The sequence below is a fragment of the Microchirus variegatus genome (genome assembly GCF_963457635.1).
Source record: "Microchirus variegatus genome assembly, chromosome: 20".
Lineage (NCBI taxonomy): Eukaryota > Metazoa > Chordata > Actinopteri > Pleuronectiformes > Soleidae > Microchirus > Microchirus variegatus.
Genome location: NC_139821.1, coordinates 3475525 through 3536472, shown reverse-complemented (window position 1 = coordinate 3536472; position 60948 = coordinate 3475525). Strand labels below are relative to the sequence as shown.

At 37.6% G+C, this 60948-nt stretch overlaps 2 protein-coding genes across 2 annotated transcripts; one reads left to right on the top strand and one right to left on the bottom strand.

Moving 5' to 3' along the window:
• Nucleotides 1-1340: 1340 nt before the first annotated feature.
• Nucleotides 1341-24387, top strand: LOC310941924 (NADH-cytochrome b5 reductase 3-like). Its single transcript, XM_083907178.1, has 9 exons — nucleotides 1341-1472; nucleotides 1790-1915; nucleotides 9670-9742; nucleotides 10086-10192; nucleotides 10279-10408; nucleotides 22110-22193; nucleotides 22288-22373; nucleotides 22472-22571; nucleotides 24140-24387. The coding sequence occupies exons 1-9, from the start codon at nucleotides 1452-1454 to the stop codon at nucleotides 24310-24312; spliced, it is 900 nt and encodes a 299-aa protein (XP_083763304.1). The 5' UTR covers nucleotides 1341-1451; the 3' UTR covers nucleotides 24313-24387.
• Nucleotides 24388-24919: 532 nt separating this feature from the next.
• Nucleotides 24920-43614, bottom strand: LOC310941368 (liprin-beta-1-like). Its single transcript, XM_083906529.1, has 24 exons — nucleotides 43547-43614; nucleotides 40908-41113; nucleotides 39300-39380; nucleotides 38358-38471; nucleotides 38160-38270; nucleotides 36645-36737; nucleotides 34546-34645; nucleotides 32997-33058; nucleotides 32831-32897; nucleotides 32140-32261; nucleotides 30889-30962; nucleotides 30543-30570; nucleotides 30098-30257; nucleotides 29861-29999; nucleotides 29658-29780; nucleotides 29397-29547; nucleotides 28556-28667; nucleotides 28371-28459; nucleotides 28173-28295; nucleotides 27952-28077; nucleotides 27234-27422; nucleotides 26949-27110; nucleotides 26163-26228; nucleotides 24920-26063 (listed from the first exon to the last, which is right to left on the bottom strand). The coding sequence occupies exons 1-24, from the start codon at nucleotides 43611-43613 to the stop codon at nucleotides 25953-25955; spliced, it is 2676 nt and encodes an 891-aa protein (XP_083762655.1). The 5' UTR covers nucleotide 43614; the 3' UTR covers nucleotides 24920-25952.
• Between the last annotated feature and the right edge of the window lie 17334 nt (nucleotides 43615-60948).

The window sequence follows — 60948 nt, the reverse complement described above, 5'->3', positions numbered from 1 at the left end:
AACTATCACGTTATCACGAGAAATTATCACGTTATAATGAGAAACTATCACGTTATAACGAGCAACTATTACGTTATAACGAGAAAGTATCACGTTATTTCGAGATAAGATTGTTTTCTCGTCAGAACGAGAAATCACCACGTTATTTCGAGAAACTATTACGTTGTTTTTCGAGAAATTATCACATTATTTTCGAGAAACTACCACATTATTTCGAGAAACTATTACGTTATAACGAGAAACTATTCCGTTATAAAGAGAAACTATCGCGTTATTTCGAGAAACTATTACGTTATAATGAGAAACTATTCCTATTCCTAAACTATTACTTGAGATCTTGAGTTATGTCAATATTTGTTCCTTACGACGCCACCTACTGTTTCACGCCCCACTTAGCTTGATGTACGTAGACTAGCCCGACGCAGGACAAACGTGGAGTCGTACACGCTAGCTGTGGACGTGAGATTCCATGCAGAACAACGTGTGAGTAAAGTTAAGCAGGAGAGCTTACAAAGACTGACTTTGACCCATCTTATTCTCATTTGCTGCTGAACACTTTGCATCGTCCACACCAGGCTGTTTGGAAAGATCACTACTGCCATCTAGAGGACAAAGAGGAGAATGACACACTGTATGAGCCTCGGTTTTGGTGTCAAGGTCACTTTAATTATGTGCCTTGAATGTTTACATTTACCTGGAAACATGTCTGAAATGTATTATTTAGTATAGTAAGGCACTGAAATACTATGTATTATGTTAATACTATGTATTAATAGGTCACACTTGGATTTATTTATGTATTTATTAACACTTTTTTTTAAATATGTGTGTATATATACATATATATTTAAATATATGTGCACATATATAAGTATATACATAAATATAAATTATACAAACATATAAACCAACTTAGCAAACAAAAATAACTGGTACATGATTCGTATACAAATTATCAACATACAAAAAATAAACGTATATTGTGGGGCGAAAAAAAAGAAAAAAGGAATAAAAGAAAGAGTTTTTATTTTGATAATCCACACAGGACGTGACGTAGAGGGACTTCTCCGTCAGGTTAGCGAAAAATAGCCGTTGTCATAGCGGAAGTATAAAAGCGTCCGACTTTAAAACGGTCAAAGCCGCATCATAAAAGCAACAATTAGTTATATATATTAAAGAAACTGTTAATAGTGAGTTCGATAATCAACGAATTCCCTCAGTAATGTATTGTGTTGTAAACGTAAGCGCTTGTTTCTGAAACCGGTGTTTTTATTTTCTAAAACGGCGACCGGAAGTGCGTAGTTTCCCCAGCTAGCTTGTTTCCATGACAGCTCGTACAGCAGCTGTGTCACAGTGCGAGTGATAGTTGCTGCTGCTGCTGCTGCGTTGACGCACCTGGTGCTGGATTAGACGCTCATTCACGAAGCTGCCGCAGTGAACACGGACTGAAAATGTTGTCCTACATCATTGGCGTAAGTAAACTTCCATAAAAAGTTCACGCGCTCTGTGTTATTTTACGTTATAGAACGTCCTCTGTTACGTTGCTACTGTTAATGCTAACGTTGTGGGGGGAAAAACTCTGGGAAAAAAAAGTATGGTGGCCTCAAGTTTCCGCAGGAATTTTCAATGAGTCACGACGTGGATTAAAGTAAATATGACTGTGGTAGAAAAGAGACGCGGACAACGCCCCGCAGAGGCCGCACACACACCCACTACTATCTCACACACACAGTAGCTTGTTGTTGTTTAGCTGGTGCTAAGCTCGACTCTTGACCGTTTGTGTTTACAGTTGATCAGGGGCGGAGTTGACAGCATCATCAACCTCATCTTCAGACTCCTCTTCTCCAAGAGAAGAGCCGCCATCACACTCGAGGACCCGAGCATTAAATATGCTCTGAGGCTCATAGACAAACAGGTGAGACAGTTTACACCCCGGGTTATTTACACGAGATTATCCACCAGTTTTTTTTTTCCGGGTTCTTAAACGCAGCTGCTGGTGCGTTCACGTGCCACTGATGCTGTCCAGTGTTTACAAACACCTCGTTACTGTGCTTAAGTACAATAATAATAAAATAAAAAATCAGAGTTTTTTTTTTTTTTTTTTAATCCTCTTACTTCTAAAGTTTAAGACAGCCAAAATGAACTCAGACAGCATCAGTGGTACGTGAACGCACCAGCTGCGTTTAAGAACACCAGTCTAGTGTCTCATTTTGGACGACATACTAAACCAGGGTGTCCTGCATGTTTTAGGTGTTTCCCTGCTCCGACACATCTGATCCAAATAAATGGGTCGTTCTCAGGCTTCAGCAGAGCTCACTGACGAGCTTTTGAATCAGGTGTGTTTGAGCAAAGAGACATCGAAAACATGCAGGACAGTGGCTAAAAAAACTGACTTTTTTGTCTCATTTTTGGAAGATTACTTTTTGTCTCATTAGGACGACAAACTAAACTGTGACTTCTTTGTCTCATTTTTGGACGACATACTAAACTATGACTTTTTGTCTCATTTTGGACGATTACTTTTTTGTCTCTTTTTGGACGACATATTAAACTATGACTTTTTTGTCTCATTTTTGGACGATAACTTTTTGCCTCATTAGGACGACATACTAAACTATGACTTTTATGTCTCATTTTTGGACGACATACTAAACTATGACTTTTATGTCTCATTTTTGGACGACATACTAAACTATGACTTTTATGTCTCATTTTTGGACGATTACTTTTTTTTCTCTTTTTGGACGACATATTAAACTGTGACTTTTTTGTCTCATTTTTGGACAACATACTAAACTATGACTTTTGTCTCATTTTGGACGATTACTTTTTTGTCTCTTTTTGGACGACATATTAAACTATGACTTTTTTGTCTCATTTTTGGACGATAACTTTTTGCCTCATTAGGACGACATACTAAACTATGACTTTTATGTCTCATTTTTGGACGACATACTAAACTATGACTTTTTTGTCTCATTTTTGGACGACATACTAAACTATGACTTTTATGTCTCATTTTTGGACGACATACTAAACTATGACTTTTTTGTCTCATTTTTGGACGACATACTAAACTATGACTTTTTTGTCTCATTTTTGGACGACATACTAAACTATGACTTTTTTGTCTCATTTTTGGACGACATACTAAACTATGACTTTTATGTCTCATTTTTGGACGACATACTAAACTATGACTTTTTTGTCTCATTTTTGGACGACATACTAAACTATGACTTTTTTGTCTCATTTTTGGACGACATACTAAACTATGACTTTTATGTCTCATTTTTGGACGACATACTAAACTATGACTTTTTTGTCTCATTTTTGGACGACATACTAAACTATGACTTTTTTGTCTCATTTTTGGACAACATACTAAACTATGACTTTTTGTCTCATTTTGGACGATTACTTTTTTGTCTCTTTTTGGACGACATATTAAACTATGACTTTTTTGTCTCATTTTTGGACGATAACTTTTTGCCTCATTAGGACGACATACTAAACTATGACTTTTATGTCTCATTTTTGGACGACATACTAAAATATGACTTTTTTGTCTCATTTTTGGACGACATACTAAACTATGACTTTTTTGTCTCATTTTTGGACGATAACTTTTTGCCTCATTAGGACGACATACTAAACTATGACTTTTATGTCTCATTTTTGGACGACATACTAAACTATGACTTTTTTGTCTAATTTTTGGACGACATACTAAACTATGACTTTTTTGTCTCATTTTGGACGACATACTAAACTATGACTTTTTTGTCTCATTTTTGGACGACATACTAAACTATGACTTTTTTGTCTCATTTTTGGACGATAACTTTTTGTCTCATTAGGACGACATTCTAAACTATGACTTTTATGTCTCATTTTTGGACGACATACTAAACTATGACTTTTTTGTCTCATTTTTGGACGATAACTTTTTGTCTCATTAGGACGACATTCTAAACTATGACTTTTATGTCTCATTTTTGGACGACATACTAAACTATGACTTTTTTGTCTAATTTTTGGACGACATACTAAACTATGACTTTTTTGTCTCATTTTGGACGACATACTAAACTATGACTTTTTTGTCTCATTTTGGACGACATACTAAACTATGATTTTTTTTTTGTCTCATTTTGGACGACATACTAAAGTATGACATTTTGGTCTAATTTTGGACGACATACTAAAGTATGACATTTTGGTCTAATTTTGGACGACATACTAAAGTATGACTTTTTGGTCTAATTTTGGACGACATACTAAAGTATGACTTTTTTGTCTCATTTTTGGACAACATACTAAAGTATGACTTTTTGGTCTAATTTTGGACGACATACTAAACTATGACATTTTGGTCTAATTTTGGACGACATACTAAAGTATGACTTTTGTCTCATTTTGGACGACATACTAAAGTATGACTTTTTGGTCTAATTTTGGACGACATACTAAAGTATGACTTTTTTGTCTCACTAGGACGACATACTAAAGTATGACTTTTTTGTCTCAATTTTGGACGACATACTAAAGTATGACTTTTTGGTCTAATTTTGGACGACATACTAAAGTATGACTTTTTGGTCTAATTTTGGACGACATACTAAAGAATGACTTTTTTGTCTCACTAGGATGACATACTAAAGTATGACTTTTTTGTCTCATTTTGGACGACATACTAAAGTATGACATTTTGGTCTAATTTTGGACGACATACTAAAGTATGACATTTTGGTCTAATTTTGGACGACATACTAAACTATGACTTTTTTGTCTAATTTTTGGACGACATACTAAACTATGACTTTTTTGTCTCATTTTGGACGACATACTAAACTATGACTTTTTTGTCTCATTTTGGACGACATACTAAACTATGATTTTTTTTTTGTCTCATTTTGGACGACATACTAAAGTATGACATTTTGGTCTAATTTTGGACGACATACTAAAGTATGACATTTTGGTCTAATTTTGGACGACATACTAAAGTATGACTTTTTGGTCTAATTTTGGACGACATACTAAAGTATGACTTTTTTGTCTCATTTTTGGACAACATACTAAAGTATGACTTTTTGGTCTAATTTTGGACGACATACTAAACTATGACATTTTGGTCTAATTTTGGACGACATACTAAAGTATGACTTTTGTCTCATTTTGGACGACATACTAAAGTATGACTTTTTGGTCTAATTTTGGACGACATACTAAAGTATGACTTTTTTGTCTCACTAGGACGACATACTAAAGTATGACTTTTTTGTCTCAATTTTGGACGACATACTAAAGTATGACTTTTTGGTCTAATTTTGGACGACATACTAAAGTATGACTTTTTGGTCTAATTTTGGACGACATACTAAAGAATGACTTTTTTGTCTCACTAGGATGACATACTAAAGTATGACTTTTTTGTCTCATTTTGGACGACATACTAAAGTATGACATTTTGGTCTAATTTTGGACGACATACTAAAGTATGACATTTTGGTCTAATTTTGGAAGACATACTAAAGTATGACTTTTAGGTCTAATTTTGGACGACATACTAAAGTATGACTTTTTTGTCTCATTTTTGGACAACATACTAAAGTATGACTTTTTGGTCTAATTTTGGACGACATACTAAACTATGACATTTTGGTCTAATTTTGGACGACATACTAAAGTATGACTTTTTGGTCTAATTTTGGACGACATACTAAAGTATGACTTTTTTGTCTCACTAGGACGACATACTAAAGTATGACTTTTTTGTCTCATTTTGGACGATTACCTTTTTGTCTCTTTTTGGACGACATATTAAACTATGACTTTTTTGTCTCATTTTTGGACGATAACTTTTTGTCTCATTAGGACGACATTCTAAACTATGACTTTTATGTCTCATTTTTGGACGACATACTAAACTATGACTTTTTTGTCTCATTTTTGGACGATAACTTTTTGTCTCATTAGGACGACATTCTAAACTATGACTTTTATGTCTCATTTTTGGACGACATTCTAAACTATGACTTTTGTCTCATTTTTGGACGACATACTAAACTATGACTTTTTTGTCTCATTTTTGGACGACATTCTAAACTATGACTTTTATGTCTCATTTTTGGACGACATACTAAACTATGACTTTTGTCTCATTTTGGATGACATACTAAACTATGATTTTTTTTTTGTCTCATTTTGGACGACATACTAAAGTATGACTTTTTTGTCTCATTTTGGACGACATACTAAAGTATGACTTTTTTGTCTCATTTTGGACGACATACTAAAGTATGACTTTTTTGTCTCATTTTTGGACGACATACTAAAGTATGACTTTTTTGTCTCATTTTTGGACGACATACTAAAGTATGACTTTTTTGTCTCATTTTGGACGACATACTAAAGTATGACTTTTTTGTCTCATTTTTGGACGATAACTTTTTGTCTCATTAGGACGACATACTAAACTATGACTTTTGTCTCATTTTGGACGACATACTAAACTGACTTTTTTGTCTCATTTTGGACGACATACTAAACTATGATTTTTTTTGTAGCATTTTTGGACGATTACTTTTTGTGTCATTAGGCCGACATACTAAAGTATGACTTTTTTGTCTCATTTTGGACGACATACTAAAGTATGACTTTTTTGTCTCATTTTGGACGACATACTAAAGTATGACTTTTTTGTCTCATTTTGGACGACATACTAAAGTATGACTTTTTTGTCTCATTTTGGACGACATACTAAAGTATGACTTTTTTGTCTCATTTTGGACGACATGCTAAAGTATGACTTTTTTGTCTAATTTTGGACGATAACTTTTTGTCTCATTTTGGACGACATGCTAAAGTATGACTTTTTTGTCTAATTTTGGACGATAACTTTTTGTCTCATTTGGACGACATACTAAACTATGACTTTTTTTCTTTCTCATTTTGGACATTTACTGTCTCATTTGGACGACATACTAAAGTATGACTTTTGTCTCATTTTGGATGACATACTAAACTATGATTTTTTTTTGTCTCATTTTGGACGACATACTAAACTATGACTTTTTGGTCTAATTTTGGACGACATACCAAAGTATGACTTTTTTGTCTCATTTTGGACGACATACTAAAGTATGACTTTTTTGTCTCACTAGGACGACATACTAAAGTATGACTTTTTTGTCTCATTTTGGACGACATACTAAAGTATGACTTTTTTGTCTCACTAGGACGACATACTAAAGTATGACTTTTTTGTCTCATTTTGGACGACATACTAAAGTATGACTTTTTTGTCTCATTTTGGACGACATACTAAAGTATGACTTTTTTGTCTCATTTTTGGACGATTACTTTTTTGTCTCATTTTTGGACGACATACTAAAGTATGACTTTTTTGTCTCATTTTGGACGACATACTAAAAAGTATGACTTTTTTGTCTCATTATTGGACGATAACTTTTTGTCTCATTAGGACGACATACTAAACTATGACTTTTGTCTCATTTTGGACGACATACTAAACTGACTTTTTTGTCTCATTTTGGACAACATACTAAACTATGATTTTTTTTGTAGCAATTTTGGACGATTACTTTTTGTGTCATTAGGCCGACATACTAAAGTATGACTTTTTTGTCTCATTTTGGACGACATACTAAAGTATGACTTTTTTGTCTCATTTTGGACGACATACTAAAGTATGGCTTTTTTGTCTCATTTTGGAAGACATGCTAAAGTATGACTTTTTTGTCTCATTTTTGGACGATAACTTTTTGTCTCATTTTGGACGACATGCTAAAGTATGACTTTTTTGTCTAATTTTGGACGACATACTAAAGTATGACATTTTGGTTTAATTTTGGACGACATACTAATGTATGACTTTTTGGTCTAATTTTGGACGACATACTAAAGTATGACTTTTTTGTCTCATTTTGGACGACATACTAAAGTATGACTTTTTTGTCTCACTAGGACGACATACTAAAGTATGACTTTTTTGTCTCATTTTGGACGACATACTAAAGTATGACTTTTTTGTCTCATTTTGGACGACATACTAAAGTATGACTTTTTTGTCTCATTTTGGACGACATACTAAAGTATGACTTTTTTGTCTCATTTTGGACGACATACTAAAGTATGACTTTTTTGTCTCATTTTGGACGACATGCTAAAGTATGACTTTTTTGTCTAATTTTGGACGACATACTAAAGTATGACTTTTTTGTCTCATTTTGGACGACATACTAAAGTATGACTTTTTTGTCTCATTTTGGACGATAACTTTTTGTCTCATTTTGGACGACATGCTAAAGTATGACTTTTTTGTCTAATTTTGGACGATAACTTTTTGTCTCATTTGGACGACATACTAAACAATGACTTTTTTTTTTTCTCATTTTGGACATTTACTTTGTCTCATTTGGACGACATACTAAAGTATGACTTTTGTCTCATTTTGGATGACATACTAAACTGATTTTTTTTTTTGTCTCATTTTGGACGACATACTAAAGTATGACATTTTGGTCTAATTTTGGACGACATACTAAAGTATGACTTTTTGGTCTAATTTTGGACGACATACTAAAGTATGACTTTTTTGTCTCACTAGGACGACATACTAAAGTATGACTTTTTTGTCTCATTTTGGACGACATACTAAAGTATGACTTTTTTGTCTCATTTTGGACGACATACTAAAGTATGACTTTTTGGTCTAATTTTCGACGACATACTAAAGTATGACTTTTGTCTCATTTTGGACGATAAACTAAACTATGACTTTTTTGTCTCATTTTGGACGACATACTAAAGTATGACTTTTTTGTCTCATTTTTGGACAATATACTATACTGTGACTTTTTTGTCTCATTTTGGACAACATACTCAACTATGACTTTTGTCTCATTTTTGGATGACATACTTAACTATGACTTTTGTCTCATTTTGGACGATTACTTTTTGGTCTCATTTTTGGACGACATACTAAAGTATGACTTTTTTGTCTCATTTTGGACGACATACTAAAGTATGACTTTTTTGTCTCACTAGGACGACATACTTAAGTATGACTTTTTTGTCTCATTTTGGACGACATACTAAAGTATGACTTTTTTGTCTCATTTTGGACGACATACTAAAGTATGACTTTTTGGTCTAATTTTGGACGACATACTAAAGTATGACTTTTGTCTCATTTTGGACGATAAACTAAAGTATGACTTTTTTGTCTCATTTTTGGACAATATACTATACTGTGACTTTTTTGTCTCATTTTGGACAACATACTCAACTATGACTTTTGTCTCATTTTTGGATGACATACTTAACTATGACTTTTGTCTCATTTTGGCCGATTACTTTTTGGTCTCATTTTTGGACGACATACTAAAGTATGACTTTTTTGTCTCATTTTGGACGACATACTAAAGTATGACTTTTGTCTCATTTTGGACGACATACTAAAGTATGACTTTTTTGTCTCATTTTGGACAACGTACTAAACTTGACTTTGTTGTCTCATTTTGGACGACATACTAAACTATGACTTTTTGACCACATTTTGGACGACATGCTAAACTGACTTCATTTTCTCATTATATTTAAGTTAGACTTTTCTTTAAAATGTCTTTGTTCCCTGTTCAGATCGTCAGCCACGACACAAGGAAGTTCCGCTTTGCTCTGCCGTCACCTGAGCACGTCCTCGGTCTGCCTATCGGTCAGTATGTGTGAGCTCACTCCAATCATTAACGCCAAGCTTTTGCATTACCATTCAGTCAAACAATTACTCGACTAACTATTCAACTATTCTGATAATCATTCGAGTGTTTTTTTTAAATGTGATCTGTGGACAAAACAAGACATTTGAGAAGCCGATCAATATTTTACTACACTTTCTGACATTTTATGGAACAAACAAGTTCTCAGTTAATAGAGAAAATAAAGATTAATTGATTATTCAATCCATTTTTATTTATTTGTGAAGCACATTTTTAAACCACAGGGCAGACCACAATGCAACATATTTATACAAAATAAAATGGAATTGTTTTTGTTTCCAGGGCAACACATCTATCTGTCTGTTAAAATTGACGGTAAACTGGTTGTGCGTCCGTATACACCCGTGTCGAGCGATGACGACAAGGGCTACGTGGACCTGGTGATAAAGGTACAGGATCTTTTGAAGAACATTTTTACAGTGTTTAAACACACACAGTTTAAACATTTTTTTTCTTTGTTTCTTGTCTTTTACAGGTTTACTTCAAAGGTGTGAACCCGAAATTCCCTGAGGGTGGAAAGATGAGTCAGTACCTGGAGAGTCTGAGGATCAATGACACCATTGACTTCAGAGGACCGAGTGGTCTCTTGGTTTACAAAGGCAAAGGTGAGAGCAAGAAAATCATAAAATACTGTAGTGTTTTATTTTACAATGTCGTCCAAAATATGACAAAAAACGTCATACTACTATGTCGTCCAAAATTTTTGGAAAAAACTTTTTGGGTCCAAAATTTGACAAAAACGACATACTATACTTTGTCCTCCAAAATATGACAAAAACGTCATACTATGTCGTCCAAAATTGGATACTTTTTTTGAATTTTTTTTTTTTTGCCCAAAATGTGACCAAAACGTCATACTATACTATGTCGTCGACCTCAATGTCATGCTACACTATTTCGTCCAGAATCTGACAATTTTTTTGAAAAAAAAATTTGGTCCAAAACTTGACAAAAACGACATACTATACTATGTCTCCAAAATCTGACAATTTTTTTGAAAAACGTTTTTTTGGTCCAAAACTTGACAAAAACGTCATACTATACTATGTCTCCAAAATGTGACCATTTTTGGAGAAAAAAAATTTGGTCCAAAATTTGACAAAAACAACATACTATACTGTCGTCCAAAATCGGACACATTATTTGAAAAACATTTTTTTGGTCCAAAACTTGACAAAAACGTCACACTATACTATGTAGTAGGTTAAAATATACTATGTCAACCAAAATGTGACCATTTAAAAAAAAAAACATTTTTTTGGTCCAAAAATTGACAAAAACGTCATACTATACTATGTAGTACATTATACTATACTGTCATCCAAAATGTGACCATTTTTTGAAAAAAAAAATGTATCCAAAATTTGACAAAAACGACATACTATACTATGTCGTCCAAAATCTGACAATTTTTTTGGTCCAAAATTTGACAAAAACGTCATACTATACTATGTATTACGTTATACTATACTATGTCTCCAAAATGTGACCATTTTTTGAAAAAGAAATTTGGTCCAAAATTTGACAAAAACACTGCACTTTACTGTTTGACATGATTCCTGCTTCAGTTTAACAACAAACCTCACACACACAAACACACACGGGCACTTTACATTCATGTTCTATATTGTGAAATTGCACCTGCGAACATTGTCGTTAACGTTTCCACTGCTGTTGACAGTTAATTTTTTCAACTGGATCAACTGATAATAAAGTATTTACTTTAATCTTCAAGAGAGTTTTATTATGCTTAAAACTACTTTATATAGTGAGAAGTTTTTCTAAAGCTTTTTAAAAATTATGATTTAAGGTTTGACAAAGAAGTAAAAAAAAAAATTATTTTTGTAAATTTTTTGACGAAAGTAAGGAAGTAAGTTTAAAAAAAACAAAACATTTGACAATAACATCATACTATACGATGTCGTCCAAAAGTTCTTGAAAAAAAAATTGGGTCCAAGACTTGACAAAAACGTCATACTATACTATGTCTCCTAAATGTGACCATTTTTGGAGAAAAAAAATTTGGTCCAAAATTTGACAAAAACGACATACTATACTATGTCGTCCAAAATCTGACAATTTTTTTGAAAAACGTTTTTTTGGTCCAAAACTTGACAAAAACGTGATACTATACTATGCAGTACGTCATACTATACTATGTCTCCAAAATGTGACCATTTTTGGAGAAAAAAAATTTGGTCCAAAATTTGACAAAAACGACATACTATACTATGTCGTCCAAAATCTGACAATTTTTTTGAAAAACGTTTTTTTGGTCCAAAACTTGACAAAAACGTGATACTATACTATGCAGTACGTCATACTATACTATGTCTCCAAAATGTGACCATTTTTGGAGAAAAAAAATTTGGTCCAAAATTTGACAATTTTTTTGAAAAACGTTTTTTTGGTCCAAAACTTGACAAAAACGTGATACTATACTATGCAGTACGTCATACTATACTATGTCTCCAAAATGTGACCATTTTTGGAGAAAAAAAATTTGGTCCAAAATTTGACAAAAACGACATACTATACTATGTCGTCCAAAATCTGACAATTTTTTTGAAAAACGTTTTTTTGGTCCAAAACTTGACAAAAACGTGATACTATACTATGCAGTACGTCATACTATACTATGTCTCCAAAATGTGACCATTTTTGGAGAAAAAAAATTTGGTCCAAAATTTGACAAAAACGACATACTATACTATGTCGTCCAAAATCTGACAATTTTTTTGAAAAACGTTTTTTTGGTCCAAAACTTGACAAAAACGTGATACTATACTATGCAGTACGTCATACTATACTATGTCTCCAAAATGTGACCATTTTTGGAGAAAAAAAATTTGGTCCAAAATTTGACAAAAACGACATACTATACTATGTCGTCCAAAATCTGACAATTTTTTTGAAAAACGTTTTTTTGGTCCAAAACTTGACAAAAACGTGATACTATACTATGCAGTACGTCATACTATACTATGTCTCCAAAATGTGACCATTTTTGGAGAAAAAAAATTTGGTCCAAAATTTGACAAAAACGACATACTATACTATGTCGTCCAAAATCTGACAATTTTTTTGAAAAACGTTTTTATGGTCCAAAACTTGACAAAAACGTGATACTATACTATGCAGTACGTCATACTATACTATGTCTCCAAAATGTGACCATTTTTGGAGAAAAAAAATTTGGTCCAAAATTTGACAAAAACGACATACTATACTATGTCGTCCAAAATCTGACAATTTTTTTGAAAAGTTTTTTTGGTCCAAAACTTGACAAAAACGTGATACTATACTATGCAGTACGTCATACTATACTATGTCTCCAAAATGTGACCATTTTTGGAGAAAAAAAATTTGGTCCAAAATTTGACAAAAACGACATACTATACTATGTCGTCCGAAATCTGACAATTTTTTTGAAAAACGTTTTTTTGGTCCAAAACTTGACAAAAACGTGATACTATACTATGCAGTACGTCATACTATACTATGTCTCCAAAATGTGACCATTTTTGGAGAAAAAAAATTTGGTCCAAAATTTGACAAAAACGACATACTATACTATGTCGTCCAAAATCTGACAATTTTTTTGAAAAACGTTTTTTTGGTCCAAAACTTGACAAAAACGTGATACTATACTATGCAGTACCTCATACTATACTATGTCTCCAAAATGTGACCATTTTTGGAGAAAAAAAATTTGGTCCAAAATTTGACAAAAACGACATACTATACTATGTCGTCCAAAATCTGACAATTTTTTTGAAAAACGATTTTTTGGTCCAAAACTTGACAAAAACGTGATACTATACTATGCAGTACGTCATACTATACTATGTCTCCAAAATGTGACCATTTTTGGAGAAAAAAAATTTGGTCCAAAATTTGACAAAAACGACATACTATACTATGTCGTCCAAAATCTGACAATTTTTTTGAAAAACGTTTTTTTGGTCCAAAACTTGACAAAAACGTGATACTATACTATGCAGTACGTCATACTATACTATGTCTCCAAAATGTGACCATTTTTGGAGAAAAAAAATTTGGTCCAAAATTTGACAAAAACGACATACTATACTATGTCGTCCAAAATCTGACAATTTTTTTGAAAAACGTTTTTTTGGTCCAAAACTTGACAAAAACGTGATACTATACTATGCAGTACGTCATACTATACTATGTCTCCAAAATGTGACCATTTTTGGAGAAAAAAAATTTGGTCCAAAATTTGACAAAAACGACATACTATACTATGTCGTCCAAAATCTGACAATTTTTTTGAAAAACGTTTTTTTGGTCCAAAACTTGACAAAAACGTGATACTATACTATGCAGTACGTCATACTATACTATGTCTCCAAAATGTGACCATTTTTGGAGAAAAAAAATTTGGTCCAAAATTTGACAAAAACGACATACTATACTATGTCGTCCAAAATCTGACAATTTTTTTGAAAAACGTTTTTTTGGTCCAAAACTTGACAAAAACGTGATACTATACTATGCAGTACGTCATACTATACTATGTCTCCAAAATGTGACCATTTTTGGAGAAAAAAAATTTGGTCCAAAATTTGACAAAAACGACGTACTATACTATGTCGTCCAAAATCTGACAATTTTTTTGAAAAACGATTTTTTGGTCCAAAACTTGACAAAAACGTGATACTATACTATGCAGTACGTCATACTATACTATGTCTCCAAAATGTGACCATTTTTGGAGAAAAAAAATTTGGTCCAAAATTTGACAATTTTTTTGAAAAACGTTTTTTTGGTCCAAAACTTGACAAAAACGTGATACTATACTATGCAGTACGTCATACTATACTATGTCTCCAAAATGTGACCATTTTTGGAGAAAAAAAATTTGGTCCAAAATTTGACAAAAACGACATACTATACTATGTCGTCCAAAATCTGACAATTTTTTTGAAAAACGTTTTTTTGGTCCAAAACTTGACAAAAACGTGATACTATACTATGCAGTACGTCATACTATACTATGTCTCCAAAATGTGACCATTTTTGGAGAAAAAAAATTTGGTCCAAAATTTGACAAAAACGACATACTATACTATGTCGTCCAAAATCTGACAATTTTTTTGAAAAACGATTTTTTGGTCCAAAACTTGACAAAAACGTGATACTATACTATGCAGTACGTCATACTATACTATGTCTCCAAAATGTGACCATTTTTGGAGAAAAAAAATTTGGTCCAAAATTTGACAAAAACGACATACTATACTATGTCGTCCAAAATCTGACAATTTTTTTGAAAAACGTTTTTTTGGTCCAAAACTTGACAAAAACGTGATACTATACTATGCAGTACGTCATACTATACTATGTCTCCAAAATGTGACCATTTTTGGAGAAAAAAAATTTGGTCCAAAATTTGACAAAAACGACATACTATACTATGTCGTCCAAAATCTGACAATTTTTTTGAAAAACGTTTTTTTGGTCCAAAACTTGACAAAAACGTGATACTATACTATGCAGTACGTCATACTATACTATGTCTCCAAAATGTGACCATTTTTGGAGAAAAAAAATTTGGTCCAAAATTTGACAAAAACGACATACTATACTATGTCGTCCAAAATCTGACAATTTTTTTGAAAAACGTTTTTTTGGTCCAAAACTTGACAAAAACGTGATACTATACTATGCAGTACGTCATACTATACTATGTCTCCAAAATGTGACCATTTTTGGAGAAAAAAAATTTGGTCCAAAATTTGACAAAAACGACATACTATACTATGTCGTCCAAAATCTGACAATTTTTTTGAAAAACGTTTTTTTGGTCCAAAACTTGACAAAAACGTGATACTATACTATGCAGTACGTCATACTATACTATGTCTCCAAAATGTGACCATTTTTGGAGAAAAAAAATTTGGTCCAAAATTTGACAAAAACGACGTACTATACTATGTCGTCCAAAATCTGACAATTTTTTTGAAAAACGATTTTTTGGTCCAAAACTTGACAAAAACGTGATACTATACTATGCAGTACGTCATACTATACTATGTCTCCAAAATGTGACCATTTTTGGAGAAAAAAAATTTGGTCCAAAATTTGACAAAAACGACATACTATACTATGTCGTCCAAAATCTGACAATTTTTTTGAAAAACGTTTTTTTGGTCCAAAACTTGACAAAAACGTGATACTATACTATGCAGTACGTCATACTATACTATGTCTCCAAAATGTGACCATTTTTGGAGAAAAAAAATTTGGTCCAAAATTTGACAAAAACGACATACTATACTATGTCGTCCAAAATCTGACAATTTTTTTGAAAAACGTTTTTTTGGTCCAAAACTTGACAAAAACGTGATACTATACTATGCAGTACGTCATACTATACTATGTCTCCAAAATGTGACCATTTTTGGAGAAAAAAAATTTGGTCCAAAATTTGACAATTTTTTTGAAAAACGTTTTTTTGGTCCAAAACTTGACAAAAACGTGATACTATACTATGCAGTACGTCATACTATACTATGTCTCCAAAATGTGACCATTTTTGGAGAAAAAAAATTTGGTCCAAAATTTGACAAAAACGACATACTATACTATGTCGTCCAAAATCTGACAATTTTTTTGAAAAACGTTTTTTTGGTCCAAAACTTGACAAAAACGTGATACTATACTATGCAGTACGTCATACTATACTATGTCTCCAAAATGTGACCATTTTTGGAGAAAAAAAATTTGGTCCAAAATTTGACAAAAACGACATACTATACTATGTCGTCCAAAATCTGACAATTTTTTTGAAAAACGTTTTTTTGGTCCAAAACTTGACAAAAACGTGATACTATACTATGCAGTACGTCATACTATACTATGTCTCCAAAATGTGACCATTTTTGGAGAAAAAAAATTTGGTCCAAAATTTGACAAAAACGACATACTATACTATGTCGTCCAAAATCTGACAATTTTTTTGAAAAACGTTTTTTTGGTCCAAAACTTGACAAAAACGTGATACTATACTATGCAGTACCTCATACTATACTATGTCTCCAAAATGTGACCATTTTTGGAGAAAAAAAATTTGGTCCAAAATTTGACAAAAACGACATACTATACTATGTCGTCCGAAATCTGACAATTTTTTTGAAAAAAGTTTTTTTGGTCCAAAACTTGACAAAAACGTGATACTATACTATGCAGTACGTCATACTATACTATGTCTCCAAAATGTGACCATTTTTGGAGAAAAAAAATTTGGTCCAAAATTTGACAAAAACGACATACTATACTATGTCGTCCAAAATCTGACAATTTTTTTGAAAAAAGTTTTTTTGGTCCAAAACTTGACAAAAACGTGATACTATACTATGCAGTACGTCATACTATACTATGTCTCCAAAATGTGACCATTTTTGGAGAAAAAAAATTTGGTCCAAAATTTGACAAAAACGACATACTATACTATGTCGTCCAAAATCTGACAATTTTTTTGAAAAACGTTTTTTTGGTCCAAAACTTGACAAAAACGTGATACTATACTATGCAGTACGTCATACTATACTATGTCTCCAAAATGTGACCATTTTTGGAGAAAAAAAATTTGGTCCAAAATTTGACAAAAACGACATACTATACTATGTCGTCCAAAATCTGACAATTTTTTTGAAAAACGTTTTTTTGGTCCAAAACTTGACAAAAACGTGATACTATACTATGCAGTACGTCATACTATACTATGTCTCCAAAATGTGACCATTTTTGGAGAAAAAAAATTTGGTCCAAAATTTGACAAAAACGACATACTATACTATGTCGTCCAAAATCTGACAATTTTTTTGAAAAACGTTTTTTTGGTCCAAAACTTGACAAAAACGTGATACTATACTATGCAGTAAGTCATACTATACTATGTCTCCAAAATGTGACCATTTTTGGAGAAAAAAAATTTGGTCCAAAATTTGACAAAAACGACATACTATACTATGTCGTCCAAAATCTGACAATTTTTTTGAAAAACGTTTTTTTGGTCCAAAACTTGACAAAAACGTGATACTATACTATGCAGTACGTCATACTATACTATGTCTCCAAAATGTGACCATTTTTGGAGAAAAAAAATTTGGTCCAAAATTTGACAAAAACGACATACTATACTATGTCGTCCGAAATCTGACAATTTTTTTTAAAAAAGTTTTTTTGGTCCAAAACTTGACAAAAACGTGATACTATACTATGCAGTACGTCATACTATACTATGTCTCCAAAATGTGACCATTTTTGGAGAAAAAAAATTTGGTCCAAAATTTGACAAAAACGACATACTATACTATGTCGTCCGAAATCTGACAATTTTTTTGAAAAAAGTTTTTTTGGTCCAAAACTTGACAAAAACGTGATACTATACTATGCAGTACGTCATACTATACTATGTCTCCAAAATGTGACCATTTTTGGAGAAAAAAAATTTGGTCCAAAATTTGACAAAAACGACATACTATACTATGTCGTCCAAAATCTGACAATTTTTTTGAAAAACGTTTTTTTGGTCCAAAACTTGACAAAAACGTGATACTATACTATGCAGTACCTCATACTATACTATGTCTCCAAAATGTGACCATTTTTGGAGAAAAAAAATTTGGTCCAAAATTTGACAAAAACGACATACTATACTATGTCGTCCAAAATCTGACAATTTTTTTGAAAAACGTTTTTTTGGTCCAAAACTTGACAAAAACGTGATACTATACTATGCAGTACGTCATACTATACTATGTCTCCAAAATGTGACCATTTTTGGAGAAAAAAAATTTGGTCCAAAATTTGACAAAAACGACATACTATACTATGTCGTCCAAAATCTGACAATTTTTTTGAAAAACGTTTTTTTGGTCCAAAACTTGACAAAAACGTGATACTATACTATGCAGTACGTCATACTATACTATGTCTCCAAAATGTGACCATTTTTGGAGAAAAAAAATTTGGTCCAAAATTTGACAAAAACGACATACTATACTATGTCGTCCGAAATCTGACAATTTTTTTGAAAAAAGTTTTTTTGGTCCAAAACTTGACAAAAACGTGATACTATACTATGCAGTACGTCATACTATACTATGTCTCCAAAATGTGACCATTTTTGGAGAAAAAAAATTTGGTCCAAAATTTGACAAAAACGACATACTATACTATGTCGTCCAAAATCTGACAATTTTTTTGAAAAACGTTTTTTTGGTCCAAAACTTGACAAAAACGTGATACTATACTATGCAGTACCTCATACTATACTATGTCTCCAAAATGTGACCATTTTTGGAGAAAAAAAATTTGGTCCAAAATTTGACAAAAACGACATACTATACTATGTCGTCCAAAATCTGACAATTTTTTTGAAAAACGTTTTTTTGGTCCAAAACTTGACAAAAACGTGATACTATACTATGCAGTACGTCATACTATACTATGTCTCCAAAATGTGACCATTTTTGGAGAAAAAAAATTTGGTCCAAAATTTGACAAAAACGACATACTATACTATGTCGTCCAAAATCTGACAATTTTTTTGAAAAACGTTTTTTTGGTCCAAAACTTGACAAAAACGTGATACTATACTATGCAGTACGTCATACTATACTATGTCTCCAAAATGTGACCATTTTTGGAGAAAAAAAATTTGGTCCAAAATTTGACAAAAACGACATACTATACTATGTCGTCCAAAATCTGACAATTTTTTTGAAAAACGATTTTTTGGTCCAAAACTTGACAAAAACGTGATACTATACTATGCAGTACGTCATACTATACTATGTCTCCAAAATGTGACCATTTTTGGAGAAAAAAAATTTGGTCCAAAATTTGACAAAAACGACATACTATACTATGTCGTCCAAAATCTGACAATTTTTTTGAAAAACGATTTTTGGTCCAAAACTTGACAAAAACGTGATACTATACTATGCAGTACGTCATACTATACTATGTCTCCAAAATGTGACCATTTTTGGAGAAAAAAAATTTGGTCCAAAATTTGACAAAAACGACATACTATACTATGTCGTCCAAAATCTGACAATTTTTTTGAAAAACGTTTTTTTGGTCCAAAACTTGACAAAAACGTGATACTATACTATGCAGTACGTCATACTATACTATGTCTCCAAAATGTGACCATTTTTGGAGAAAAAAAATTTGGTCCAAAATTTGACAAAAACGACATACTATACTATGTCGTCCAAAATCTGACAATTTTTTTGAAAAACGTTTTTTTGGTCCAAAACTTGACAAAAACGTGATACTATACTATGCAGTACCTCATACTATACTATGTCTCCAAAATGTGACCATTTTTGGAGAAAAAAAATTTGGTCCAAAATTTGACAAAAACGACATACTATACTATGTCGTCCGAAATCTGACAATTTTTTTGAAAAAAGTTTTTTTGGTCCAAAACTTGACAAAAACGTGATACTATACTATGCAGTACGTCATACTATACTATGTCTCCAAAATGTGACCATTTTTGGAGAAAAAAAATTTGGTCCAAAATTTGACAAAAACGACATACTATACTATGTCGTCCAAAATCTGACAATTTTTTTGAAAAACGTTTTTTTGGTCCAAAACTTGACAAAAACGTGATACTATACTATGCAGTACCTCATACTATACTATGTCTCCAAAATGTGACCATTTTTGGAGAAAAAAAATTTGGTCCAAAATTTGACAAAAACGACATACTATACTATGTCGTCCAAAATCTGACAATTTTTTTGAAAAACGTTTTTTTGGTCCAAAACTTGACAAAAACGTGATACTATACTATGCAGTAAGTCATACTATACTATGTCTCCAAAATGTGACCATTTTTGGAGAAAAAAAATTTGGTCCAAAATTTTACAAAAACGACATACTATACTATGTCGTCCAAAATCTGACAATTTTTTTGAAAAACGTTTTTTTGGTCCAAAACTTGACAAAAACGTCATACTATACTATGTAGTATGTCATACTATACTATGTCTCCAAAATGTGACCATTTAAAAAAAAAAAAAAATTGGTCCAAAATTTGACAAAAACGACATAATATACTATGTCGTCCAAAATCGGACACATTATTTGAAAAACATTTTTTTGGTCCAAAACTTGACAAAAACGTCATACTATACTATGTAGTACGTTAAACTATACTATGTCAACCAAAATGTGACCATTTAAAAAATAAAAAATTTGGTCCAAAACTTGACAAAAACGTCATACTATACTATGTAGTACATTATACTATACTGTCATCCAAAATGTGGCCATTTTTTGAAAAAAATAAATTGATCCAAAATTTGACAAAAACGACATACTTTTCTATGTCTCCAAAATGTGACCATTTTTTGAAAAAGAAATTTGGTCCAAAATTTGACAAAAACACTGCACTTTACTGTTTGACATGATTCCTGCTTCAGTTTAACAACAAACCTCACAAACACACACGGGCACTTTACATTCATGTTCTATATTGTGAAATTTCACCTGCGAACATTGTCGTTAACGTTTCCACTGCTGTTGACAGTTAATGTTTTCAACTGGATCAACTGATAATAAAGTATTTACTATAATCTTCAAGAGAGTTTTATTATGCTTAAAACTACTTTATATAGTGAGAAGTTTTTCTAAAGCTTTTTAAAAATTATGATTTAAGGTTTGACAAAGAAGTAAAAAAAAAAAAAAGGAGAGAAAAAAAATTTGGTCAAAAACTTGACAAAAACGTCATACTATACTATGTAGTACGTCATACTATACTATGTAGTACGTCATACTATACTATGTCGTCCAAAATCTGACAACTTTTTTAAAAACATTTTTTTGGTCCAAAATTTGACAAAAATGTCATACTATACTATGTCGTCGACCTCAATGTCATACTACACTATTTCGTCTAAAATCAGACAATTTCTGTGAAAAAAAAAATTTGGGCCAAAACGTGACAAAAATGTCATACTATACTATGTCGTCCAAAATTGGATAATTTTTTGAAAAAAATTTTTGGGTCCAAAACTTGAAAAAAGGTCATACTATACCATGTCGTCTAAAATTTGACAATTTTTTAGAAAAACTTTTTTGGGTCCAAAACTTGACAAAAAGGTCATACTATAATATGTCGTACAAAATTTGACAATTTCTTAAAAAAAGAAATTTGTCTCACTCCCGATATACATTAAATATTTGAATATCATTTTTTGTCTTTGATTAAAAACAAGGTTAATCTGTGATTCATTTATTCTTTTTCTTCTTCAGGAACTTTTGCTATTCAGGCTGATAAAAAGTCTCCAGCTGAGACAAAGACAGCCAAACATGTGGGGATGATTGCTGGAGGCACAGGTGACGTCTCATCCGTTTGTTTAGAAACAGTTTTGACACTTTTGTCGTTTTTTTGAACACCTCACGTAACCTCACAAGTGTTTCTGTCACTCAGGAATCACACCCATGCTGCAGCTCATCACAGCAGTGATGAAGGATCCTCAGGACCAGACCGTTTGTCACCTGCTCTTTGCCAACCAGGTGACTTTCACTCCACTCTAAACTCACACGTTCATAACACGCAGCCAGGAAACTCCTTCGCTCAATATTTGTCTTCATGTCCGCGTCCTCGCCCGCAGACGGAGAAGGACATCCTGCTGCGACCAGAGCTGGAGGAGATTCAGGTCAACCACCCTGACCGCTTCAAGCTGTGGTTCACCCTGGACAGAGCTCCTGAGGGTAAGACTGTCCACAAACTGCTGTCCAACACAAGTGGCAATGTGCAGTACCTGGCATAACCCACCAGAGGGTGCTGTTCTACACTTTGGGCATTATCTAGTCATTTAAACCAGTTTCCCAACCCCGACCCTCGGGGAACACTGCCCTGCTCCAAAAACACCTGATTCAGATGAAACATTAAATTTTTGAACAACATTCAACAAAACAACAAAAGTTGAAACATTAAATTTTTTTTTTTAATTGTCAAAAGTTGAAACATTCATTTTTTGGGAAACTTTTTTTAAATCTAACATTTTCTTTTAATGACAAAAGTTAAAACATAAAACATTACATTTTTTAGACAAACGTTGAAACATTAAATTTTTTAAAATTTTGTTGGACAAAAGTTGAAACTTTATTTTTTTTAAAAGTCAAAAGTTGAAACATTAATTTTTTGGGAAACTTTTTTTAAATCTAACATTTCTTTTAATGACAAAAGTTAAAACATAAAACATTAAATTTTTTTGACAAACGTTGAAACATTAAATTTTTTAAAATTTTGTTGGACAAAAGTTGAAACTTTATTTTTTTTAAAAGTCAAAAGTTGAAACATTCATTTTTTGGGAAACTATTTTTAAATCTAAAATTTCTTTTAATGACAAAAGTTAAAACATAAAACATTACATTTTTTAGACAAACGTTGAAACATTAAATTTTTTAAAATTTTGTTGGACAAAAGTTGAAACATTCATTTTTTGGGAAACTTTTTTTAAATCTAACATTTTCTTTTAATGACAAAAGTTAAAACATAAAACATAAACATTTTTAGACAAACGTTGAAACATTAAATTTTTTAAAATTTTGTTGGACAAAAGTTGAAACTATTTTTTTTAAAAGTCAAAAGTTGAAACATTCATTTTTTGGGAAACGTTTTTTAAATCTAACATTTCTTTTAATGACAAAAGTTAAAACATAAAACATTAAATTTTTTTGACAAACGTTGAAACATTAAATTTTTTAAAATTTTGTTGGACAAAAGTTGAAACTTTATTTTTTTTTAAAAGTCAAAAGTTGAAACATTCATTTTTTGGGAAACTTTTTAAATCTAACATTTCTTTTAATGACGAAAGTTAAAACATAAAACATTAAATTTTTTAGACAAACGTTGAAACATTAAATTTTTTTAAATTTTGTTGGACAAAAGTTTGAAACTTTATTTTTTTTAAAAGTCAAAAGTTGAAACATTCATTTTTTGGGAAACTTTTTTTAAATCTAACATTTCTTTTAATGACAAAAGTTTAAACATAAATTTTTTTTGACAAATGTTGAAACATTAATTTAAAAAAAGTAAAAAGAAATTGAAAATGTTTTCTTTTTTTAAAAATTGAATGACAAAAGTTAACATTAAATTATTTGGAAAAACAGGGCAACATCTAAAACATGGCAGGGCAGTGTTCCCTGAGGACCAGGGTTGGGAAACACTGATTTAAACCTTAAAAAAGTCCAAACTCCTACTTTTGGTATTTCCCAGTGTTCACCGGCAGGTGTCACTGCAGCGTCACTGTAAATCCCTGTCTCTCACGTTTCAGATTGGGAGTACAGTCAGGGCTTCATCGGCGAGGACATGGTGCGGGAACACCTCCCTCCTCCCGGCGAGGACACCCTGGTCCTCATGTGTGGACCTCCGCCCATGATCCAGTTCGCCTGCAACCCAAACCTGGACAAGGTCGGCCACGGCGAGGCTCGCAGGTTCACCTTCTAGACGACGACTAAAGATGGCACTTGCATTAATTATCGCTCCTGCTATAAAAAGCATTAAAGCACTCGTATACTTTGACACTCATCACGCTGCAGAATTAGTTTGGACCAATAAGAGGACGTGTAGAGGACGTTAATTATGACTGAAGTGTGTGTGTGTGTGTGTGTGTGTGTGTGAGGAAGTTTAAGACGTGATTCAGAACAAATAATGAGACGCGCTGAGGCCTCTGTGTCGGACGAGTTCAGGGTTTTTTGTGCCTTAAACACATGCAAAGCTTTTTTTATGCACAGAAAACTATAATCGTGACTGGTTTGTGTTTGTATATCAGATCATTGAAATAATCACGGCCGTCAAACGTGTTTGTGCGTTTTCATCTGTGGTGACGTTAAAAACATGTTTGTATTATGCAACATAAAAAAAATTCCGTGACTATTGAACTTAATCTAGTTTCGTTTGTTTTTACTGCGTGAGAATGAATGTGTTTAAGGAAAAAGACAAAGAGGAAACAAAGACGAGGTTTATTCTTTTTATTATCAAAAATTTAAAACAAAGTAGAATAACAAGAAACCGGACAATGACGTTTGGGATTTACATTTTTAACACTTTGGGGAAAAAACGTTAGTCTTTGCTTTCTTAATTTAACCTCAATCCAGTCAACGTGAGCTTTAATATCAGCTCTGACGTTAAAAAATGTGAACACAAAAAAAGGTGATTTTCAAAGCAGTCGTGCTGAAACGACATTTTTGTTGAACAGTATTTAGATTAAACAAACAAAATAGAAATACACGTTCATTTTAACTTGTATTTACGACGCAGACGTTGGAAATACTTTGGTTTTCTGATCTGTGAGAAAGCACATTTTTAGCCTGTTTTCCCAAAATGTTGACTTGTTCCTAAGGCCGGAGATATACTTTGATTTATTTTAGCTACGCACAAACAGTACTTTTTAGCATTAACAGTAGGGGGCAGTGCAGTAAAGAGCCATTATTAGCGCTACATGTTATTTAAAACAATTGTAGGACGTTAGAAGGTACGATTTTAGCTCAGTGTTTTTCAAAAAGCAAATTAAAAAAGTTATTAATTAATTAATACCAATAGTTGTGAATGTCATATGTGTAATTACTGCAGTTCTCCACTAGGGGGCAACAACACAGAAAATAAGTCATTAAGTATACATGTTCTCTGACTTTTAGAAGTCATTTGTTTTTATGTTTTAGTTTAAAGTTAAGACTGTTTTGGATTTTTCACCAATTTCTGAAAAACAGAAATTAGACAGATTCATAATAATAATAATAATAATAATAATAATAGATAAATCACGAGTAAATCTCCGGCCTTTTACACATTTCTTGCTTCCTAAGATTTCAGTCACTTCTGGTTGTTGAGATTTGTTTCCACCTCGTTTGAAAAAATACAGTTAGGAAATGTGGAAACACTCATTGTTTAAAAAGTGTTTAAGTGTCGTCTGACCTCAGTGACATAAAACCACACAAATACTTGAGTAATAATAATAATTAAAAAAACAGAGGGTCATTAAAAAGTGTTCATGCATATTTATATTTGACAGCTTCAATAAATATATTATGACGAGGTGACGGAGACGATGCTCATGACATAAAAACAAAAGTAGATTCTCACATGTTCTAACGCTGAGACGAGTCCGAGGACGACGTCATGTTGGACATGAGCGTCTCCACCGCCGCGTCCTCTTCCTCCTGACGACGGACCAAGAACTCGTCGTCCTGCAGAAGATTCTGAAACGCAAAGATCAGGTGAGTTCTTCTCTGTTTGTTTACTCACAAACAAACACAAACAAACATCTGTGGTTTCTGTTTTTAAAAACGTGAGCTCACCGTCAGGTTGTTGATTCCTTCAGACAGAACTCCGATCTGTCGGACTGTTCCCTCAGAGACGTCCACCTGGACGAAAGACACGCAGTATGTGTTAGAATTTAGCAAAGTAAAGACTGAAAACTGTTTCTCTGCGTCTAAAAATACTGTAACGTTCGTTAGCCGAGACGTATTTGTCCTAAAAATGTGCGTTAACTTATTGCTGCTACTTTTTGCTAGCGCTGTCAAACGTTAACGCGTCGATGGTGTTTAACGTTAACGCACAACGCGTTTCCATGACGACTGACCGGAAAAAGACGTGCCCGCGACACCGGAGTCCAGGCACCGATTACCAGTTAGCTCCGTTAGCTGCATTAGCTCCTTTTAGCGCCGTTAGCGCGCCTACAGTCGAACTGGAGCGGTCTGTTTATTAAACGAAAAGAGCAGCGCTAACAAATAACCCGTGTACTGCGTATGTGCGCCTCTGTTTTTAAAGTTTAGCGTTACTTCACGTAAACATGACGTCACACGCGTCTTTTTCCGGTCAGTCGTCATGGAAACGCCGTTGACGTGTTCAGCAAGAGCCAAAAACCCAAAACCGCTAAAGACGAGGAAATGAAGAGGAGACTCTTGCCGTGAGGCTGCGTTAACTTTAACATTCTGTACAAATGCTAACGTTTAGCTGCTTTGGTGCACACTAAATCGTAAAAGTAAGAGGACACGACTGAATTTCACACGACTACTTTAAAGGTTTGAAGACAAACTAACGTTATATATAAAGACGGCGGTGGTGGAGGTTTGTTTTGTTACCTGTTCCACGCGGTCGACGTTTTCCTCCTCGTAAACTCGCGCTCCCGTCTGGAAGCTGCTGTTTTTGGGCATTTCCACGTTCATGGGGCAAACGTAGTCCTCGCCTTCGTCGTGACGTTTTCTCCTCAGAGTTCCAAACCCACCGAAGGACAAACGTCTCGGCTGAGAGACAAAGAGACAAAGACGCAAAGAGAAGATGAGAAGATGAGACTCGTGGCTCCTGAACAGATTCTTCTTCTTCTTCTTCTTCTTCTTCTGAAGCGTCAGTATCTGACAGACACTTACCTTGACCTTAGCGGTGGCGCTGAGGACGCTGTAGTCCGGGTTTTCCAGACACTCCTGCTTCAGTCGCTGAGCCTCGGAGCCGATGAGCAGGTGGAAGTGCGTCGCCAGGTGGCGCCGCAGCAGCGTTTTGTTGGGCGGGATGTTGAGCAGGAGAGCGAGCGCCTCCACGTTGAAACGCGGCTCCAGAACCTTAAAAAACACACGACAGAGGAAATGTTTATAATGTTTATAATCGTGTTTTTGTAGGACTGTGTTTCAGGGATTAAGACGCTTCATTTTTTAATAAAATAAAACAAATTAGTAACCTATAGAACATCCTTGTTTCCTTTTGGTAGCAGCTTACCAAAATTCACTTTATTAAACTTGTCCCATTCAACATCTGACCGTCTTTTTGTGTTTGACAACGTTTTAGTGAAATATTGAGACCGTTACACAATGAACAGACAGACGTTTTCCTGGATTAACAGACAGATTATCGCAGTAACTGTATCTGTTCTCTAGTATTTCTTATTCAAACATCATCAAAGTCTGCTGCCTACAACAGGGTCTCCTGAAGTCCTGGAGATCCAGTACCCTGCAGGTTTTACCTGGATCTGAGTCTCCAGGATCAGGATTGAGAAACCCTGGCTTACAAACACACAATTTACTTGTTGAAATAAAGTCGATAATCTGCCGTTTTCCCTTTAAAAATGATCTCATTAGACAGATTATAACTCACCATGAGTCCTCCATGAACGCCGCTGCCTCTCAGGTTTGGTGCGTACTCGGCCAAATCCACAGATCGCAGCCACTCCATCACTCTGTGGTTCGTCCACTGTGAGATTTCTGCTGGAGTGATGTTGTTCTGGAGAGGATTTTTAATGTTATTTTAAACGTACAAACATACACAGAGAAACAGAAGGCAGAGGTCTGTGACTGTTGTGACTGTGACTGCGTTACCTCGTCAGACGGACGTCGCCTCAGACAGTTTGTCTCGTAGGAGTTGAGGCGGAGAACCTGGATGGCTCTCTTGATGCTGAGGTGATGGAGGACGCTGCCGACCTTCAGAGACAGAAGATCCTCCTGCAGTGAAGAGACAACACCATGAGTCTGCGGTTTAACAGCAAAGTAAAGACAGAAGTTTCCTCTGTGACTCACCACAGTCATGTAGTGCAGCATTCGTCCGTCGACTCGAGCCTCGTCAAAGTGACTCTTGTACTGAGGGAGGCCGATGTCGTCCAGCCATCCTGAGACAAACACACACACACACACACCTGTGAGTCTCATCTGAACTAAACCGTGTGTGTGTGTGTGTGTGATGATGATGATGACGTCACACTCACTGTTCACCCAGTTATGGTCCAGTTTCCCCCTCAGGTCGTCGTCGTCCGACGCCAGCGCCTGTAACGCCAGCTGCAGCTTCTTCCTGTGGAGAGGCTGCTTCAGACCCAGCTCCTGAGGAAACATCATCATCATCATCATCATCATCATCATGACATCGCAGTCGCTTTCAACGATTAATGAATCAGTTTAGTGTTTGTTTTTTAAATAATAAAACAGCCTTCAGAGGTTAATAAAACAGGTTTTATCTGATTTTTCCGCCTCTTAAATGCGAATATGTTCTACTTTCTTTGCTCAAAATGAGAAAGAAATCATTAAAACTGGATCATTTCAGTTTGGGAAACTTCTTTTTGGATATTTTATAGAGCAAACAAGCACTCAGTTAAGAAAAATAAAGTTTAGTTTGCGACGTCTGAAGGTGAAATTTACGGATGTTGTTTTTCAGTCAGTGAGGTTTTTTTTTATGCACTTTTTAAATGTGAGTCGTAGAAAAACTCAATGTAAACACAAAAAGTCTCGAAATATTGTTTTGAAAATGTGTAGAAATGACCAATAAAAGGCAAATTCAGGGAATAAATAAAGAATAACGTTCAGAACATGTGGACGGATGAGTAAACGATAATGTTCCTGTGGTGTGATAATAAAAGATAAAGAAAACATGTGGATGATTCTACTGTGGTGACGTGGACGTTAGCACCCCCTGCTGTTCACCTCAGTGAATGGAAACATAAATACACCTTTTCTTTGACTGATTTTTTTTTTTTTTTTTTTTTAAACATTGAGTCAAACCAGGTTTGTGACATTAAAAAAATACTGTCAAACACCACTAGGTGGCGCTCATACCCTGTCCAGGTCGTGCTGCGACGCCTGCAGCAGCGTGTGTCCACACTTGATCCAGCTCTGACCCTGAGCGGCGAACGAGCCGAGCCCCTGCTCGTGCAGCCACTCGCACACTTCCTCTCCGCTCCACCGCGAGAACGGAACGTCCACGGCGCTGAACACACACACAGAAAGAGCACAGAGGGCTTTTAATTTGAAAAAACTGCTCCTGTATCTTCACATCAACGACTTCATCTCTCAGAATCCGTCTCCCGCGTCTCGTACCTGACTTTAGGTTGACGCGACCACCCGAGGCGAGGGCCGGCGGTGGCTCTGACTCCGCCCCTCCTGAACTCCATCTCCGCGGCGTCGTCCAGGTTGAAGGAGGTGGAGTGACTCCTCTTCAGCCTTTTCAGGAGGAAAGAAGTGACGCAGATTAAAGACGATCCCGCCGCGTCAAGAGTCGAGCGGACGCCGAGCTTTTTTACCTGCCGAAGAATCTCTTGAAGCCTCTGGATTTCTTTTTGGTTTCCGGCGACGACGGCAGAGCGGCTCCGTCGTCCTGGGATTTCTGCTGAGGAACTCCGGCCAAGTCCAGGTGATCCGTGCCTCTGCGCTCGCTCTCGGCTGGAGGAGGAAGTTTAAAAAACATCACGTCATCTTCACTGAAGGACGAGCAGATCACCGTCACTGCTAAGAACACACATGGATCTGGTGAAGCTGACCCAGATTAGCAGAGCTGGACGTGCGTTTGCCTCCACCGCGTAATTTCAAAAGTCCACGACCGAAAGACGCTCGGATCTTCTTTGTTCCGAAGCTGTCGTCGTGGGCGGAGCTTAGCGCTTTAGGGGAAGAAGAAGAAGCAGGTCCTGCTTTGCTGTTTGTCTGTGAGGAGAAAGAAAGATAGAAGTGTTCAGTTCCTTTCTTTGACCACTAGATGTCAGAGTAGGACTGTGGAAAAGAACGCAACGTCTTGTGACTTTTCTCTTCGAAACCAGTGGAATCACGAGGATTCGTTCACCGAACGTTCAAAAGGTCGAGAGGGAAAACAAACAAACGCGTGAGAGAACTGAAGCGGCTGAAAATGACGTGATTTCAGAGGTTTTTCTTAGATTTGAGGCCGATTCTACATCAGAGAAGAAGAAGAAGAAGAAGAAGAGCGAGTCTCACCTGGACGTTGCTGCCGTTCAAAGTCGAGCTGAAATAATAAAGAAGGGATTTTCAAGCTTTAACTCCAGGAAAATGTTATTTTAAAAGTCTTAAACTCTGCTTCACATCAAACACACTTTAGTTTACGACAAATCACAGAATAAAAAGTCGCATTACTGACTCAAAGAAACATTTACGTGAAGGTTTATGGGATTATTTTTCAAAAGTCGAGCCTTAAATAACAAGTTTACACTAAATTTAACCTCTGAGAACGTCACGTGATCCAGTTTCCCAACATTTAAATGTGTATTTCACTTCACTAATGAGACAAAACGAAGCAGAAACAACATTAAGGTTGATATGTTACCTGTGCGTGGCCTGCAGGTGTCGCTCTCTGTCCAGCTCATTCATTTCAGAGAGAACGGCGATACACGGAACAGACTGAGACGACAACAGGAAAATGAGATTAACTTCTTTTTTTTTTAAATCAGAAAATACTGTAATAACCAGACAGGAATCATAAGAATGTTTGCGTCAGAGCCAGAGAAGAACAGAAGCTGTTGACATTAACCTGGAGAAACTATCAGTCAACGACAGATGTGGTCTAAGGAGACACAAACTGTCGAGTTTTACTGGACTTTTACCAAAACACACACATAAAAGATGAAGTTCAACACTCGACGATCTCTCAGATGACTCTTAACAACACTGGTCTGTCTGTGAAGCTTCTTAATTTGACTTTCACTCCTCAATCGAGTTCAAACTCACTGATAATAACCTGTCATGCTCCACAAACATCACAGTTTTCATTAAGAAACCTTATGAGCGACCTCTACTGGACTCTTAGTCATCCAGGTCAAGCTGTAGCTTGAGTTATGTTAAAAACATCTCAATTCTCATCCAAGGGGACTCTTCAGTTCTGAAGACCACCTTGGATCAGGTGAAACCAGGTGTCAGGGGTCAACAACCTGCATGGTTCAACTCAACGACTCTCTAGACAAAGTTCTCACAACTTATTCGTTCTTCAAGGACTTTCCATGACCAGTTTCCTCAAATTCAAGGACTAGAATGTGCCGACGCGGCTCAAGATGGGAGGACAAGTGTCTTCGTCCACGATGGCGTCCGCTTTTATTGATCTGCAGCACGATCTGCATCTGGACAATTGACACGTGTCTCAGCAAAGAAAATGACAAAGACTGACCAAATTCCCTAAAAGGAGAGAGATCTTTCTTGGAATTCTTTATTTCCCAAGTGTCGCGTAAAATAAGTGCTCTCTTGCTCGACTTTACTCGCTCGTTGTTCTGCACCGAATCGTCCGCTTCACTTCGTTCTTGCACAAAAGTGTGATTTTCACAAACTTTCCGGGTTTTCAAGGTACCAGCGAGAACCTCGTCAGCCTTCAGAGGTTAAAATAATTCAGATCTTGAGAGGATGAGAGGTGAATGATGTCTTCATAATAACTCCAGACTCTGACCTGAAAGACTGAGAACCTCCACAGAAACTCTTTCAGAGTGGGAGGTCAACAGTTTTAGTTTTCTCTCTCTCTCTCTCCATTTAAAGAGGAAGCTTCAGTCCGGGTTCATCCTGTTCACTTATTCAGGACAAAGGTTGTGTTTACCTCGACAAAGCTCCTTCCTGCTGCCTCCCCCTCTGACACCGGCGTGGACTGATCCACCGCCACGGCCACGGGAACACGGGGATCATCTGGGATGACGTCGTAGTCGTCTTCCTTCAACCTCTCTGTGGGAGAAGAGCAGTGAGGAGGAGGAGGAGGAAGAGGAGGAGGAGGAGGAAGAGGAATCACCAACCAAAGTCTGCTTATTTACTTTACTTCAGTCTCAAAGTAAAGTCAAGTCCTCTTAAAGTGAAGGAAAGTATCTCACAGTAAAAATGTAACTTCTTCTTTTAAGAAAATGTGTCCTAATGTGAAAAATAAACATGTTATTCAAGGTTTTTTGAGGAGGTTTTTCCTTCTAAAATATGAACTTCCTCAGTATTTCATCATTATTCCATTATGTGCAATTTGCTTTAATTATGACTGAAGTCCTTCCTGTCAAACCTCGTCTTTTATAATTAAATCTGATTTCCCCAGAGCTAAAGCAACATTATTAAATATCGCGTTTTCTTCCACAAGCAAAAGTGAATCACTCAAAAAAATTTAAAAAAAAAGAGAGAAAAAGGGTGAATTCAGACTGTTTACATACACAACAACCATCACTAAAGATGTTTTAGTAACTGGTTTCTAAAGAAATGTTTCATTTAACACTGATCAAGAGAAACTTAATCATGTTTTCTAATAAATAAATTACCTTTAACCAGTTCCTGGACTTTGCTGCACTTTATAAGTGACTCCTCCAGCTCCTTTATCCTCCTCTCCTGTCAGGGAACATGAATAATATCATGTTTTATTATTATTATTATCATTATTATTATTATTATAAAAGCAGAGGACCGTAACACAACATCACACTGTACCTTCTCATTGTTGACTGACGTCAAAGTCTCCAACACGCTCTTCATCTTTAACATTTCTGTATCTGCAGAGAAAACAATAAACAAACACGTTAAAGTTTTGTTTAGCTTCAGTTGTACAACAAGAATTTTTAAAACTGTTTTTACGAGCTTGTTTTTGTGTCTCCTGAAAACTGTGATTGCGCAAGATCATAATAATATTATGATATTATGGCAGCGTGGTGTTTATATAACGTTGTTGTTCTGTCAAAACAAAGTACAGAAAAAGCTATTTGTGCAGAAAAAACATAATGTTCAAGGTTAGAAAAACAGCCAGAACTCTTGTTTATAATAAACAAAATCCTAGATCAACCACCTGACGAAGGCTGCAACGATTCATCAATGAGTCGTCAGATATTTTGTTAGTTTTCTTTTCAATAATTAAAAAAAACTCAGATTTTTATGCTCCTCATGACACTTTTCCTCCACAGTCCCAGCACGGCTCGACTCTACATGGTTCTGTTCGATTTCCATGACTTGTAAAGCAGTCGTTTTGGCTGTAACTGAATCATTAGAATCGGTCGATTAAAAAGATTCGTTCACAGAATCGTTCGGTACTTCCTGGCGAACGGGTTGCGATTCGTCTCCCGATCGACTCCTCTGTTAAATGTTGAGATTTTAGACATTTGCTTTGCTAAATGTTGGAGATTAACGCATGTTTTTTAAGTCTTTTTAAACTGATCTACATTTGGACGTTGTTCGCTTTGATTCTTGTGTCGAACGTCGCACACTCTGACCGATCGCGGTGCCGAGTCGAGCCGTGCCGGGACTGTGCAGTGGAAAAAGTGCAATTTTTTTTTAATTTCAAGGACAAAACAATTTAAATTATTTGTGAAAACATTTGACAGATGAATCATTTGCGAAAAATTAGCTGCTTCTGAACTGAGTCCAAAGTGGAAAACCGCTTTCATTTTGGTGAGTTCAAAGGTCAGTGAAAATGAGTATCTGCTCTTTAAAAACTCTTTTTACACAGGTTTTAAACTTCATTTATGGTAATAAATACACTACTTTTTTGCTCCATTTAAAGATTTTGAGTGACAATAACCAGTCTGGAAAATGAACTGCTTCTTCAAAAAAAGTGAAAAAAGGTCTGGGGGTAAACTCCAGTGAGCAAACAAAACCCTGACATTATTTAGGTTACACTGTAAAGCCTGTGATCACATGCAGACCACACTTAGAGACTCCCCCACTTCAGATGAATGGAATTCCTTCAGTATCACAGTTGATAAGATAAAGTGAGTGGATGTGTTTGTTTTGAAGCCCACACACACACACAAACACACATCTATCACCTAATCACAGTTAAAGAATGTCTAAGACAGTCAAAATAAGTCACTACTGCTTTCTTTTATTGCTCCATGAAGCTGCAGGAGGGAGATCTGGTGTGTTATTGTTGTTTTTTTTTTGGGGGGGGGGGGGGTATGTGAACTGTATTTGTCTAATCCTAGATAATCCCTCGTGTAAAAGCAGAGCTGGAGAAAACATCCAGACGATAATAAAATCCAGGCCCCACCTCTGTCTGCTCCCTCGGCCTTAACTCTGTCCTCGTCCGTCAGCTTCATCAGCTCCAGCTCTCGCTCGTCCAGCTGCTTCTGCAGAAGCTGCAGCTCCTCCTGTGACCACAAGGGGTTTTCATCACTTTATCAACAAGAGGATTCAACGGTTCCCTTCATTACAACTGTAATATATGAACAAGATCCATAACAAATGTCTCTACTCCTTATTTGTGGTGCATCTATGACCAGGAGGGGGCAGCATTTAGTTGACTGTGGACTTTGCAGAAGTGATGACATTTAACAGGTTCCATGAATGCATCTCGAAGCCACTGCACGAAACTCAACACAATATAAGTGATGAAATCTCAAATGCTCAAAATCTATTTAGCTACATTAGAAGTCAATGTCAATATTTTCTTGATATTCTTTAAAAACAGCCAAACATCAGATGTTTTAAGCACTTTTATTGCATGATTTTTTTCTCCTCTGTGAGCTTTTAAAACTGAAGCACTGTAACTACTACTTCTTGTAATTATTTCTTCTTACTACTACTAAGAATACCTTCTATATTGTTATTTATTGATTGCCACACTTGATCTTTTAATGTGATTTATTCTCCTTTTTTTAAATGTTGTATCATTGAGCTCCATTTTATTTACAAAAGGTGTTAAATGCCATATACGGACAGTAATAATACCTTTTTAATTCATATTGAGAGCTTGACATTTTGGGCATTCATGTAGCCAATAACACTGTGACACGAACATCTTGTGCAATATTTTTTTTGACTACTAATTTAATTTAGAGACGGTGGGGGGGGAATCAATACAGCAGTGAAATATAGTGACATTATATGGCCTTTGAGACCCAAAGCATGACTTCAATATTGGTGATTCCCACCCCATAATAATAGTCAGATTTATCACTTTCTCAAACATTGTAGCCTCTTCTCAGAGAATTGCGTGACTTTGTCAAATTTCAAATTCTGGGAACCCCCCCCCAGAGCCAGAAAAACAACAGTTTTAAGAAAACAGAATCAAGTGAATGTTATGTGTAAAAAAAAAAAAAAAAAAAAACTCAGTGGAGTGAACTTCTAACCCAACATTAGTGAGAAACAGCGAGTCTGTCTTTTTTAGATTTAGATTAGGTTGTTTGTCGTGTTGTGAATGTTTGGCAGCAGAAGAGTCTCATCATAAGACACATTCAAAGGGGTTTTTATGGGAATTAAGACAATTTACCAGGAGATGATTTGCACTTTATCATCAGTGATGTGATTCTGCAGAACAAGGTTGTTGTTTTTTCCCCAGAATTTCACTTTTAAATGATAGACAAATAAAAAATCCGAACGTATGCTGATGATGTGATGATTTAGTCGCTGTAACAAGTTTTTAAAAAGTTTTTCTCATCTTTTCTCATCACTTAACTTAGCTCTTTGGGTTATAACCAATGTTAAACATCACACTTTTAACTTTAAATCTAGTACATTTAGTGGGAAACTCTAATTTATTATTTCCTTGCGTCATATTTGTAAAAGTTAATGGTGCGTGTACATCAAAAAATCACTTCCAAATGACTAAATTATCACAATTACATGCTACTAATTCAAGTTCAAAAGCCTTTAAAGTAGGAGAAAATGACTTTAATGTGTCAAGAGGGTTTTAATAGCTACAAAAAAAAGCTACTACAAGATTTGCACCTGGAGCAAAAATGCTGTGGCCACTTCAGATGGAAGCACTTACAGCAAAGTGTGGTGAAAGTCTGGAAACGGAGAGAAGCAGCAGCAGCAGTGAAGCAGTGGAGAAGGATCAGGTTTAGAGGATCTTAAAGGGACCAGAAAGGAGGAGAGGATAAGGAGGAAGGAGGAAGGAGGAGATTTGACCTTGTTCACTCGGCCTCCAGCGAACCACTCGAGTGTTCCGCTCTAGAAAGAGGCTTGACAGGTTAGCATGTGGCACAAAGACGTTAGACAAATAGAAACAGAAGAAGAAGGAGGAGGAGGAGGAGAAGGGGAAAAAAAGGGGGAGGACAAGCTCTGTATGTAGTAACAAAAGGAGTGAACATGAATTGTGACATGCAGACAAAGACCAAAGTCAGAGAGCGACCTTCAAACACTCACTTTGGCTGCTCTGAATTTCTTCTCACACTGTAATCTCTCATTCTCCACGTCAGTCAACCTGAACCGCAGGTCCTGGACTTCCTGGTATAAACCCTGAGGAGGAGACAACAGCAACTCCCGTTACACACTGAAACTGCACTGGGGAAGGTTAATGGACTCTGTGCGGGGGAGACGTCTCTGATATATATATATATTTATTTATTTTAAACTGGGGGAGGAATTCCTGCCAAAGGCAGAAAAAACATACATTTCAGACTGATGTCCCTCTGGAGAGAACATGAGAAGCTGAAATCCTCGTCTAAAAAGGTGAAATATCATCATGACGGCCATTAAGTGGAATGTGTATTACACCATTAACAGCTCGTTTATTTCAAGGAAAATGTGAAAGCAGGCTGTTTGCCCTCTTTTAGCTTTCACTTAATCACTTATGAAATAACCATATGTATGAGGCAACACAGGATGAAGAAAATGTCGGTGGTTATAAACATTTTCCTGATGATGAATGTCTTGAATGACACAAAAAAGCCTCGTTAGAGCTAAAAAATTATCATGGTTTTTGCCTCATTGCATCGTATACATTAAACAAATCAAAAAAATGCATCCATAATTGTGTGTTAAATGTGTTTAAAAACATGCCACGTTAATTTCATGTTACAGCAGCGGGAGTAGAGCTTTGATTCACTCCCGTTTCTACTGACTTTGGACACAACAGTGCAGTCAGATTCACACAAAAACACAATTTTCTTCTCACAAACAGCTGTGATGTCAGTGTATAGTTAAATTACAGGTTAACGGGAAACCAGATCTGATCATGTGATGCTACAAGAGATGCTAGCAGGCTGCATGTTGGATTTTAACCATTATCCTATTTTTTTTTTTGCTTCAAATGCCGTGACGTTTATAAAATACCTTCACAAAGATGTGAAATTCAAACTTTTTTCTCTTGACAGAAGGTCAAGCAGAAAAATGTTTTTTTCCTGGGACACCAGGCTGTGTCATGTAATGAGCTGCAGCAGAGTGTGTGTGTGTGTGTGTGTGTGTGTGTGAGCTCTGAGTTAAATACTTCAGCTTCAACCGGGAGCTAAAAAGTCAAACAAATAGAGCAAATACACTGTGTCAGCACTGCTAAGATGGAAACAAATAAAAGTGTCTGGAAACACCACACTTTATTTTCCAATTTTAGCCATTTCCTTGTATTTGACAGAATGTATGGAAACTCTTAAGTCACGCCCAGGGAGAGGGGGAGAGGTAAAGGTGGGTGTGGGTCGGGGTTTCTGCCAGGAAACAGCTGCAGGAGCTGAATGGCCATTAAAGCCTCGTTTGTGAAGCTTAAAGAAGTTCACAGTGACGGATCAGGGTCCTCCCGCTGAGTGAGACGTTAAAACAATAACCGGGGTCGCTGCCAGGACTCTGGAGTCAAAACATAACACGAAATAACGGGTGCAGGTGCAGCACCGACAACGTCACCACGCCTCTGCTCCACCTCACAGAGCTTTTACAGTAAGTTCACGTTACCTCGTCGTCACTGTCATCTCGCTCGGCGGCCGACAGCTGCAGCTTCAGACTCGACACCTCGGTCATCAGCTCCAGCTTCTGCGTCTCCAGAGCCGTTCGGTTCAGCAGCTCCTGTGGACGGAGACGAAAGCAGGCTTTAAAATAAAAGGATCACACGCACTGAAGGACCGATGGAAATATGAGATGAGGAGGCTTCACCTGCTGAAGAAGCTCCTCGGTAGCATTTAGTTTCTCCCGATGATGCTCAAGGCACGAGTCGAGGTCTCGGATCTTCTCACCCTGCACCTCCACCTGGTCTGTGAGAACACTTATCTGTACGACAATGACACATCATTATTGATTTTTCAGTTTCACAATCAGCTTCTTGCTTTGAATCATGAGGTTTTAGAGTAAAAAAACGTGATATTTTGTGCATCTTTACACAAATCAGACTAAATTTGGACCTAATTTTGACACGATTTACTGATTTTAAGTCTAATATTGACCTAAACTGCACCACAATTTAATCTAATTAGAAAAGAATGCCTCTCATATTTTTCTCTCTTATATATTTATAGGCCATATTTTGAAGAAGCTCGACACAAAATGGCCAGAAAAGGACATTATACGTGGTTTAAATATATTCCAAACTTCCAAAAAACCTCAAAGTGTAGAAAAAAAAAAATATAATACACCATTTACATGTCATAGATACACACCAAGCCAGTGTTTCTCAACCCTACAACACACCTGATTCAAATAAATGCATCGTTATCAGACTCCTGCAGAGCTTATGGAGCAAGGAAACACTGCTATAGGTCAACGTCTGTGTTTAAAAAGTGTACTAATCTGATTTTAATATACAAAAGTGGTGCTGGACAAGATTTACAAAACAACAAATGGCTTGTTGTTCATGTTGATCCAGGTGACTTTTCTGCCACTTGTTGACCTCAGCATGTAACAGCGCTTTTTGTTCCTTTCCATCTTATTATTCGTCTAATTACAGTTTCTTTTTTCACTCACTCATTCAGCTCATTGTGAGTCAAACGTATACGGGAACAAAAAAACACAACCTCCTTTTGTCCAAATACTAAATAGCTAATCAAAGGAGCATGATGCGACTTAATTGGCGATTGTTGTCGCCTGCCTGAAGAAAAATACCTGAAGAATTAAACACTCTTTGTCGCTCTCCACTCGTGACAGACGTTCTCGGTAGACGGCGTCCGAGCCGTGTCCGTTACTCTGGGGAAACAAAGAGAAAACGGTACGTGTTGATTATGATTTTGCGTGGAGAGCGGAGGTCTTTCAACCTGTGGAGACACAAAGAGTGGCTGCACAGACCGCCGCAATTATACAACCATGATGCCCTGTAACCTCTGAGGAACACGTGACTAAACTTTATTTGAACACTGAAGAAAAACAAAGATCCTGGAGTTTAAAAAGATGGAAAACTATTTCCAGGAGGAGGAGGGCTCCTATAGAAGCAGGCCATCATTCACAGCACACGTCATAACAGCACACTTTTATATAATAAACACAGTCACGTACGGGAGGCCGTGACATGTGAAGCAGAGCAGGGAATAATAATTCACGCCAGGTGACTTCTTAAAAAAAACGTGTTGGAGATAAAATATTCAGAATGACGACCAGTGTTTCCTCTCACTCTCAGACCATTTTTAGCTCGTTGCATCAGTTTATGCGTCTTGGCCAGGTCTGATAGAGGCTGAAATCTGATGACTCAAGCAAACCCGGGGAGGCAATTTGACTTTTCATTCTCTCCAGATGTTGAAAAAAGAAAGAGGGAAGTGCATCTGTTTCTACGAGATGCATAAAAGGAACTTTTTGCCCTTCAACGTGATCGCAATCGACGACGGCCCCCCCCTACAGGCGTTTGGTTCAACCAATCGCACATGGACCGCTTTAAGTTTGGGTCTGAAAACACTCTGAATTTACTCTGAAACTAATTTGAAGGTGGTTTGAGGACAAACGTGACCACATTTCTGTGCATATATTGATGCATTAGGGTCCACCACAGCCTTTTTACACAAATCAACGCTAATGTTAATTCATTTGCAGTAGTGATGCTTATCGTGTGAAAAAACACTTAATCGTGGTGAATTTTAGTGCCGGACATAACGTGTTTCCATGACGACTTACCGGAAAATGACACGCGTGGCGTCATGTTTACGTGCCGCGGCACCGGAGTACAGGCACCGTTTACCAGTTAGCTCTGTTAGCTAGTTTAGCATCGTTAGCGTACCTACAGTCAAACTGGAGCGGTCGGTTTATGCTCAGAACTAGTGAATTTATATTATCGTGATAATCCAGAATAGAAAGAAACATTAATATTTCATGCAAGTGACTGGAAAATCCTCTCTAATGCACCAGCATACAGTCCTTGTGATTTAGTTTCATGTGCCACAATGAAGAACTGCATCTAGAACTATTTTTTTATCCAGTCAGTGATACTGCCAAACAATTACTTTCTGAATGAAAGATCATAACTGGTCTTTTTTCCGACCGAGTTGTGATTGAATTCACGAGCCCACACGCTGGATAATTATAACTCTTAATGATTAAGCAGCGCTCTCATAATTTGATTAAACTCATTTAGCGGGAGTTAACGCAGTTAGCGTCGTCGTGTGTGTGTGGGCTGCAGGCAAAAAGGAAGCGACGGAAGACGAAGTGGCTGTGGAGATTTGAGAAGTGTCTGGTTTACTGTGTGGACATGAGCTCAAAGATAGAACTATATAGACGTTTTGTTCTTACCAGTCGTCCATGCAGCCAGTCTGCCAGCCCCTCTGCGGTGGAATCGGGGATCTGACAGCGCAGGTTGTCCCTCTCCTCGTTGTCCATGAGCTCCAGCGCCGCCCGCAGGTCCTCCAGCAGATGCAGCACCCGGAGGCCGCCCAGGAACGGCGAGGAGGGCGACTGGCAGTCGAACAGCCCGTTGGAGTAGTCCATGGCCTTGGAGCCTGGTTGAGAGGAAGATAGAAATGTGTAGTTGAGTCATTAAGTTGTTTTTTTTTATGAACCTTGAATATGGAAATCCCACGTATCGAGTTTCTCACAGACAAAATGGCAGCGTGCGATTTTAAAAATTCATGACTTAAGCTTCTTGGGGAGCCGCGTGGGTGTGGTGGAGGCTCGATGACAGGGCAAAGCTGTAAATTCCAGCGTTGGTGTAAAATGTCAGTTTACTGAACGGAAGAAGAAGAAAAAAAAATACACCTCCGTCCTCTGAGGATATCACTTAACCGCGGCGTCTGATAACAGACAGAACTCCCTCACGTTCATAAAAACATGTGGTTTTGCTTAAAGTCATCGATGGCAAAGGCACGAGACCTTCGCAGTCGGCCGTGGACTGACGCAGACGCACACTTAATTGTTTACATATCAACATTTCTGTCTGCTCTTCACATTTTGACGAGGAAGAGCGTCCCTGCAGACCCCGATATTATCGACAGGACAGTTTATTTTAACTCTAATTAATATCAGCCGTGGTTCAGACAATTGCATAACTGCACATATGGCCTAACTTATAGTAGAAATGGCTTGATAACATCACAACTTAGCAGTCTTGTACCTTAAAAGGGAATACTTAGTAGTAAAAGTATAAAGTATGCTACCAGGAAATGGCTTTGGGATAAGTTGAAGTAACTTTTTTATAATATTATTTCAGTAAAAGTATACGACATTTACAGTAAACACTGAGGAGTTGGGATTGACGATGGTGGCTCAGTGGTAGGGTGTGTTGTCTTTCAACTGGAAGGTTGTGGGTTCACTTGCTGGCTCTGTTAGTCTATACGTGTCCTTGAGCAAAGAGACTGAACCCCATGTTGCAGTGTGTGAATAGGTGAATTAGTTATTGGCAGCATTAGTCCAACAGCATGCATCCCAATATTAGACGATATTTAGGATTTACAGGTGGTGGTAGCTTGTACTTTTATTTTGGACGGATTCCAACATCAGCATCAGACGGGGGCCCGTCCCTAATTCGTTCTCCGTCAGTGGACCGTTTTGATAATCGTTGCTCGACAAAAAGGTGTCCAATTTGCTTCAACAAAAGGGGTCCAGTCGTCTCCATGGCAACCACACAGATCCAGGAAACCTTGTTTGTTTTAAATCATTTATATCATCCTGATCAGTGAATCCTCCCGTTCTGTCAGGTGGGTTTATTTGTGGTGGAGTGAGCTACTGGGAGGACGTGATTCAGTCAGAGACAACAACATATGTTCTATACATGGTTTCTACGTCTGCTACATAAATATAGTTCTGTTAAAGCACTACTGAGAGGCACATAATGTGGCCATAATGATGATAATACTCATGGTTAAACTGCCGTGACCAATTTATCCAGTCCTGCCAATTCACTTACTGAAAAACTTTGATTAAAGACCGTCATGAAGCCATTTCGGGCTGAATAACAGCATGGAACGGCTTCACTGATAACTCTATAAGTCTGTATCCCTGCGTCTTCATCACACGCCCACTCACAGCCACTAACATACTGGGACCAGCGCATGTTTGGCTGCGATTTATCCCGCATCAGATGACAGCGAAAATCGAATAACGATAATTAAATGTCCTCGTTTGTGTTGAAAATAAATTCCCCCGATTCCTCTTGTTGACCGAACCCGAGTGTGTGATGTTCTTGTCATGCGTGTGTGTGTGTGTGTGTGTCTCCTCCCTCCACGCCGTCTGTCATCTGTCTTAAATGTCAGCCATAATGAAGACGTCCAGTGCTAACAAAGAGGCAACTGCACGAGTAAACGTCCCGACAATCATGGCTTCCACACATTAGCGGCGGTGGGAGTGGGGACTTGATGATGGCTGCGGTTTCTGTGGAAACAAAGGTTGGGAGGGGGGGGGGCTGGCGGTTGGCGTCACGTGATCAAGCCATCTCTCTGCGATTGGAAAGGTCAACGCTATAATTACACACATCAGCGGAAAAGTAGGGACTCTGAAACGGCAGCGCTGCAATGCTCATCTGCAGCTGCACCATTATGTTCGGGCGAGAGTGTGGCTAAAAGTTTGCCTTCCAAAAAAAAAGTCACGGCGCTTGGATAATCATTAGTTTCCGTCCGTCCACTGCGGGGACAATGGAAACTTTCATTTCTTTACGGTGGCGTAATCCAGCGGAGGCAGAGACAGAGCCCTGCAGCACAGCTTCAGCTTTGTTCCAGACTTTTATGTAGATTCAGGAGGATTACATTAAAATTTCAAGTAGGAGTAGGAGGAGGAGGAGGAGGAGGAGGTTCCGCTGCCGTCCACTGGACGTAGTATTCCCAGCTTGCTCTTTAACAGCTTCCAGATGTGGCGCAACCCCACAGTATCCCATCGCATGCCATGCCCACCTCAAGTGCTGTGGCCAGGTCTTAAAAGTCCAAGTGTACAGTGTGGTTTACCTGCTATGATTCCATCCATTTGCTCCAAGGCCGCTGCCAACATGTCACTGGCGTCAGACATCATCATCCTCTGTGGAAGTGGATCTGTGAGGAGAAGGAGAAGAAGAGATGAAGGAGGGAGCACAAAAGACTTTAAAGAATAACAGAGGCTCCTCAAAGACAGGAGGGCTTCCCGTAATGTACAGTAGTCGGATAACAGCAGCAGCAAGGAGAGTTTTACTTCACTGATAAGATTAGTAATGTCCATATAGGTTTAAAACAGAAATAAATACTAAATAGCAACCACTCGGTGAAGTAAATACACTCAAAAGCAGTCATTTTGCAAGATTTAAGGTTGTATTAAAGTGAAAATTAGCTGAGAGGGATGTTTTAAAGCTATAAATAAACACAAACAACATGAATACTAGAGACTCAGTATAGTCTAGGATCGGTTCTTTGACTTCGGCTTCTTAAATGTGACTGTTTTCAGGTTTCTCAGCTCCTCCAAGAGAGTATCTGAAGGCATCTGAAGACGTTGGCATCTCTGGGTTTGTTATCCGATAGACTTTTCTCACCACTTTCTCATCCAAACAACAAAAAAGCGAGACGCCAAAAGAAGAAGCGGACCATCTGCCTCCATCCTTGCCCTATCGCTCGTGTCCTTATTCCGCTACGCCAACTGTCCTCATGTACCTCCTTCACCAAACGTCCATAAAGCGTCTCTGTGGTCTTTCCTGTTTTCATCCTGCTCTGGCAGCTCCATCTTCAACATCCTCTGTCGCACGTGACCAAACCTTCTCAACCTTGACTCTCTCTTTCCCCTTTTATTTCCAAACTTGAGCTGTCCCTTGAATATTCTCACTCCTAATCCTGTCCATCCTGGTCACTCCCACTGAAAACCTTTAGTTGCAGGCAGCTCGACTTAATGTGTTCTCTTTGTCATCGTTTTTGAGCCACGACTGTGACGAACAAAGCATTGCATCAGTAACAAATAACACTTGTTAGACGCCAGAATCCCTTTTCTGCCCCTGCTTGTTCATTCATTCAAGTGCATTATCACTAATCACGTTATAATACAAGCCGCCTCATTCTTCTGTCTCAAACGACTACTGCATTAAATTAACCCTGAGGTTTGTGTCACTGACTGCTTCGGAGACGAAAAACAAAAAGTGAGATATCCAGGGGGGGGGGCGGGGGGGTGAATTACCCAGCAGGCCTTGCAGGTTTCCTGCAACACCAACAACCAATCGCAGCTGCGTATGCGCGGAGCTCCTATCTGGAATAATGGTGTTATTCTCCCAGGGGTCTCGGTGCCTCGTAGCGTTGGCATGCTTGGCATCTCAAACTTCCACAACAAAGTCGGCGAGCACGCATGCCTGGCTTCAGAAAGGCTCATCACATGTCTCTCTCTGCTCCCGTACTCTCACTGAGCACTCGTCGCTGCAAAGCTAACGTGATTTGAGGCGCTTGAGACAACAGTGAGGCGTCTGTGGAAGCTAAAAAACTAAACCAGAACTAAACGGTAGAAAACAAAACAGTGGCTTTACTTGTGTCCCATGGTAGCTGGGGGGGAGGGGGGGGCAGGGTCTGCAAGGCTCGACTTAATTTCCTCCCCGTGTAGGGTCACAGTGTCACACCTAGCACGGTAAAAAACATGGGTATGAGGAGCGTAATTAAGCCAGAGGCAGGGGGGCTGGGATCTGCAGTTAACAGAGGGGGCCTTTAAGAGTTCCATCCACCCAATTCCACTTCACATGACCCAAACAGGCTCTCTTAACGGATCGAGGTCACAGTTTACAAAACTAAAACATTTGAATGTGATTTAAAGCAGGATAAAAAACAGGACTCTGGTTAACCAAACAATACCTCAGGTTTCAAAATAAAAGAACCTGTTTTCCAATAAAAGTTTATAGTTCCCGTGGGGGGGAAGCGAGGGTCTCCTAAAGTGCTCTCCTCCACAGGTATTTCCGGAAAATGACAGAAAACCGTCACTCACTCTCAGCGGGGGGTTGAGGGCGATATTTGGTCAGCTGGTTTCCCTCCAGAGGGAGCAAAAAAACTACAGCTGGTCTCTAAAGACGCGTGCTTTTGTTGCAAATTCAAATATTTTCATGCTCAGTGCGACTGCTGAAATCAACAAATGGTCTGAAGAGAGAGGGGGAAAACCAGTGTGTGCCATCACAAGCCCCATTTAACTTAACTGCTGTGAGTATTCTTCTGTCCACAGGGGGTTTAGAGATGGATTTGGAACATTTTTTAGACGATGTAAATCAGTGTTCTTGTGTCTTACAGGCTAAATCATCCTCTCGTGTTGGAAAAGCTTTTTGAGTCTCAGTTGGGAATTATTTGATTTGTCAAAACAATGTAGATAACCTAATCTTAATGGTCATTCGGCAGAAACTTACTCCGATACCAAGTATTGTATCGGTCAAAAGTGACCAAAAGTTAAAAATGTAAAAGCTAGGGCTGTATGATATTGGATTTTTTGCTGATTAATGAAAGTACTTGGGCCTTAATTCTCTCTACATAATTACATATGACTGTGGGTGGTAAATGGTATAAAAAAAAGACAGTATCGTACTAATATTTGTATCAGTAGATATAATTTCTCCAAATTGGAAACTTTCTATTGGAATTAAAGGGGATTTATGGGAATAAACTGGACATTCTCCAAATTGAAGGTTGACATATTTGGTAAATAATATAATGTAGCATCATCTTGGCTAAAACTATTAGGAAGTCTGCAAATAAAGTTGAATATCAATGCTTTTCCTCAATCACAGCAGCCGACATAAAATCAAGTAAGTTTTGATGATATTACGAGGAAGATGCTTGGCTTTAAAGTTTAACTAGAAACTACTGCATCAACATGTATTACAGTAGCTAGCTAGAAAGATAAGGTAAATCAGTGTTCTTGTGTGCAACAGACTTTGATTTTCATGGGAAATCCTTTTGAAAGCAAAGCGTCTTAACAGTCAATTTCCGTTTGACAGTGAATCAAAGCAAAGACTTTAAAAAAAGAAAACAAAAGTAAATAACGACGTGGGTAATGCGGCAGAAAATTACGCTGGATTTTGTCACATTAGCCGATCCCTCCGCTCGTTTTTCCACTTCTTCTCACACGACTGACGAAACAGGTCGCCCATTAAAATCTTTCAGACCGAAAACCTCACGAGGGGAGGGTCCACCTCTGCGTCGAGCCATGCGAGAGTAAGTGTTTTCAATGGAGTTATCATGATGGATGATCCCACACCGTGCGAGGGAGCACCACCGCACATTCCTGAGCAGGTTATTTCTCCTGAAAACCAAACACTAAACCCTGGTACCGACATCCCCGCTGACCTCTGCTGAGACTTGTGACCCCACGCCCGGCCACGCACATCTTCAAACTAAAACTACGACATCAGACCCGTTGGTGTTTCTCTACTAGAACAAACAAGAACTTCCTGTGTATGTCCTCTCTCACAGCGTTCCATTGTTGTTCCAAAAACATCCGAAAAGACGCATAAATAAGATTCACTGACGCACCGGCCGACGTCTTCCTTCATTATCATGTTGTTTGTTTTGAGTCAATTCCTCGAGGCGGCCGGAAATCCCAATTAAGGCGCAAAAATCTGTATTCGTCCACAGATTAAATAGTCCCACAAAAGCACATACGCCCAATCTCTCTGAAAATTAAACTAGATATTTACCTTTAGCAAGGTTATCGGTGCCATTTGTCTGTCAAAATACTGAACTAGTTTTCTTGAAACTTGGGTTACTTTAAGGGTTGATTCAATGCAGGGGGGTTGAAACTAAAGTAAAAACAGGTTACAGCAATCCAAAATAAAACCTCCGTCCCCAGAGACTCAAGGTTACCAGGTAGTTTGAGGTACCAGTCTACACTTATAACACCTTTCTGTAAACATAGAATTTATTGGCTGTAATTCAAATATTATATTGCAAATAAATTAGCTGTATCATTGTCAGAACTTCAAATTGTGTCCTCACTTCCTCTGATGATAGATTATGGACATTTTAAGACTTTACACTATATTTCTTACATAAAAGCTCCTTAAATATGGAGAAATTTCACAAAAAAAGTCAACAAATATATCCCGACCAATGATAATATCTATAAAAGGGTCAAATTTGGGTTTAATGCCAGCGATGGTCGGTATGATTGATAACATTTTAGCTGTAGCATGATTTTGATGATTATTTTTGTACAAACAAACGCGTTCACGTTATCAGAGCTAGCTTTTCCCGACGAGGTCTCAAAGTCAAACAAAATCCAATTTCATGTGGCCCGTCACCAGTTTCCACTCACAATAGATTAATTTTGCATCATGAATACATCTTTCCCCATTTATGTTGGAATTCTGTGAAATATTGTGAAATAAATTACTTTTTTCAGGTCATTCGAGTGTGAGACCCCAATTTTACTTTTAAAAAGGGATTTATTGACTTTAAGCAAACAGCAGAATATAAAAGGAGCTTTATTCATCACAATAACGTGAGATGGATGAAGTTTGTGTCGCCGCAACATAAGCTGTCTTTAACTTTCCTTAGGCTTAATGTGTGAAAAGCAGAAAATAAAACCTCGGACAGAGACAATAAAATCCTCAACCAGATAAAGACGAGTGATTAACTTCTTTGCCAGGATCCATGAATCCTCCCTGCACAGTGAGTCCACTTCATTTAAGACTGTAACCATCAGGCCAATAAAGAAGCTGCTCAGTGCACTTTAAACACTAGACTAATAGCAAAGGAGGCATCAGATTAAAGTATTTAATGTATCTGACTAAAATAAGATACTTTAGATTTTAGTTTTATGAATCAGTAGAGACTTTCTGCTGCCGTGTGTTGGTTTTAACATCAACCAGATGGTGAGGATATAGTATGGGAACTATACAGTGGGGGAGGGACGGCGAGCATCTAAAAAAAGTAAAATTACTTGACCTCGTGCTGAGTGGTCGTTCCCTGAAAGACACACACACACACACACACACACACACACACACACACACACACACACACACACACAGTCGCCTCTGACAGTGGAGCTCCAGCTGTGATACAGATGTGGATTTCAGATGTGAACTCGCTGCAGAGTAGAAACAGCAGAGACGCTTTAAGCGGCAGACTGTTACTGTTACTGTTACTGTTACTGTAGCACAAATGAATATGAAGAGATTCCATCATTGATATATTCGAATGACAATGATATACACAACACAACATGGGTCTGACTCAGGGAAGATATAAAATAGCCCTAAAAACCAGCGTAAAATGGAGGATTACGTCAGCTGCTGTTCGTCATTATCCTGCTTTTTGACCACTCAGAACTGCGTTAACACTACAAGAAGAAATAATGAAGCATTGACGCACACAAGTTGGCGGGAAAATCTGTTTAGGGAGCTGTATTTTATAAATTAAGAAGGTGCACTGTGTACCATTTAGGAGGTTTAAGTGGCAGAAATCGAAAATACTACTCATAAGTAAGCGGGAAATTGCATTACAATAAAACTATTTTGGTTTAAGGCTAAAAGGAAATGGAAAACTTTTAATGACCAGATAGAGGCAGAAGATATGCAGATTTCTAACACAAAATGTACAATTTCAATCGTTTAAAACGGTGAAGATTTGCAACTGCATTAGCGAATAGCATTACGAGATACTCAAATACACTAGGCATGCACAGTATTATCGGAAAGACATTGGTAGCGGCCGATATTGGCTCCATATTATTGTATATCGACTAACACGCCAAGATAAATAACTGCGACCTCCTTGACTAATACGTTGGCGCCCTCTACAACTATTATGTTTAAATGGTTAATTATTTTTTGCATCTACATTTGTATGCTAGGGTGAAAAATTTGGCCCAAGCACGTCCCGATATATCGTCAAAAACTCCAATATCGTACATGAAAAAAGTGGTTCAGAGGCGTATATACGCTTTAAATAATTTCCATTATTTGGCAACTTCCAATTCTTCTCTTCATTAATTAAATTAGCGAAAAACTAGAGCTAAAAAAAAATGTCTACTAAAGTATTTTTGTCTGTTTAAACCCCAAACAACTGCACTTACTAATCAAAATATTGGATGGATAAACGGACTAATTGTTCCAGTGCAGCTGCACAAGTTAGTTTTGATAGAGAAAACTTGGACGTCGTCGTGGACTTTTGGAATCCAGGGCCTGGTGAAATCCAACCTCCAGTCAAACACCCGGCTTTTGTTGACTCTTCCCTCCCCAGAGAGGTGGTCTGTCGGACCTTTAGTCTGCGCTGCTGTGAGGTCAGACTGTTTGACAGAAACAACGACTCTGCCTTTTAAACTGGTGCGGCAACAGCAGCAGTAGAAGCAGTCTACACTAATCCAGAGTTATTGCACTTTTTCCACGTGGCTCCAGCTACATCGCAGCGAGCGATCGCACTGGAGGAGGGAAAAAAAAAAAGTAAAGGAGGATAGTGGAAAAGGAGGCTGGAGAGACTGAGTAAGAGATCTCGGCTGGCCAAGAAAAACCGAACTCTCTGCTTTTGTTATCAACATTTCAGCACAAAAGCAGCCCGTCACATTAGAAGACATTCTGCTTTCGGCTCATGAAGGACCTGAAAACCATAAACAGACCCTGACACGGAGGCATCCCCACACACAGGAAGACCCTCACTCGGCCCTGTCAGGAAGCGTTTCCTGGCACATTCTGGAAAAATGCCTTCCTCTCGGTCAGAAACGGCCAGTTCCCAGTATTCCCAGCACTGATTGCAATAACAACAGTCGAATCTCCAAACTCAAAAAAAAAAAGCCACTGCGCCGCTTTCATTACATCACGGGGGTATTAATCTTCCTCGAGTTACAGACAAATTTAAAAGTTCACATGAACTCAGTCTTTAATGAAAATCCTGATGTTACGGATTCTGACTTAACATCACAAACGTCATCATCAAGTCTGACCTAGAAAAACATCCATGCTACGAGCATTTGAATAATAAAAAAACAAAAAAACATCCACAACTAAAAATATAAATCATGTGACCGTTGAGATAAACTGGGTATGCATGTGCCGGAGTAAACAGGAAGTTGATTCTCTCCTCTGCAGCCGTTTGCTGAGTTTCAACAAACTTATACTAACTAATCGAGTTAAGCCTGCGCCCACACAAGAGGAATTTAAAATCTGACTTGATTCAAGGTTTTAATCCTGAGAAAGCACAGACTAGATGATCCAGTCCAAGACACACGGGACCACACAAATGATTCAATCAAGCTATTTCAGGGAGGAGATTCCAGGGATATGGATTCTCACCAAAAACTCATGTGATTTACGTGACTTCAGAATAAAAACACACATGGAGGCGGACTGTCTGCGCCGCCAGTTAATCGATGTTGTGTGCGCGCGATGTTTTGTGCCGAGAAACAACTGTGGTTGAAGTTGTGGCTGAGAAGAACTGATCTCGTACAAGTTATGGTTCTAAACACAAGTACGCCCCCTAATGCGTCCAATGACACTAAAATCGCGTCCGTTAACTGTTCACACTACAAGAAAATTTGGCTAGAAACTCTGTTCAAATCAGCCTAAAACCAGAAGACACCCACCATTGTCTGAAGGGCAAGATTGGGACCGAAATCTGGCTGAAATCCGGCTTTTTTTATCCACAAAAAGCCCTTAAAACGCTTAAAAATCGCATTTACATGTATACAACCAATACACAGCTTAGCCCCACCTCTCTAGCGTTACAGCGCCACATACAGGCCTAGCATATGTACCGCCGTGTTTGGAGTCAGTCTCAAAGTGTCAGTCAAGTTGCGGTCGCTAACGACCAATCAGGAAGTGAAGGTTTTCCATTTCTACGCGTCCAGACTAAATTGCTGCCCCCGGAGTTTTCAAACAAAAACAGAGCCGGCAGCGTTTACAAAAGTTCTATGTTTTCTGCAGGGGCATGGTGGACGGCAGACATATGCCTTTTTAAACAATAACAGAGTAATGAGGAGTTAGCCTCGACAGTGACGCCCTTACACCTTCATAATATAGCACCGAGAATGCAAGGAATGTAAATGTTTAAAAAAAATTGTCCGGCGAAAGTCGAGAAAAACTAAAACCTATAACGTTTTTTTTTTCCTCAGGATCTCTTGCATATTACAGCCCCGTCAAATTTGTATCTTACGCTTTTGCCTCTACCTCACTGAGCAACAACTGCCAGGAGGTTTGTTTTATTTACTCCCGCCTGTAAAATACCAGAGCATAAAAGTGTTTAGTGTACGAGCTCCCCCCCCCCACACTGTGTCATCAAATATGGCTGCGTGACAAAAAACGTGCAACAGCTTCCAGAGCCGCCGCGGACTGAGGAGAACGCTGGGACGTACAAATATGGTTATTGTCGGGAGATGAGAAGGGGAATAAAAATCCTTTGTTTTCAGTTGCTGTGCCTGGAAGCCGACACATCATCGGGCCGTATTCAGAGTGGAGGGCTGCCAGCAGGTCATGCAGCGCCTCAGGAGGGACGTTTTTTTTTCCCTGAACGAATGTACACTACAAAAGGTTTTCATAAACAAAGGCTGCAGAAGTCTGAGGCTGATAATGAAAGAAGCCACCGCTGTACCAGCAGCAGATTAAAATAGACCCGTCTCCTCTCGCCGAATCTGCAGCTGGGAACCAAAGTGAGTCTGACTGGAGGTTCACCGCAATGATTCAGTGTTTGGCAACTACATTAATGGACATGTGAGGCATAAATCAGCTCTGGTTAAATTTAAAAAGCATGAATATTTCACTGCTTTGAAGACTGAGGGGGAAAAATGACATTATCTCATAGTATTGGGTTTTCTTTCAAGCTCTATGGAAAGCAGGATTAGAACTTTGCCGTTAAGAAATCTAAGTAATGATGCTATCGTTTAGGGTTGAGCCAAATATAAGATATTATTGTGTTAAAAATGGTGAATTTCCATTTTTAGAATAACCGTGAAGAAAAAAAAATGCTTCTATGCAGTCCTTCAAAGTTTTCACGATTAGTATTTTGTGTTTTTGTAATATTTTGATAACATAAAAACACTATTTGTTCCCTCGGTAACATGACATTTGTGACACCACACGTGCACACATTTCATTACAAACTATATTAAAAAGGTAAAGATAAACTCTTATTTTAACAATTTTTAGTTGTGAATCGCAAATATTTGTGTCTGAATAATCGTGACGCATCAAAACCATATCGACTATTATTGTTTAGCTTGTTTGAGCAGAATAAGTGGCTAAATTTGCACTAAACTACACTAAAAGTTTAAAAATAGTGAAGGAAAATGACTCAAAATACTAGAGAAATAAGCTACAGGAATGTGTGTTGATAAAAGAACCAGAAAATATAATTAATAACTTAAATAATGCTGAAAATATGCTTTAAATATAGATGAGAAGCTAAACTATACAAGCTAACACAAACAGTACAAATCCTACACGTTATACGCTAATAGCACACCTGGGAACTATAACAGCTTAATCACAGCAACAACATAAAACAGGTACAATACCAGTTTGGTAGATCTTTTAAAAAAGAAAAAAGTAAACTCTCTGTTAGGACAACAGCCAAAAACAAAAACTGCACATTTAACCACGTTAAATTAAAAAATAAAGGACATTTCGCACGAGAATTAGTGTAAACTTTAACATCGTTTGATTAAGCTAGCACTCGCGGGACGTTTAAACCCCGTTTAAATGTGACGTTTGAAAACAACTGTATGAGTATTTAAAACATGTAAATAACTTACACTTTTCGAACCCCGGGAAACGAAAACGAGGATTCGAGCAGATTTGGAGCCGAGTTCCGTCGGAACTACGAGCGCAGCTTCATCGTGGACGTTCACCTTCCCATTGAGTTTAGTGACTGAAGTCAACTTTCACATCAGAACTTTACCAACACACGCAGCGACGTCAAGCTCGCGACAAGACGACGGCGGCAAAACAGGAAGTCTCTCGGGCGGACTGTCAAATTAAAAGCGTGGACTTCCGTGTTTGAATTAAAAGCTGTACAAAATAAACTCAAATTCACCCAATCTTAAAGCAGTCTTGTATAGAGTACCTTAAAGGTGATATTTGAATTATCTTACAAGAAAATGACGTTTGAAGACACAACAGTGTACAAGTACATGATATTTACTGTATCTGTTTACTTCAGTATCAAAATAAATGTTTCTGACTTATTTACTGCTATTTTTGTAACCTAATATTATTTTCGAACGGGTAAACCAGATACAGTTTCATAAATGTAATATAATAAAAACAAATAGAGTTTTTGTTTTTACTATAATACTAATAACTTAAATTCATAACATTTGCAAACAAGTCTTAAAGTGCGACACAAGCAGAAAAACATAAAAATGTTAAATATATAAAAAGAAAGTAGCTAGAAGTAAACTTGAAGTGACTTTCACTATTTTGAGTTGTGAATCGCAGATATCTGGGTCCTAATAATCGTGACACATTGAATAAATGGCTACTGTTGCACTAATATGTTGAAACACTCAATAATGTTGAAAAAATTATATATATATATATATATGTATGTATATATATAGATAAGAAAAGGAAAATATTGCATTTTTTTTTTTTTTTTTTTTTTTTTTTTTTTTTTCAAATATATTTTATTGAGCATTCAAGATACAGGTACAATCATTAATACATTTCAGGCTCCTTTTTTTTTTGCTTATAAGTATGCTCACAAAGTCGAAGAGGATATTGTATGCTGATAAAACACAACAGAGAAAACAAAACAAAACATATAAAACAAACAAAATAGACAATGTAACATAAAGGACATATCAGGTTGACTAGGACCCACCCTCAATGAGGCAAAAACACCTTGTATATATAGATCTCCAACAAATTTAATACCTTTCTGACTCCAGACAGAGAATGCTCCGCCCATTCTGGAAGGGGTAAAAGTGGGATTTCTATCTATGGCCAAGGCCTGAGAAATAGGTTTGAGCCTAAAGTGGGATCTGATTTGTTTCCAGATACGGATCATGTTGTGAATAATAGGATTGTTATTGTATAATAATTTACTTATATTAGTTGGGGCCAGCAGGATTGCAGACAATGAATAAGGATGACAGTCCTCCTGTTCCATCAGTAGCCAATTAGGTGGGTGTGTTGAGGTATTAAGAGAGAAAGTGAACGTCTTAATTGCTGAGGCCCAGTAATAGAATAAAAAATTTGGGAGTGCTAATCCTCCTAGATGTTTAGGTTTGCAAAGATATTTCAAGCCTATTCTAGGGATTTTGTGCTCCCACAAAAAAGGAGTAATCAAAGAATTCAGCCGTTTAAAAAATGACTTTTTAAGAAAGATTGGAATATTTTGGAGAAGATATAACAATTGCGGCAGAAACACCATCTTTATAGCATTAATTCTCCCAATCAAAGATATTGGAAGAGAATTCCAAAAAAGTAATTTGGAGCGTAGTCTTTCTATGAGAGGGAGAAAGTTTTCTTCAAAGAGAGAGGTGCATTGTTTTGTTACTTCTATCCCCAGATAAGTGAATTTTTCTGAGGCAATTTTAAAGGGGAAATTGCTCAGGGGTGACAGATCATTCATGTTGACTGGCATTAAAACACTCTTAGTCCAGTTAATTCGGTAGCCTGAGAAGGTTCCAAAGAAACTGATTTTGTCCAGAAGTAGCGGTATAGTGATTTGTGGGCGTGTTATGTAGAGGAGAATATCATCTGCATACAGTGATATTTTACTAGTTGTGTCTCTGGTTGTGTATCCATGTACCTGGGGGTCAAGTCTAATACTTTGAGCCAGCGGCTCAATAGCAAGGGCAAAAATTAGGGGCGACAGAGGGCATCCCTGCCTTGTCCCCCTGTCCAGTTTCATTGGGGAAGATAACGTCCGATTGGTTAGGATTTTGGCTGTGGGGTTTTGGTAAAGGAGTTTAATTAATGACAGAAATCTGTTCCCAAGATTGAATCTTCTAAGGACTTCAAATAGGTAGTGCCATTCGATCTGATCGAACGCTTTTTCGGCATCCAGCGCAAGTACAACAAGATCAGAGGTTAATTCTCTCTTTGTGTATAGAATATTAAAGAGACGCCAAAGATTAAAGGTGGAGTTTCCTTTAGGTATAAAACCGGTCTGATCTGAATGAATTAGTTTCTCTAGTAGGGGATTGAGTCTGTTAGCTAGTATTTTAGCAAATAATTTCCCATCGACATTGAGGAGTGAAATAGGACGGTATGCACCAGCCTCCTCTGGATCTTTCCCTTTTTTATGTATTACTGTGATCACCGCTTCAGTCAGAGTTGGGGGCAAAGCACCTGTTGTCTGGGCATGTTCAAATACTCTCAGTAAATAAGGAGACAATTCTTCACTAAACGCTTTATATAACTCTCCAGAGAGTCCGTCAGGGCCCGGAGATTTACAGCCTTTTAGCGAAGAGATGGCTACCTGAACCTCTTCCACTGTAAGCTCATCGTTCAACAACTCACAATCTCTACTATTTAATCTGGGGAGTTTGCACTTATCCAAAAAATCATTAACTGTTCTCGGGTTTGAGGTGGATTTGGAAGTATACAGATCAGTGTAAAATTCAAGGAACCTGTTATTAACATCTTTAGGTTTTGTAAGTATTGTGTTATCTTTCGCTTTTATTTTGTGTATAGTCTTATCATTTTCCATTTTTCGGAGCTGTCGAGCTAAAAGTCTATGCGGCTTATCACCAAATTCAAAGAACCTCTGTCTGGCATACAAAAAAGCCCGGCTTATTTTCTCAGACATAATTTGGTTGTATTTGTATTTTAGTGTTGCTATTTCTCTATGAAGGACTATAGACGGGGAGTGAGCATTTATATTATCCAAGGTCTTGATCTGCTCTTCCAAATCTTTTAATTTGGTCATGTTTTCTTTTTTCCTTGCTGCCTCAAATGAAATTATGCTACCCCTAATAAAAGCTTTAAATGCCTCCCAGAGGGTGGAAGGGGAGATATCAGGGGTGTCGTTCTTCTCAAAATACAAGGAGATTTGTTCTTTTAGATATTGGCGAAAATTTTTATCTGTAAAAAGTTGGGGATTTGAAAATATTGCATTTTTAATCCTAGCAATACCAAGGAAATGAGCCAAAAACAAACAAGGTACTATACAATATATGTATTGTCTTATTCTGAACGGTCTAATTAGTGAAGTAAAACTGTGCAAACTGTGTCTTTATCAGCAAAAAAACCGGAGACGACAACCTTCATCTGATCCAAACCTCCCACTGAGTCACATTAGAGGGTGAAGTGGTTGGTTTTGAACCAGCAGGTGGAGCTGGAGACGCACTCACACACACACACAGTGAGGGAGCCTTGACTTTATCTCACAGTGCAACACGTGAATGTGCCAAAGATGTGTGTGATATAACAAGAGCGTTGTCCCCGCTGCAGCAGCAAGAACAACAACACGGCGACGACAACAGCAGCAGCAAAAGGCCAAAGGTGTCGTCGCGATGGAAGAACGAGCGCACACGCGTCTGAGGAAAGGTGTAACGCGTCGGATTGAAACGCTCGTCACGTCTCGCCCGGCGGACTTTGATCTGATTCTCTTCCGCAAAGAGATGCTCTTTTTTAATCTCAGACACAAAAGGACAATTAGCTGAAGACATTGTGATAAAAAGGAAAAAACATCGGCGACAGGAGATGAAAGAGAGCTGGATAAAAGCTGAAAACCTTTCTTTCTTTCTTTCTTTCTTTCTTTCTTTCTGTTTACCTAAATCACCCTGTGACTTACAAAAAATACAAAAATAATAATAATGGATGCATCCATTTGACAAATGTCTCTCTTCCATTACCTTTTTGGCTCCAGGTAGAACCTTTATAGAAACCGTTTTGGAGGGTTCCACCAAGAACCAATTTAAAACCCTTTATTCAGGAAAGGGCTTTTAAAGGGTTCTCTGGATCAAAATGGTTCCAGGTAGAAACTCAGTCCGTGTAGAAGGACACTTTTGGAACCCTTATTTCTAGGTTTAATCCTATAATACCGAGCGTGCTTCGCATTAACGTAATTACGCAACGGTTTGTGCTATCGGGAACAAACTCCCAGCGAGTCACAGCACGACGTGTGGTTACTACGGTAATTAGCTTATTTACTCGTTTTATAGCTGAAAACACACTTCCGTTTTCCGATTTTTTTGGTTTTATTTTCTTAAAAATCCGTTGGCCGTACCGTCTCTCGATCACCTGATTTCATATTTATGCTAACGCCGTTTATTTCTTTATTATGGACGACGATAAAAGCTAATTTTATCTTATAAATATGATCTTATCAAGATTTGGCTTAGTTTCCACGTGTAAGCTGCTCATTTTAAATACAAAAACGATAACTTTTAACGTACACTTACTGTACAATTTTATATTTTCCATTAAAAGTCTGACTTTAATTCATCAAAAGAGTTGCAAAACGAATCGAAAATATAGTCAAGACATTGACAAGATTAGAAATAATGACTTTTATTCAACAGCAAAACTGTTTTCAGCTGTTTTCTAATCGTCCAATCGCCTTCTAACGCCATTAGCAAACACAATGTACCAGTAGAACAGTGGAAATGGGCCTCTATACACATATGTACATATACCATTAGAAACCATACGTTTGCAGCTAGAATAGTCGTTTACCACATGAGTCATTGAAAAAAAAGTGCTTTTCCTTCAAAAATAAGGACATTTGTTTGTGTCACTTTATCGTATCGCGAGCACAGCAGCAGAAAGTCATTATTGTTCTTATATGATTTCCTGAGTGCTGCATCGCAGGCGTCGTGAAGCTGCAAGCTGCAGGTTTGGGCCACATCCCAGTGTCCACGGCAACCGTGGACCACGGAATCACCTGTTTACGACCGCGCGGCAGATTTTTTGTAATTTCTTTTGCGACGAGGCGACCGACGGCGCCGGATATTGGTGTCAAGTTGTTCTTGGTTTGGAGCTCCGAGGTGAGGTCAAGCGCTCGTAGTCGGGAGCGCCTTTAAATGTGGAAGCACTCAGGGTTACAGAAATATCCAGCACGATGGGGTAAATAGAAAAAAAAAAAACCTCATTCATTCACATGTGAGTGCAAATCACGCTGAAAAGTCGCAATGGAAACCAGGACACAAAGACGCCACGGTGTTCCTGTGCCAGCAATCGATGGAGGTGGGCAAAAAATCAAAGCACTGGTGGTGTTTTGTCCTGAGGCTTATTGTCAGGTTGTAAGGTTTAAAGAAACGGGGTTTGTGGCTTTCACGACGACCTGCAGAGACCGTTTTCTGCGTTTGACCCTTTGCCGTGTCAGGAAAAAAAAAGGTTTCACTGGGACAAATGCGGTATTATTCTCTTCATAAATCAACGACTGTCCGCCGTCGCTGTAGCGTTGGAAGAAGACCTTGTCCTCGTTTTGTACGACCTTGCATTCTTCCGTGGCACGCGAGTATATAGGTTCCAGTGGACTGAAGGTTTCCATGGTTACCACCTTCTTCTTTATCGTCGCTCTTGACCAAAACAAGAGCGACGGTCGCTCTCTCGGGTTTCCAATAAACCAACCTCGACTATCGCTGGTAAGCCGTAGAAAGACCCGGAGATGTTCTAGAGCAGAGTTCTCCACTCTTTCCAAGTCGCTCGCCAAAGGTTTCAATAACGAAACAAACCCCGAGATACTATTTTTGTTATGTTTACTGCAAAATGTGAGCTAATATATCTTTATCCATCACAGTTTATTGGGAAGAGACATCTTTTCTGGTACGCTAGGGCCACCGTAGTTCCTCGAGACATACGGATGGGAAAGCAAGGGGTGACATCTGCAATCTCACCACTAGATGTCACTAATTATTCCACACTGAACCTTTAATGGAGCAATCGGACAGAGCCATACAGACATACTGGGTCGAAATTTTTCGGACATACAACGAGTTCATATCTTGTGTGGGGGCATCGTGATCACGTCAGTCGGACGAATTTTTGCGACTTTGACTGAAAGAGGTACAAAACGCTATTTATGCGTCACGTGACGTTTAATCACGCTACCGCTAGAGCTATCGCCAAAGAGACTCTGCCGGGGGGTGTCCAAACTTTATTTTAACAGGGGCCATATTTGACAATGTGAAGATTTCCATGGGCCAATGAATGGTCCCTTAGACCTTTTTTTTTTTTAAACACTAAAATTTCCATAGAAATGTTTTATAATAAAAATTAATTATCAGAATTAGCATTTTTTTAATGGCACTGTAACCAAATCTAAGCCACGCAGGAGTGTGTGTGTGTGGGGGGGGGGGGATATGACATGACTTCAACTTCTACCAAAGTCATTTTCTGGTTTCTGGTTGTACTTTTACTCAAGTACTCACGTATCCCTGGCCTTATAAACTATATTCTCACACACATACACACACACACACATACACAAAATACATAATAAAAACCGTGAGTGTGCAGGATGAGGACTGAGCATCTAAAATGGCAAAGATTCAAACCCTGAGGTCCGGGAGATCGCGTTCCTTTGTGTTTTCTCTGTCGTTTCTTATGCAACGAACACACCTGCCAGGGTGATAATTAATGAGACGAAAGGCTCAGGTGGCGAGGAGGTCGCTGAGTTTCCTCCTCCTCCTCCTTCTTCCTCCTCACAGTGACAGGTTCAAACCCGTGGTCACTTTTACCATCAATTTTAACCCTACAGTGATCTTCATCCATAAACCTCAAAGGTTCTCCAGATTCAACAGGCGTGTGATTGTTCTTCCTTGAAAGCACAGCGAGCTACGAGCTACGCGCTACACGCGGTGCACGTACGCGCTGCTACACAGTGCGTTTACGTGGCTAATCTCATGTGACAACTGATTTACATACTGTGACAGGACATTAGCGACCGTCACCGCCGACCGATGCAGGCGCTGGATCCCTCGTCCTGGGGGTCAGTGTAGAAAAAGAGTAATTCGCGACTGCCTCTTAAGAGCGGGTTGTTGCAAAGAAAGACAGGAACACATCGCAAATAGCTTTTGTCCGTCAGACGGAGAGAGAGCCTCCTGCCTGACATCCCATAATTATTCCGCAGAGGCTAATAATAAAGCGGAGTGAGAGCGAGGGACCAGCGTGGAAAGAGCAGCGGGATTACGACGACCTGTCTAGACGTCGAATCAACACCATTAACGATAAAAGGGGAGGGAGGCAAAAAAAAAAAAAGATCACTGTCAGGTGGAGATCCGAGTCCTCGGGGGAAAGAGTTCAGTGGCTCGTCAGCGTAAAAAAACGCTCTCTCGACTGTTTCGCCACAATAAACGGAGGAAGTACCAAAAGTTCAACGCGGGGACGTCCGTCACGTCCCTCAACAGACGATAAAAAAGTACACGATAGTTCAGGCACGACGAGATTCAACTCTACTCTACTGCTGCCGCGCACGCAACGTACCCGCGATCGATTCAGCTACACTTGCTGCTGCTTGATTCAAAGTGAACGCTAAGTGTT

Excerpts from the sequence above, each read along its gene's own strand:
- LOC310941368 (XM_083906529.1), bottom strand. The coding sequence starts at position 43,613 with ATGATGATGTCTGACGCCAGTGACATGTTGGCAGCGGCCTTGGAGCAA. Across the intron at positions 39,381-40,907 it reads ACTGGCTGCATGGACGACTG|AGTAACGGACACGGCTCGGA; the intron begins GTAAGAACAAAA and ends TTGTTTCCCCAG. Across the intron at positions 27,423-27,951 it reads GCGTTCATGGAGGACTCATG|GTTCTGGAGCCGCGTTTCAA; the intron begins GTGAGTTATAAT and ends GTGTTTTTTAAG.
- LOC310941924 (XM_083907178.1), top strand. The coding sequence starts at position 1,452 with ATGTTGTCCTACATCATTGGC. Across the intron at positions 1,473-1,789 it reads TGTTGTCCTACATCATTGGC|TTGATCAGGGGCGGAGTTGA; the intron begins GTAAGTAAACTT and ends TTGTGTTTACAG. Across the intron at positions 10,193-10,278 it reads ACGTGGACCTGGTGATAAAG|GTTTACTTCAAAGGTGTGAA; the intron begins GTACAGGATCTT and ends TGTCTTTTACAG.